Source organism: Cryptomeria japonica, chromosome 4 (genome assembly GCF_030272615.1).
Source record: "Cryptomeria japonica chromosome 4, Sugi_1.0, whole genome shotgun sequence".
In the NCBI taxonomy this organism is placed as follows: Eukaryota; Viridiplantae; Streptophyta; class Pinopsida; order Cupressales; family Cupressaceae; genus Cryptomeria; species Cryptomeria japonica.
Window position 1 is genome coordinate 51,028,630 of NC_081408.1, and position 63,187 is coordinate 51,091,816.

General features: G+C 36.2%; 1 protein-coding gene across 1 annotated transcript; it reads left to right on the forward strand.

The window, feature by feature from the left end:
- Positions 1–22,165: 22,165 nt before the first annotated feature.
- On the forward strand, positions 22,166–58,294 carry LOC131056833 (putative expansin-A17). Its single transcript, XM_059218815.1, has 4 exons — positions 22,166–22,352; positions 57,319–57,381; positions 57,566–57,887; positions 57,985–58,294. Exons 1-4 carry the CDS (start codon positions 22,166–22,168, stop codon positions 58,292–58,294), a joined length of 882 nt encoding a protein of 293 aa, XP_059074798.1.
- The last annotated feature ends 4,893 nt before the right edge of the window (positions 58,295–63,187 follow it).

Sequence of the window (63,187 nt, forward strand, 5' to 3'; positions counted from 1 at the left end):
GCGTCTGTGTCGGAGAAACGCGTCTGTGAAGGGCAGAATAGCGTCTGTGTTTTTATCAGCGTCTGTGTCGAACAGAGACACGTCTGTGTCTGGGAATCGCGTCTGTGAAGTATACAGGCGCGTCTGTGTCCACAATTGCAAAAACTATTACAGTCCCAGCAAACATCAACAGGAAAATCTCAGAATCACGTCTGCGTCAAACAGAGTAGCGTCTGTGTCTTAAAACTGCGTCTGTGAAGTATACAGAGGCGTCTGTGTCAGGATTTGAAAATTTTAATAGTCAAGCAAACAAAGAAAATCAGTTTCGGCATACTTGAGCTTCCTAGGTTGTCTCTTCAGGTTTCATCTAGCATTCAGCCTGTTCTAGGGTCTTACACAGTCCATCATTGCTTCATACTTCATTTTACATTCATACTTGTCTAAACTTGAGTCAAAAGGTCACTTGCTTGTCCTCATCATACTTTGTCAACACACTACATACTACTACACTTTGCTAAGTGGTCCCTCATCAAGGTTTCTTACCTTTGGGTCTCATTTGGTCTTACTTAGAGTCAAGGTCAGCTTACCTCATCAAGAGAAACTATCCTCTCTTTGGAAGTCACACCTACTCTACTACATACATATTTGGTCTTACACTTTGGACATTGCAAGTACACCTCAAGATTCATTTACACTCCATACAACTCTTGGTCTTCCATACTCTTGTCATTTTCGTCTAGTTTCTCACATCTTGGTCTAGCACCTAGTTCATGGCTGAAACCCGTCTTCAAACATCTAGGAGAAAAGCTAAAGAAGCTCAAGGGTCCGCCAACATGAGTTCTTATGAGTATGACAATGATGTATTCTACAATCCTGAGCACACTACATTACCAGACATGAATGTTTATAGACACAATCCAAATGTGGAAAGCGCAAATACTATAAACAATGCTACACACAATGACACAGTTGACAATTCTTCAATACTATCAGCAAACATACAAGAATCCATAATGGATCCTCAATTCAATAGATTGGTTGAAGAGATAATGAGGAGAGATCGTCAATACTTTTTAAACATGATGGCACAAAGTGGAGCTAAAATACCACATGATTTTGACTTATCTCAACTTGTGGAAAGTTGACCCTCACAACAAACTCAATCCAACATGGATCAAAGGAGACCAAATAGTGGAGGAAATAGAGGACCGAATATGATGCCTGAGTCACCATCAGTTTTGCTTCAAAAACCAGCAATCCCACATACACAAGCTCAAACATATGATACTTACATTCAAAGACCATCATGGAGGCCTTATGCTCAAACACATGCTCAAGGTATGGATCAATCAAGACAAGTGGATACTCAAGGACATCCTTAAAATTTTGACACAAGGAGACCTCATGTCAAAATTGGGGGCAACACAATGGAAAATGAAAGGCCTATTGAATATGGTTTATATACACAAAACAGATATGGGGTCCCTCAACAAGAAGTTATGCCAAGTGCTCCATATATGCCACATCAATATAGACCTCCATATGGACATGTCTACGATCAGTATCATCCATACATGCAACAAGTTCCTCCTCAAATGGGTGTTACAAACATGGGGTATGCTACAAGAAATCAATCTCCTCCCAAAAATAATTTGGAGCAACAAATTAGAGATCTACAAAAGAAAGTGGAGGACATGAGTACATCCAAACCTACATACACTATAAGAGATATATGCCCTTATCCCTTCGATAAGAGCATTCCAATGCCTCCGTTTCCTCCGCACTTTGTAACACCAAAATTTGACAAATATAGAGGGAGAGGAGACCCCAAGGCACATATAAGACAATTCTTCACAGCTTGCATTGAAGTAGCGGCAGAAGAAACATACTTGATGAGGTTGTTCCCACAGAGCTTAGGTGACCAAGCTATGGAATGGTTTTCTCAATTACCTCCCAGTATTAAGTCATGGGGCGACTTAGCAGAGGCATTCATTCAGCATTTCTCTTACAACATTGAAACAGATGTCTCAGTTACTACCTTGTGCAATACGAAACAAAAGGAAGGAGAATCTTTCGCAACATTCTTACAAAGATGGAGAAACCTAGCTAGCAGATGCTCTTGTGAAATCCCGCAGAAACAAATGGTGGAAATGTTCACACAAAATGTTAACAAGGCTATTGGCTATGATCTCAGAAAAGCTTGTTTGTCTACATTCAAGGATGTCATTGAAAAGGGCCTAGCAACAGAAAAGGTCTTAATTGAACAAGGAGTTATCAAACTATTCAAAGAAAACAAATAGGACTTTAAGGGAAAGGACAAACCAAAATTTTGGAACAAGAACAAGAACACAGTTAATGACGGCATTGTTGATGCCAATACAGTGAGACCAAAGTTCGTCTTTTCTGGATCAAGTTCTACCAACAATCAGGTGAACACTCAAACAACTTCTAGACCACGAAGGAAGTACACTCCATTGGGAGAACCACTTGAATCAGTATTCAAAAAGCTTGTGGCAAACAAGGTAATCACAGTTCCAGATTTTCCTCCATATGAACCAAAGGTTAAGCCGAATTGGTGGAATGATGATGAATATTGTGAATTTCATAAGAGCAAGGGTCATAAGACAGGAAATTGTCATAGACTGAAGAACATCATACAGGATCTCATTGATAGAGGTGACATTGAGATTGAGGGACACTCATCCAATCAAGAACATGAGATGTTTAAGGAACCATTCCCAAAGCACGACAATGGAAAAGCTAAAGTCACAGATGATCAAGCCAACTATACTAGAGCACCTTACAACTATGATTCAACTATCAATCATATCTCGATGGACAATCATATCTCTACTATTACCATCAAGAACAAAAACCCTGAGAATCCTCCTCAGCGACCCAAGATTGTCCTAAGAGGTGTTGGATCTTCTTCCGAACCTACCTCTGAGTGTCATGTTACAACCCGCTGAGGTAAAATTACTTTGCAAGGTGCTCCAACTAAAAACACTGCTTCTTCATCAACCAAACCTGAGTATGACCTTGTAGAACAGTTAGGGAAGACACCCGTGCTCATTTCAATCCTTGAGCTATTACGCATATCTCCCGCACATAAAGCTATTCTGGACAAAATCTTGAGAGACACCGCCGTTCCTACTGATCTGAACGTGGACCAGTTTCAAGCCATGGTGGGATACCTTTCCATTCCACATTCCCTTACATTCACAGACACCGATGACGCCTCCGTAAGTCAGCCACATAATGCACCACTACACATCGAAGCCTTCATACACAAACATAGAATCAAACGAGTCCTGGTAGATGGAGGAGCAGGTCTAAACATTTGTACATTGAGCACTATTAAACAATTGGGATATTCTAACAAAGCTGTGAATTCTACAAACAAAATTACCATCAAGGCATATGATGATGAAGAGCGTTCATCCAAGGGCACAGTCACCTTACCTCTCAGAGTTGGGCCAGTTACAAAGGATGTGGTTTGTCAAGTCCTAGACATCGATCTCACATACAACATACTCTTGGGACGCCCATGGATTCATGAAATGAGCGCAGTCCCATCTACATATCATCGATGTATCAAGTTTCCACACAATGGAGTTGAAGTGACCGTCAAAGCGGATCCAAATCCATTCATATATTGCAACAATCTGCAACCTAGATCCGAAATAACAATCCCAATCAATTGCGAAGCTATTCCTTCATCGGCATATGTGGATCCTGAATCCTTAAAAGCTTCTACATCAAAACAGGCAGAGCTAAAAGAAGACAAGTTCAAGATTAAAGACATGGGATGTGGTGAGTATATCTTTCATGTTGATCAACTCCCACAATCTCCTAAGCCATTCAGTCAACAGGAGCAACCTACAAACAATTTGCAATGCCAAGGAATTGGGTGTGAACCACCTAGTGTTGTGTCTACTAAGTCTGAATGCAAATCTCCTCTAGTGGTGCAAGCATCTCTTGATATCAATAGTCCTAAGAGTGGTTCCAACAAAGAATCTATTGAGCGTATTGCCAGCCCACTTGAGAACTCACATAGCTTTACCATATCATCCACTCATTCCATTTCCACTCCACTTCCAGACTTGGATCAACAAGAATTACAAAAGCCCTTACTCATTGGGGATAAAAAATCAAGCTTCGAAAAGAAAAAACTAAAAGTCAAAACTAAAGATAAGTCCTTTAGTACAAATCAAAATCAAAAGCTATTGGACTCTGCAAAAATCAAAGTCAAGGATAAAAATCCTATGAAGCAAAAAGAGAAAGAGTTGATCTCCCCTAATATCAAAATAACTGGGGGCAAAAGTTTTAAAATTTCAAGTCAAAAAGCATACTTGTTGATCCTAAGTCTCCATCATGCTATCCTACTTTCACTTCTTTTCACAATCATAAGCCTTCATAACTCATCCACTTGTTCCACACATCCTTTTCCTTCTGGTGATACATCATGGACCTTTAATGGAGCTTCCTCAAAGGACTTTACTATCAGTGATGCCCAAACTTCTTTAGGTGACACGCATATGGGCCTGTGTAGTCCACACACTAGTAATTCTATCTCAGTTCCTTTATCAAGGAAGACAGTCACTCGAGATACACATCATTCAGTTAAGGAACAATGCAGTTACAATCACAAGGTCAAGCCTCGCACATTTGAGGTAGGTGACTTAGTCCTCAGAGAGAACCCCAAAAATCAGCAAGATAGAGAGAAGAAGGGCAAGTTTGAACCAAATTGGCTTGGTCCTTACATCATCACAGCAGCATATGGATCTGGGGCATATCAGCTCTCAACTGCAGAAGGTGAACCCTTGGAGGATCCTATCAACAGCATGCACCTTCGTAGGTTCTACACATAAGCTCTTTTGGAATATCCTAATTCAAAAATACAAAAAAAATCAAAAAATTTCAAAAATACAAAAAAAATTATAAAACAAAAAAATCGTTACTTGGTGAAAACCTGGCAAACAGGTGCCTTGTGACAACAAAAAAATTGAAAAATCCAAAAAAAAAAAAAAAAGGTAAAGAGAAATAATTTCGTCCAACGGTGAAAACCACTTCGGTGGCGCCCTGGGCAAGTACAATGGTGAAAACTGGGTCACCAGCGCCATGCGTAGGGACTTTGCTCCTCCCTCCTTCAGGATTCACTTTCATCCTGTCACTTTGCACACACTCACAACCTATTCATCCACAATAAACTTACCCATTCCCATCATGGCTTGTTATTGATCTACCTAAGATTGGTTAGCCATCCATAACCCTCCCTTTTCACTCCCTTTCCATCCATAATAAATCAGATCCTATCTGTGACTACGGCCAATTCCTACGTCTAGTGATGGGTGTGGAACTGAGAACATCACATGTTTCGAGGAGTACAGTTTCTTCCAGCTTCCTTCAGTCTATTCGTGCACAATCCGCAATAAAGCAACATTTGCATCACAGATCCGCAATAAAGTTCCATCTTCTCCGCAATAAAGTATCAGTTTCATGGATTCAGTCAGTTTCAGATGAGACACAGCAGCAACAATGGGCTTCAACAAATCAAATCTTTCAACAGACTCAGACAACATATGGTTCAGTGCTATCTATCCTTTTTGTGAAAGTAAACATTGTGACCACAATCGAATAAGACTTAAACAAGTGACAAGAGACACTAAACTTGAGGACTACAGTGGATGTTGGTGTCGAGTCTTGGTTTTCTTTTGATTTTATCATTTTGGTGACATGTCTTTTAGCTTTTCCAGGATGTCTTTGACTAGAGATTCTATCTCCAGGATGTCTTTGACTAGAAAGGCGAGGATGGGGTATCGTCACCTATTTGCATTTGCTGTCTGTGGATTGTCTCTTAGTAATGCTATGACTTGTCCAAGGATATGAGGACACTGTGAGTCTAGTGTGAACTAGGGCATTCCTTGTTTGTGACTGTCTTATCTCCATGCAAACGGGTACAATGACTTTCTGGGTCGAACATATGCCTCGATTGTCATAACCTATTTTGCCATAATAAAGCTCAATGATGATAACGCACAAGAAGTTCTTTCACGTTCATATCTTCTGTCTTCCATCCCCCTTTCTTGATTGACTTCCATTGTCCTTCTCGAGTCCGCGTAGCCTGCTATCACATGACTGAGTATAATGACACACCAAAAACATTTGCATTTCATATAGTTACACCTGCATCACCACATATAAGCATTCCATACATACATATAGAGATCACAATTACATCACATCCTGCATATAACACATGTTAGCACATTTCACATTTTCATTATGTAAATAATCATTTGCATTATCATATTCATTTGCATTACATACATTCACATTTGCATCATGCATCTCATATAAAACATAAAAGAACAAAGATATATTGCATTGCATCATATAAGCATCCATATCATAAAACATGCATCACATAAGAAGCATTTCATCACATAAGGTACACATGCATATAGCTGCCGCAAAAATGGTGACTCATCTCATATATAATCAAAAGTGTCATGATACAATGATGTCAAAAGAATCATATGGCTACAAAAGAATCACCCGCAGGTGTCTACAATACAACAATGGTACATATACTGATACAATGGGAGCCCACTATAGCTATGAGGAACTCCCTCCCTCGGAGCCACCTCGCCTCGACGGAGTCTGAGCTATAGATGGCCCCGCTCCAGGATCCCCCTGTCGCTCTGGTGGTGGTGGAGGCCCCATGACCCCACCGCTGGATGCCTGTCTCCTGCGACTCCCTCCCGTAGCCGTCGCTGTACGCGACGATCTATGGAAGCTCCTAGCCCACTGATCTGCTGGCACGGCTGCATAGTATAGATCCCTCCAGTAGGCGATCTCCTCTCTGGCTCACAAGACATATGCGTAGCCTACCCCTGCATCCTCTGCTGCTCGCCTCCCTGCCCTCAGATCTGTCTCGGCCTCTGTGTATCTCTGGATGGCCTGATCCCTCTCCCGCTCTGTGTCTCGGACCCTGATCCTGAGATGGTCTCTCTCCCGCACCAGATCCTCAATCTCATCTGCCTGGCCCTGGCAGATCTCCCGCAGCCTCAACACCTCATCCTCCTCAGAGTCTCCGCTCTCAACCTCTGCCTGTGGCTCCTCCCCTACAGGTGCCTATCCCTCAACCTCTGCCTGCACCTGTCCCTGTGCCTGTATAGGTACCTGTGGCTGTACCTGTCTCTGTCCCTCTGCCTGTACCTGTCTCGGTCCCTGTCTAGGACCCTGTGCTACTGGCACCTGTAGGGGCTGTCCACCCCGTCCTCTCACCACTGGAGCTGCTCTCTCCTGTCCTCCCTCCCTCCGAGGTGCTACCCACCTCTCTCCCACCACTCCCCTCCGCCTCCGCTGGCCCCTACCTCCATCCCCTCCTCCATCATCATCATCTCCTCCACCCTCTCCATCCAGTGGCTCTGTCAGATCTGTCAATCTGGGAAATGGATGCTCTGCCCAATACGCAGAGTACTCTGTGTCCATCCCTGCATCGTCTACCTCTGGCCACATGTCCCATGGCATCGGCATCATCTCCGCTAGCTGCGTCACCGCCTGATCATATGATAGCAGTGGGCCAAACTGCACCTGATCTCTGACCGTACGGGCATACATGCCCGAGCCTCGTGGTATCCGCTGGATCCACCCAAACTGCCTGCACACCCTGTCAACAAGCTGCCTCTCCAGAATATAGGGCGTCCGCCCAATCAGATACCTACTCCTGAACACATAGGGTAGCTCCAGCGCGTCATCCTCCCACTCCTTGCACCCCAGGTACGGCCTCCAGATGACCATGTCTATGTCATCTATGACGCGCCTCCAATGCTCCAATCTCCCAATCCGAGGCTGGGATGTGATCATGTCATACAGGTGCACGAAACTCCGTCCCTGTCCTCTCCCTCTAAAATGAATGGGCCGTGTGATGGGAAGGTGCTCATAAGCCCACACCTGCAAGAGAGTCACGCCGCAGCCCAAACCCACTGACCCGTGGTACACAAACTGATGCAACTCATAATACAAATGTGCTAGGACACATGGCCCCCATGCATACCTAGTGTGCTCTGCCATCAGCGTCTCCAATGCCCCTCCCCAGCCCACTGCCAATCCTCGTGTGGCCCTATCTGGACACAAATACCCACTGATGACTCGCCCAACAACTGCCGGCAATGCTAAACCTGTGGCAGTCATGGTATCCCAGGCTACATGACCTGCTCGCATCTCCAAATCGGGATCCTGAAACACCCGTTTCAATGCCTCCCTGTCACTGTCACGGTCATAGGGAATCAACTCTCCATCAATAGGGACATGTAGTATCCTGTACACATCCTCCAATGTCACTGTCATCTCACCCATCACCAAGTGAAACGTGCACGTCTCCGAGTACCATCTCTCGGCCAACGCAGTCAGCAACCCCATGTTTGCCCGAAACTCAGGCACATAGAGCACATGTGTGAGACCCATCTCCTCAATCGAAATCATGTCCTGAATCGACAACTCTGGTCGCAATCTCTGAGTCGACGGGAATCTCTCCCGTGACTCTAACATCGGCAAATACTCCTGCAGTCATACAATCAATCTTGTCAGTTATCGTGGCATTCACTGTTTATCACAAAATGCTACTTGCTACTTGAATGCATCTGGTTATCTATCCTAGTGACACTCACTATTCATCACAAAGTGTTACTATCTACTCTAGTAGTGTTCCCTGTTCATCACAAAGTACTACGTGTGTGACATTCCCTGTTCATCACAAAGTGTCACTCACATTCGCACTCCCTGTTCATCACAAAGTGCTGCCTATCCTGGTGCTCCTTGTTCATCACAAAGTGCCTTGATCTATCCTAGTCTTCCTAGAGGACCTGCTTGAGTGTATCCTCTCGGCAGCTTATCCAATCGACAGCGTATGTTCATCACAGAACTGTCGATTTGACCTAAAAGACTAAAACCATGCATTTAAACACACAAACGCGCTTTTAACTCCTAAACGCGCTTATAGACTGCATAAACGCGCTTCTGAAACATAGACGCGTTTTCTGAACACAAACGTGCCTATGCCAGACACAAACGCGACCAGGGAACACAGACGTCCCTACATTACATAAACGCTTTTATAAAGCACAGACGCTGCTACATTTCACAAACGCGTCCGCATTCAGCACAAACGCGGTTCCAGGCACAGACGCGCCTGAACCCGACATAGACGCGCCTGTTGGACACAGACGCGCCTGGCGCTGACACAGACGCGGTTGTGCGTTTTTGCATATTTAAACAATCCTATTCTTAGCGCATTTATTGCTCCTAAACATGCATTTATGACAAAACTTGAAATGCGTGAAAGTATGAGGAGGTTTTCGGGTACTTACCGGCTCTCCTGCATCGGCTGGTTGCTGGAATCGGCGGACATGGTCGAATCTATGAATGAATGCCATCGCTGCTGACTGCTGCTGCTCTTTTCTCGCTCTGCACTGTGATCTTCTAAGGGTGTGGATGACAATGAGGATGTCTTTTGCCCGTGGCCTATCTTATAGCCTACCCTAGCCCTGGCCTTCATTTCCCGAGTCAGTCTTTCTCATCCCGTGACTTTGTCACTTTATCCTGCCATTCCAATCTAGCCTTTCTTTCTTATCAAGAGATTGTCTGCACTCTTTCCAGACTTTTCCATCCAATCTCTTGAGGGGGCATATAATTCCCATCTTGGGGCAACTCTGTATCGGTTCATCTTATCTTCTTTGAAACAATGCGACAAGCCGCATTGTCTCAAAGAGGGGCAAAATGTAGACACCTAAAATTGTCATGTCTAATTAAATAAATATTTTATTTATTTAATTATCTAAGCCTAATTCTTCTATTAATTAAATAAATCTTTATTTATTTAATTAATTCATTTATCCTCTTCTAGCCTTATTTCACATTTAAATAAATACATTTATTTATTTAAATTATCCCTTTCCTAAATTAAATAAATATTTTATTTATTTAATTGTCCTACTTCTTCTATTAATTAAATAAATCTTTATTTATTTAATTAATTCATTATCTTTTTCTACACATGACACATGTCATTCATCTCTTATTTCCTACACTACCTACCCCTTTCATTATTTTGGTATTTCTTATACCTACCCTCTAATCCTAGCCAACCTCTCTTTTTACACCTCTCAATCTTAACCCTCCATTTCATATTGTGTCTTCTATTTAAGGAGATGCTTCCTTCATTGTCAAACCCTAATGACAGATCCTAATCACTCATGCTAATGATCTTTCATGCAACTTGCTACACTTGCAACCACATTCCGTTCTTTATTGAGCTCTTGTGCATACAAAAATCTGAGAGCAAGCATATTAAACAAGATCAATGGAGATAGGAAGAATGGAGATCAAAAACCCTATTGGACATGTGATGGTATAATCTTTGTGATTTTGAGTTATTTTGCATTGTCTTAGGTTATCTTCATATGTTATGGTGGATCTTTGTTCATTGTTAGGCTAAGGTTTGGTGGTTGAATTCATTTAGCCTTTCAATATTGTTATTATTGTTATCCATTTTCACCATATACATAATTTATTAACATTAATTTATCAAATCTATTAATTTTGATTTATGAGAATGTATCTATTACATTTTCATAGATATATATTAGCTCATAAATAAATTAGAGCTTCTCCTCTATCATATTCTTTGCATGTAGAAAACCACTCCTTGTGAGGAGTAATATGGTAGGAGGCACCTAAATTAATAGGATAATCATCATTACTAATAGAATTAGCCAAAATAATCAAAGCATCAAAATTATCATCATCAAAGGAATTATCCATGGAAGATTTTTATTATCCTTACACTCCTTCACATGTCTTCCTTTACCATAGTTTGAACAATTCACTCTGCTCTTTTTGAGGGTCTTAGAACATCGTTTACACTTATCCTTATTTTAATCCCTCTTAGGTCCTTTCTCCTTGGACCTTCCTCATACATGCAAGGTGTCCTGGGAGATAGCATTCATGGTCTTTCTTCTCATCTCTTCTAAAAGAAATATAGGAACAATATTGTCCATCTTTAGCTCTGTACCACCACTACTTATGAAAATGATTAGATTATTCCCAAGAATTAGGGAAAGAGAAAAGTAGAAAAGCATTGGAATGTTCAATAATGGAATCACCATACCTCATTTTCAAAGAATACAAACATGTTTTGAGATATAACTTGATAGACAAACTCATAGTTTGATATGCTTCACCCATTTTCCTCCATAGCTCTTATGGAGTGTCTTCTATAGAGACATTCAAGAGGACATAGTCTATGAGACACAACCAAATGGTTCCCCATGCCTTCTTGTCTAGCTCCTAGAAATCCTCCATTTGGCAAGGTAGAGCCCTCTGGTTTCTCTTCTTCTGCAACAAGTAACCATAGATCTCTCTTCAAGGAGATCTTCCACTTTAAAATTCCACATCTTGTAACCAGTGCCATTAAGCTTATCAATATCTCAATGAGATGTAGAGGCCATGGTGTACAATCTCTTAAAAATCTAAAAAAACCTCACAAAGAAAAAACACCTACTACAACAAAAATCGTTCAATACTTAAGAGAAAGGTGTCCCTCCCTCAATAGAAATTTTAGCTATGATACCAAATATTGTAAAACAAGGTGAAGAAATCTTACTATCTGAACCTAAACTGAATTAATTTTAAATCTGAATCTAAATATTAAACCTTATTAAATGTAATTACAAAATCAAGGAAATAAAAAGAAAACCATAACATGTATAACACTAGATATATGTGGAGATATAATTTTGGAAAAACTATTCACCACAAAAAGAGAGGCAAAAATATTACTCATCCAATGAGATATTACAATAACAATACACTTCTTTGAATAAATCTATAGAATTTGGTAGCACCCTTGTACCTACATAGCTAATAAAACTTGGTAGAAAACAAAAGCCTAAGGTCCCAATTTATAGAAACTTTTGGGAATGAATACCATTGTAGTATAACAAAAAAAAAGAAACAAACCACCTATAACATGTTAAATATTTGGACAACTAAGAGGGAGGGGAGGGGGGGTGAATTAGTTGACAATAACCTTTTTCTTCAATAATTCAACATATATAGAATAACCAATGTAGAATTAATTAAAATAGATATAACCTAAAATCACATACAAAAAATAGATCACACAATGAACACTACATATGACATGGAAACCCCAAGAAGGGAAAAACCATGGAGAATGTTAGTTCTCAATATATAACATCAGTTAAGGTAATTTTTACAAAAGGTGGCTCATTTCCAAAATGCTCACTGTAGGAGGGATAACTACCTAGATAAAGGAAGACTACCAAAGGAATAAGAAAATAAAAAGAGAATCATCTCTGAACCTAATAGAGCCTCCATCATACTTTTCAAGTTTTACAAACTTTATTTTATCACCAATCATGATTTGAGCATCCACTATCAATTAGCCATTCATTTTATCTCTACTAGCATGTAAGGTAGTAGCAACAATCTTAGGAACATCAATCATAGGTACATCCTTCTCTACCAAAAACAAACAACCACCATCGTCATAGTTTGGTTCATCATCTGAAATACTAGCATCATCTTTAACATAGTATGCTCTTTTATTAAACTTCCCTTTACCTTCTCTACAATTTTGTCTTGATCCTTTTTTTAGACATCTAGTGGTTATAAGACTAATCTTTTTGTATCTAAAGCATTTAAGAGGTAACATACCTTTGTATTTGTTAGTGTCTTTCTTCAAATTCCTTACAAATTTTGATTGCATCTCATTCGATCTTTCATCTTCTGGATCTTCCTCAGAGACTTTAAAGGCAGGCTTAGATTTATCTTTGTCTTTTCCAAACTTCCTTATCTCAAATGCAGACAAAGTACCATTAATTTTTTCCGTAGTTAACTTTTTCAGATCTTATGTTTCTTCAATAACAAAGATCTTGTCACCATAGCTTTCCGATAGAGATATCAAAATCTTCTCAATTATGTCTTCATTTGTCAAGGTGTCATCAAGTTCTCTGATTTCATTTACTGCACTGTCAACCTTCTACAAATAGCTTGTTATATCTTCTCCTACTTCCATTTTCAAGTTCCCATATTGACGCTTAGTTGTTAGCTTCTTTGATAATTTAACTCTGTCATTTCCTTTATAGATATCCCTCAAATTTTTCCAAACTTGATAAGTAGTATTCAATGAAATAACCTTTGTTAATTTAGTCTTTGATAAAGCACTAAAGATAGCATACCTTGCCTTTTCATTTTCTTCATAGGCTTGAATCTCATCCGCAGTGGTAAGACCATTTGTTGATTGTACATAGTTGGTTTCTACTGCTTTCCTAGTGTTGTAGCCCAAGGAGATCAAGTAACCTCTCATCTTCACTTTTGATAAGTTATATTTAGATCCTTCAAAGATAGTGTGAGAATTTGCCAAGATCTAGAGGCAATGGAAAGCACAAATAAGAGAGAAGAAAATGTGACAAGAATAAACTGTATTTCTATCAATGATGCAAAATGTGATCAACTGGATCATCAAGATTGTTGTTGTTGTTTACAATCTAGGATAAGCTTGCTTATAAAGATAAGGATAAGAGAAAAGAGAGCACACAATTATGACATGTGGCTCAATGAGATGGTAGGGGTAGGTAGGAGAAATAGTAAAATATTCTACATGAGGTGGATCACCCACCAAAGGTGGAATTATCACTCCACAATAAGTGGATATGATAAAGTAATAACAAGATCACACCATAAATGGTGGAAATTCTCCTACATACATACTCTCAATGTAGCACACCTCACTAGGTGTCTCATATCAAAACTACAATGTGGTGCATGTACCTAAGTTAACTTAAGTAAAGTGTAATTATATCCGACATAAATAATTAATTACACCAACACCCCCCTTAAGTGCAACTTAGGGGAATGCACTTAAGTATACAATGCAACTAAGCAATGTGAGATGGGTCCCAAGTACAAGGCCATGTTAGGTATCCATGTAGAAATGCAAATGCACTCAAACCAATGCAATGAAATCTCTCATAAATGAAGAAAGAGAGAAAAACCACATGGGAAAAAATTTCACCCCAAAAGAGAGATGATGAAAGCACACAATGCTCTCAATGAAGTATGAGAAGAACAAAACTTGTGCCCCCATAAGAGAGAAGAGGAGAGCATGAAGGCCCCCCTCAATGTAAAATCTCATGCAAAGATGATCCAATGATGTTGACCAAAATACCTCCCCATTAGGAAGAAAGAGAGTCAATGTTACACCAATAATGTCAAAGTATGACAAAACCAAGTACCAATGTCGATGACGATGAATCACTCACTACAACAAAATGAAGATCAGGCATGAGAAACAACCTGCTTTGAGCATCAATTAGATACTCGTAAATAACAGAAATAGTGGTACAATCAAAGTCTCACAAGAGCCATGCACAAATGTGTACAATCTAAGTCTCAATTGGAGCCATGTACCAAGTCTCACATGATATTCCTAATATATGTGTACAAGAGGATTACATCAAACATGTCATAAAAAACAAGATACAAAGAGGTGTGGCACTTTATTTTAGTGTGTGTACAACATAGCTCATGCAAGAGCATGCAAATATGAAAACATGAAGATGTTGCCACCAAAGAAGCCCTGTAGAATATTGCAGATGAAGATGCCTCTGACTGGGATGTCTCCAAGAAAAGAATAGGAGCAATAGGGACCCCCTTGACTGTCAGTTGGAAGCGCTGCATATAGGTATGAAGTGACAAGAAAACATTTGTTCCCATTTTTGCTTATTTATGATATTTTTGTTTATAAAAACTTAATTAAAAGTTTAATAAAAATAATTTATTAAAATATCCCGAAAAAAGCATAAAAAAACTTTATTAAAAAAGACAATAAAGAAAACATTTTGAATTTTTTTTTTCTTTTAATGTTGAAAATTTGAAAAAAACTTAATTAACAAGCAAAGTTAAAATATATATATATATATATTTTTTTGAATTTTTCAAATTAAAAAACTTCTTTAAAATTTTTTATGAAAAAATGTTTAAAAAACATTAAAACATTTAAGAAACTTTATTCAAAGTAATAATAAAAATTTTTATTAAAAGAAAACTTTTAATAAAAATACATAACTTTAAAATTAAAACTTAAAAGCAGATGCGAGGAATAATTGCGAACAGAAAAATTTAATGTTAGTCTTGAGACTTTAAAAATATTTGTGACGAGTGGACGCTGAAATCATAGGGCAAAAATTGGACTGCAAAAATATGAAGCGAACGGTTTGGAATTTGAAATGCTCTCAGTTCTAGGATGCCACCCTCTCAGCCTTTTGCAGATATGAGAAATTTTAATTATTAGGATAAAAATTGCCAAAATTGGACTGCAAAAAAAAAATGAAGTGAATGGTTCAGAATCTGACTGTGTGCAAATATAATCCAAGATAAGAAAACGATTTGAATTTTGATTGTGAATATAAGCGAACGGTTTGGGATTTGACTGCATGCAAATTGGACTGCAAGACTACAAACACAGATGTGCAGGATTAAACCCTAAGCGAAAGACAGTCAAAAATAAGAAACCGAACCCCAACATTTCAGTGCACAAAAGCGGAATGAAGGGAATTTCAGACTGCGAATTCTAGAGTGAATTTTGGAGCGATTTTTTTTTGGAGCATTTGTTGTGGACTACGTGCTCTCCAACATCACCGACGTTGTTTGACATGGCCAACTCTGCAAGAATGTGGAGGAGTTAATCTCCTCCACGTGGTTTGCATCTTCTCTCTGTGCCCTTATTACTATTTTGCATTTACTTTCTACTCGACGCTTAGTGTATTTTTTTTCTGCATGTTAACCTAACCATTAATCACACCTCTGGTCGCTCATATGACTCCTCCGTAGCTCCCAATGGAGCCTGAGTCTGATGGGGCTACCATTAATTCTCCTCAACCCACTGAGCAGGCTCATTCAAGCCAAACAAAAACTTTTGTCGAGACTGCTAAACCTTCTGAGAAGGCTCACTCAAACCGAAAGAAAACCTTTGCCAAGACCGTTGCTCTGTCTACCCATGGAGTCCACCCTAGTGCAAGATTTTTTAAGACTCCTGGAGGCGAATGACCCGATGAGGAAGGTAAGAGCCCTACCATGCCCTCGAATTCTTTCTACATTTCACCAAATGATGAAATGTTGAAAGAAATTGTTTCCAAAAAAATTAGGTTAAGCGATACTGCAATTTTTTTTGGCTTGTGTTAATATTGAGAAATGCCCACCTAGGAAATTCCTAGATGATTGGTTTCATAATCTTTGGAGTTTGAAGTTAGGGATTAAGATTTCATTCTATAGGAAAGTCCAGAAAGGTCTGTATATTATCTTTTTTAATAATCATGAATCCCAGGTTGAAATTCTTAAAAGACAATACTAGACTATTGGGAACACCTCCTTTCGTGCCCTAGCTTGGTCTTTAGAGGCCATCAATGAGGAAGTTCTTGTGCTCTCAAGCCCTAGATGGGTCATCCTTAAGGATGTCCCTCCCTTCCTATGGCATTTTCTTCCCCAGGTATTGGAAACATTTGGGAGAATAATTCGGGTTGATGAAACAACACGTTTAGTCCCTAACCTTGATGCAAGAATACTTATATCCATTAAACTTGGGGTCGACATCCCTCCTCTACTAAACCTTAACATTGATGATGAAACATTTGTTTTCCCTATTGAAATACTTGGAGGACTGAACGCCTATTTTTTGTGCAAAAAAGAAGGGCATCTTCAGAAGAACTGCCCAATCATCAACCGCAAGAAACAAAAAAATAACACTAACCTATCAGGAACATCTAAAAACCCTAGCTCCGATAAGGAGCCAATCCCTAACCCAAGCAACCTTCATTCTATTGGAAACAATACCAACCCTAAAGATGATCCCTGCATAAGCTCGGCTCCTAGCCTCATCCTTATTGAATTAAATCCAATGATTGTTGACACCACTACCGAACCCCTCAAACTTGCTTCAGTTCCCTCAAAAATTTCTGAGGATTCACCTTCTGATTGTTTTCAAACAGTCACATCAAGAAAGCAGAGATGAAAGAATGCCCAATAACTTGCCTTAAATCAAACCAAGCTGGTGATCAAACTACTAATCAATTGACTACCAGTAGCAAATACCCAATCACTATGAATGATGACATACTAAAAGCTTCACAAACTCCAACCACCTCCCTGGTTAAAAATATGGTTAAAAATTTAGAGAAGCCTGATCGCGGTGCTGGTGATGCTAGAATGAGTGATAACCTTGCAAAAATGGTTCTCAGGTCTGGGACCCCCAAACGATCTGAATCCATATTATTTGCAGAGGCTACCCCTGATATTAACACCTCCAACCCCGTGACTGCATCTCTGCTAAATGAAATAGAGGACAACCATATTATTGAAGTCATTTATGCTAATAAGGGACTAGAGGACATTAAGTTTAGCTTAATGCTCCTTGGCTTTCCAGGCTCCCAAGTACCTGGGTTGAACATTGTAGAAACTACAGATGGTAAAATTGAGCTGACTGAGCTTAGTGAGGAAGAGGATGACCTCATGAAAAGTTCCTCCATGGCTAAAAAGAAAGGCAAGCCTTTCGGCTCCAAAAAAAAGAAAAAGTCTGGAGATCAAAATGGTCTCCCAAACAGTCCCTCTTAATCCCCTTTTCTCATGAAATACATCTCATGGAATATTAGAGGCTTGGAGTTGCCTGATAGAAAGTTTGTTATTAAGAGGTTTTTGAATTGTCATAAACATCTAGATTTCTTGATACTTCAAGAGCTTAAATCTGTTGAGTTCTCCCTTGACACTGCACTTTATTTTATTTGGAGAGATGCAATCAAAATATGCACCAACCATCCTAAGGGAAAGGGTGGAGTTGGTCTCCTCATTAACCCTAAGTGGGCAAATCACATTAGGGATAGGGGCATCTCCCCTTGTAACAGAGTGGCTTGGGCCTCCTTGGATATCAGAGGCTCTTGTTTTGGGGTATGTTTTATATATGCACCTAATGATCATAGGGAAAGAGTGTCCCTCTGGAATTGGCTGGCAGCCCTTCCAAGTATCCCTTGGGTCATGGCTAGAGACTTTAACATGATTGAAAACCAATATGATAAGGCTGGGGGTATCCCTTTCGAATGGAAGTGCCAAGAGAAACCTCACTGCCCCAGCCGAATTTACTCCAGATTAGACAGGTTCTATGTTAATAAAAATTTCTTCTCCTTCTCCCCTAACCACTTGGGGAACTCAGCGGCTATTCTGCCAATAACCTTATTTGACCATTTCCCTATCATTTCTGTCATCAATACTAGGAACTCCATCCCTAACAACAATCCTCTCAATAAGAAGTTTATCCTTAATACCTCCTTGCTAAATGACAAGGATGCCCTAACTGCCATTAAAATGGTTAGACTCTTTAACATGCACTCTCAACATCCCCAATCCCACACCCTCAGATGGAACAGAAATGTCTCCTCTTGGCAAAAAATATTCCAAACTATAGGCCAGAAGAATGCCAAGGATCTCAAGCTTTTGGAAAAAACTCTCACTAATCGGCTCCACTCCTTGGAGCATGTAATTTACATCCTTCCTCCTTTGTCCTGGCGGAATAGGTAGCTTAGGCTAGAGACATTCTTAGGAAACATCAACAGGTCAAAATCAAGGGTGTCCTCATCAGAGCACATAATCATTGGCTCAAATTTGGAGATAAAGGTTCTAAAGTCTTCTTCAATCTCCTTAAACAAAAACAAAATAGAGAAAAAATTGACAGAATCATAGTTGAGGATAAGGAACTCCTAAACATCAATGAGATCAAAGATGCTTTTGAAATGTTTTATAAAACCCTCTTTACCTCGAAAGATAGTGAAGCCTCAAAAGAGGCTAGAAATAGGTGCAGTAACATTATCCCAAAAAGAATCTTCAAGGCTGAAGCTCTTCCTCTCAAGACCAAAATCTCTATGACAGAAATTGTTGATGCCATTAAAGCTCTCAGGGATGATAAGGCCCCAGGCCCCGATGGACTTCCTGTTGAGTTTTATAAAACCAATATTGAGTGGGTCACCAGAGACCTTTATGACATATACACTGAAGCATTTGATAGTGGCACCCTTGGGGAGTCCATCAATAGGGGCATTGTTAAACTTATCCCAAAAGATGGGGACAAAGCCCTCATAAAAAACTGGAGGCCAATTACTCTCCTCAACGTTTCTTATAAAATCCTAGCCAAAGCCCTAGCCTCTTGCCTTGAGAAGATTCTTCCCAAGTTCATCTGCTCTACCCAAACAAGATTCATTAAAGGAAGGTATATCTTGGAGAACCTTATCACTAGCTAGGAATCTATGGAATGGGCCAAAACTTCAAATCAAGATACTGCCATGTTCCTTGTAGACTTTGAGAAGGCCTATGATAGGGTGGAATGGGACTTCATCCTCAAGATGCTCAAAGCCTTTGGTTTCCCTAGCAAGTTCTATAAATATATCCAAATTCTCCTTAAAGATGCCTCCACCCTAGTTGAAGTTAATGGATCACTTTCCCAGTCTATTCCTCTTTCTAGATCCATTAGACAGGGCTGCCCCCTCGCCCCTGCTCTGTTTGTCATTGCCTCAGACGCCCTCTTTTACCTCCTAAGAGATGATACCCTATCCCCTAAATTTCATGGCATTAAGATGCCAGATGACTATGAATTGCTCAACATACAATGTGCTGATGACACTGCGCTCTTCCTGGAGCTCTCTAGCCATAACATTGACTCCCTCAATCAAAAACTTGCAACCTTTGGCAAAGCCTCTAGTACTCGTATCTCCAATTCCAAGTCTATCCTGCTTGGGTGGAACGAGGAACCCTCGGAATGGCTTTAGCAGGTTGGATATTCATGGGGAGGACACAATAAAATAGTCAGCTATGTCGGTACCCCCTTTTTCTGTCTCTCCCTCTCTCAAGGATATGTGGATTTGGGTCAAAGAAAAGATTGACAAAAACCTTAATAAATGGGACAATAGGATTCTATCCTTGGCTGGTAGGATCCAAGTCTGCCAAAAAATCCTTTCCTCCTATAGTTTGTATTACTCCTCTATCTAGATGTTCAATAACTACCAAGTTTATGAGATCCAAAAATCTATCAGGCGCTTCCTTTGGTTTGATGGTAAGGGTAAAAGAAAGGCCCATGAGGTCAAATGGCTCTGGTACCACATAGATAAGAAACTTGGTGGGCTAGGAATTAAGGATCCCAGAACGCAAGGAGATTCCCTGGCTGCTAAGTGGATATTTCATGCCCTGGAAGGACAAGAACCCTGGAAGATCCTTGTCAGAAATAACATACAAAATGGCATCCCCAAGTTTGCCAAATCTTGGAAAGCCCTCCCCTTTAGTGATCTGATAGCAGGCAGATTCTCTGTGTCTGTTCAAGGCACTTGGGTGTTTAAATCCATATGGAAAGCTTGGGAGCATGTGCATAAACTTATTACCAACTCTAATATTGACTGCAATAATACTCTGCATGGGGAAAGGTCAATATGGTGGAATCTCTACCATAACTCGAAACCCCTCACTTTAACTCAAGGTTGTTCTGCTAAGAATTGGTATAATAAAGGCATTAAATACCTCATGGACATCTTGGAACATGATAATCTCATCAGCTGGGAGGACCTTAGCAATAAGTTTGGCCTCCCTGCCTTGCAGAAGAGAACCTACAATATGATTACAAATGCTTGTTCTTGTCTAGATCTTCTTAGGAACACTGATGTAGACGCTCATGGATACCTCTCGTTCTGATGGAAGGATGGCTCCCTCCTCTCCAAGGTCAAAGCCAAGTCTATCTACAAACTGCTCACTCATGATACCACGATGATCGATCATATTAACTCCCTCTGGTATGTTGACCTTAATACATCTGCTTGGCAGAAAATATTTGAGAAACTATGGAAGTCCCCCATCCCCCCTAAAATTAAATGCTTCAGGTGGCAACTAATGTTGGATAGACTGCCTATTAGGAATAACATTGGTGCCTTTGACCTATGCTCTGTATGTAGGAAGCCTGAGACTATGTGACAAATCTTTTTTTATTGCATTTTTGCCAGAGAGGTCTGGCTGATGTTTGGAATTTCCATTACTGAACATGTTTGTACTCTTGATATTATTGCTAGATTCAATCATGGCCTCAAGAAGGATGCTAACCCGTTTTGGCAAATTCTCTCTTCTTTCATAATTTGGTTTATTTGGAAGCTTAGAAATGAGGAAAAATTCCAAGGTACTGATAGGACTCTTACTAGGTTTTTTAAGAAACTCACACGTTATAAAATTGCTATGCAGGTATGTTTTTTGATGAATGTTGAGAGGGAGAAGCTATTGCATTTCCTCAGGGATGGTCGGGCAACCATGTTCATATATGAGATGAGGGATGGCTTTGAATGGTCTAGAATTGCGGAGAACCAGACTACATTCGATGAGGCTCTAAAGAAACTGATCAAGGAACTCAAGGACAACAGAGGTCCCTACTTTGATAAGCTCAAAATATTTACCCAGGTCCTACAGCGGAAGAAGGTGGTGTGGATGGAAGGGCCACAAGGATGGACAACATGGATGGAAAACTAGGATGAGATTCTGCAATAGGTGTCCAGTAACCTCTAGTTGATGTATATGGTTCACTGTATATACTCTCTCTCATAACTCTTTTTTTTTTGTAGGAGGTTGTCTTTGTTTAGTCGGATAATCCCACTGGTTAATGGCTGAGGCTTTGCCTCCCATCCTCATTTTTGTATAAGCTCTCCTTATTTTGGTCTCTCGATATTTAATATAAAAAAAAAACTTAAAAAAATAAAAGTTTTTTTAAAAAAGGTAAGTGGTGTGGGGAAGGCCCTGCCATGGCCATAACCATGACAGGTGGGGTCTGTCAGCCCACCACTCTCAACCACCCTAAGTACCTTGCAGTACCGACACAAGAATTATTTTTTCATTTTTTATTTAACCAAAAACAACCAAATAAAATCTGCAACCCCCTCCACATATAAAAATAAAACTCAATTTTTAATTTATTTTCAATTTTAATGAAAAACAAAATTATATTTTTTTTGTTAAAAAGAAAAAAATTGTACTTGCTCAATGCATCCATACCAATGATCAAGGGAGGGGGGTTTTTTCTCAACTCAGAGTGATGGAGGCTGATTTGGATGAATGGATAGGCGGTCTTAGGGTTCATGGGCCTTCTGAGTGCAATGGCGATGACGAATTTGGCCAAAAATGCTTCAAAATTGCAGATCGCTTTTGGGACAAGACACCACCCTCCACCTTCAAAGGACTCTATATTTGGCCTCAGATGTCAGATCTGGATGAAACAAAAGGCGATTCTGACTTTCTCGAACCTCCTCAATCCAACAGTGACCTCATATTTGACCCAACAAGCTCCAATAATAACCTACATTAGAAAGCTCCAAAATACAAAACCCCAAATACCATCAAATTTCTCTCAATTGACAAACTAATGGCACTCCAATGGCTCTGATACCATGTGATAATTTTCCAAGATCTAGAGGCAAGGGAAAGCAAAAATAAGAGAAAACAAAATGTGACAAGAATAAACTGTATTCCTATCAATGATGCAAAATGTGATCAACTGGATCATCAAGATTGTTGTTGTTGTTTACAATGTAGGATAAGCTTGCTTATAAAGACAAGGGTAAGAGACCAGAGAGCACACAATGATGACATGTGGCTCAATGAGATGGTAGAGGTTGGTAGGAGAAATGGTAAAATATTCCATATGAGGTGGATCACCCATCGAAGGTGGAATTATCACTCCACAATAAGTGGATATGATAGAGTAATAACAAGATCACACCATAAAAGGTGGAAATTCTCCTACATACATACTCCCAATGTAGCGCATCTCACTAGGTGTCTCAAATGCAAACTACAATGTGGTGCATGTACCTAAGTAAACTTAATTAAAGTGTAATTATATCCAACATGAATAATTAATTACACTAACAGATAGGAATAGTTAGTTTATATGCCATCGGATCAGGATCTACCTAAGAGGTTAAGCACTTTTCCAAGGAGCCAAAGTTTTGATACCAATTTTTAAATATATGGGAAACTAAGAGGGAAGTTGAATCAGTTGACAATAACCTTTTTCTTCAATACTTTCACAGATCTAGAATAACCAATAAAATTAATTGAAATTGATATAACATGAAAGCACATACACAAAATAGATCACACAATGACCACCAAATATGACATAGAAAACCCAAGAAGGGAAAAACCATAAAGAATGTTATTTCTCAATACATAACACTAGTTAAGGTGATTTTTATAAAATGTGGCTCCCTCCCAAAATGCTCACTGCAGGAGGGCTCACTACCTAGAACAAGGCTCACTACCAAAGGAAGAAGAAAAGAAAACTTGAGAATCCACAACTGTGATGCAATATGGAATACCAAAACTTCTTCTAGTGCCTCTCAACAACAACAAATTTTACATATCAAAATCAATTGGATTTTTCTTTTTCAATCTTGCACATCTTCCATATGTCATACATTCAAATCATCTGAGCTTATTTATACTATCTTTGGGAAACATAATCTTCTAGGTCGACCAAGACATAGATTTGAAATAGGCCAGCACTAAACATTCTGGTGGTGGAAGGTAACGGGAAGTAGACCAAACCACAACACACTTCATTGGACAAATGAACACATTAAATCCATCACAAATACTGCACCCAAATCATGACTCGTACACTATACAAATGTTGTTACATATTCTCCAATTCTAGATTGAACTGGACCCAAAATAACACTACCCAACTTAGAAAAAATAAGAATAGAACCAAGATATTCATGAATATGATCGATCAATACATATCCATTAAATAGAGAAATCTGGATCACCATCAACATGAACAAACAAAATATTAACTGTAACACATCTTCTGGAGCACAAATCATTTTGGGAACACATCTTTCGGATCACCAACTTAAGAACCAATCCCAAAACAATATGTTGACATCGATGAAAACCATTAATGATAGCCATCAACATCATGCCTGCAACATAACAATCCCATGTCAAACTCCTAAAATAGCCATTTACAAATTCTTCTTACACTTGTCATATGTCATCTATCTATTTGGGTACCTACAGACTAAGAGAGTGGCCTTCTATCATAAATGCTATCATAGAGATTTGTGATGAATATTATAACCTTCATACATGCACTTACAAGTCCTTGCAAGTGTCCAAGTACCTCAAAATAGGATATTCCAAAGGGGACACCTAGCTATTTTATCATTTTCCTAAAAGACAAATGGTAATACTATCTTTGCCTTTATATGAAATATTTCACCATTGTTCGCTAAACAGTTTCACATCTTATGAGTAAATTACAAATAAAATTAGGGAAATAAATAACTAAAGGATTTACAAGCATGATGGCACCTAAATATTAACACTAATGAGAAAGTGGGAATAGGATTTGATGTATCCCATACTACATTGAGTGTTTTCTCTTTTCCCAACAATGTCAAGTATACCATTGCCTAATCAAGATATGTCAAAAATTATATTTTGCAGTTGGTCCAATTATTACCTACGTATTCTTCATTAGAAACTCTTTTCCTTGTAATTTGTCAAACACCTAATAAAATAAGATGGTCCATTCCTGCATGTTGTTGGCCTCAAGGCTTGCATTCTATTGACAAAAAATCATCTAATTCTTTAGAGTAAACTAGATGTCCATTATTAGCATACCATTGGCCCTGTGATCCACATGCTTGTGGTAGAATCTATCCAAGTCTATAGATTAAAATGGGATATACATCATAAACAAGTAGTTGGGCCCAATACCCACATTCTCCTAATGAAATAAATCTTGCTATATGTATTGTATGACTAATGATCCTTTGGCATAATATTCTCCTTGAATACTATCAATCTCAAGAATGGACAAGCTTATCTCAGAATGGATCATTGGATTTAACCATCAATGATTAACTCAAATGGAGAATGGTAGAATATGTATTAGAGGTATACAAACTCTACCTATGCCCTTGTAGGTCCCTTACTTTATCCTTTACTATAATATTTTGTGCCTATACCTAGCTTAACACTATAATTAGAAGAGAGGGTTCTAATTTAAAATATCTAGTTCACAATTGACTAATTTAGGAACCTATAAATATTTCTATAGATTTGGGGAATAAATTTCACAATACACGAGTTAAATTTGAACCAACACAAGATGATCTCTATTCATCTTTTAAATATAAATGAATATCGATCATAAGGTAGTCAACCCATTCAATTCATTCAACTTAATATTCTAAAGCACAATATGTATTTAATATAAACTATAACTTGTATTATCTCTTTCATAACTATCTAATACCCATTTCAATCACACCTGAAGCCTACTAAAGCGATAAGGTTAAATCAATAAGGAACAAACCCTAACTTGACACCCATCCCCCTACACCTTCCACCTATGGACTTGAGGTCACAGTGGCATCCTTTTCCCAAGGATTGCCTACATTGATGCAGCCATAACCTGTGAAAACCCTCAAAAGAGTCAACCAACTTATGCAGCTGGAGAGATACAAAAAAAGAAGCAAGAAAAAATAACAAATTAACATAAACAAATCATATTAAAGCCTTAGAAATTTTGACAACCATCCAACAATAATCATATTATCATCAAAGAACATCCAGTAATTAACTGGTTACATGTAGGCGTCAAGCCAGATACAATCCAATCAGGACTCTAAGAATCAACCAGATCACAATATGTGAATCTCTATCTTTATTCTAAGTTCTACTTCTTCCCCTACAAATGATTATATATTATCAGATTTATACCCATCAAAACATATCTGGGTTAGCCTCATAAGATTACATTCGCCAATGCAAGAAAATGAAACGTTTAATTAGGTTGGCCCTAAGAATTAGATTTTTTTTTTGAAAAATAAAAACCAAGTGATGTGGTTTAGCAGGAAGGTTGGACAAACACCAAAGAACATCAAACAAGATCCAAGATGGTTCCACATGCCAAGAATCATGTTAGTAATGAAGGAGAACCAACCGGTAAGCTCAAGAACTATCCCAGAACCTAGAAACAGTCAACTGGAAGCGATAATTAACCAGGAAAGAACCCAAATGAACTGAAAAATATGGAATGAAGAACATGAAACCATCTGGAAACCAAAAAAAAGATCTTCCATGAAGAACAAGAAACTACCGATACCAACCGGTAAGGACACAAAAAACTGCACAAAGAACTAAACAAGAACAAAACTGAAAGGAAATATTTTTGGTTGATGCAAGAGTGCACATCGACTGGGGATGCTCCTACATCAAATAAACTAGGTAGAAAAATATGTTCCATTAGAGGCAACTCAGGAACATCTAAAAGGATTAGGAATGAAGATCCGATGCTCACTTTTTATCCAAACATCATTTTTATTTGCTAATCTCCACTTTAGCTCCTTTGATGCCTCAATCCACTTCTCTAACCTTTGACTCCCTTTTTTTCTCTTGCTTTGTTTTAGGTCTGCATATTGCCCCTATTTTTGCAAGTCTGATTTGGTTCTACCACAAGACTTCATCTGGTTTGTCACCATCATCTCTCTATCATTCGGTTGCAGCTATCCATCAGGCTTATTTATGAGATCTTTCTGCAAACTCATGTCACCTTCTGGTATCACCTCTACAACTAGTTCTATCAAATCTTTCTTCAAAGCCTCTGGTATGACCTTTGTAACTGGTTCCTTCAAATCTTCCAGTATAACCTCTACCACCAGTTTCTCAGTACTGCAACCTTTCTCAAGACTCAGGTTCTTCACCTCCTTCACTTTCTCCTACAATGAAGTCAATGTGAACTTCTTCCCATCCTTTTCAATAGTAACTAGGTTTCTTCTATAGTCATAAATAACTCTTGTATCATACTACCTAGGTTTTCCCAACCAAACATGACAAACACTCATAGACATAATATCACATAAAACTTCATCTCTGAAAGGCCTAATATTGAAACTCACCAAACACTGCTCCTTTAGCTCTATATTATGATCATCTTGTAACCAACTTACTTCATAAGGACAAGGATGCTTAAGTTTCTTCAACCCAAGCTTCACAACCATTTTCTCATATACCAAATTATCAATATTTTCACTATCTACAATGACCTTGCAGTACTTGCCACCTAATTTGCATACAGTCCGAAAAAAGACTCTTCCTCTAAGTAGATCTGGTATCCTCCCTTCTAAAAATAAGGGATTCTCCTTTCTCTGGTGCACAATCAAATTTGGTACCATTTGGTTCTTCACTTACCACACAAATTATTGTCATCCCTTTCTTACACTCATAATATCTATGTCCAGTTTCTCCACACTTCAAACATTTGCCAGGAAATTGTCTAACGGTACTATTGCTACCTTTCCTCGGTGTCTTTTGTTTCGGTTATTTACTCCACTTAAGTTTTGAATCATCTTCCTCAACTGATTTCTTCATACTGTCACTCATCTTGAATTTCTCATTTCCCTTATTCAGTTGTCTTCTTCTCAACTTCTCCTCAGCCTTCAAAGCATAATGGTAAACTTCTTCAATTGTAGAAACCTTCAACATACTTATCTCATCCTGAATGTTAAAAGCAAGTCCATTGATGTACCTCACCACCTTTTCTCTATCCATCTCTCTATGTCCAGATCAGATCATCACCTTGTAGAATTCCTCAGTATATTCCTTCACAGTCATGTTTCTCTGTTTCAGGTTTTGCAATTTCTTGAATAGTTCCAATTCATAGTTTCCCAGTATGAACTTGGCCTTCAATCTTGCAACAGTCTATCTCTACTAGGTGATCTTCAATTCACCATTCTCCACTCCATCTTTCTGCAATTCTTTCCACCACAAGACAAGATTCCCTTTCAACTTGGTCTTTTCCAACCAAACTCTTTGCCCATCCTTGACATCCTCAAACTCAAAGTAGTCCTCCAACTCTCTGATCCAATCTATCAAATCCTCTGAGTTCAACATTCTGAAAAATTTGGAAACCTCAACTTTATGAACTTTACTTATTTGCGCCACTTCTCTCAGGAATCTTTCCTCTTTTTCATCTTCCAGTTCTTTAGCTTCCTCAAGCTCTTCAGCGGCTTCATCATATTCATCCTTAGAATAATGGTTTCTCTACAAACCATTCAAGGCATTTTGGATTTCATTCCTTACTTTATTATTAAATTCTTCCTTCATCTTCTCTATGCTCCGAGGGTTTTTCGTCCTCAATGACATCTCTTCTTCTACTCCGGTGAATGGCTTGAACTCGACGGTCTGACTACCGCTTTGAATTGCCTCCCCTCAGTGATCTATTGAACACACTCACAACCTGGCTCCAATCGAAGATCTATCCACCTCAAGGAATGCCTCAATGTTCGCAAATGATTCTTCTACCAACCAAATAATAACCATCTCTGATACCACTTGACATAGTCATAACTGATGAAAACCCTAAAAAGAGGCAACCGACTTATGCAACCAAATAAATACAATGAAAGAAACAAGAAAACATAAAGAATTCACATAAACAGATTATATTAAATCCTTATAACTTCTAGCAATCATCATATTATCAACAAATAACATCTTGTAATTAATTAGTTACATGTAGGTTTCAAGCCAAATACAATCCAACCAAGACTCTAAGAATCAACCGGATCACAATATGTGAATCTCTATCCTTATTCTATGTTTTACTTCTTCTACCCCTACAAATGATTACATATTATCATATTTATACCCACAAAAACATATCTGGGTTGGCCTCATAAGATTACATTCACCAATGCAAGAAAATGAAATGTGTAATTAGGTCGGCCCTAAGAATTAGATAATTTTTTCCAAAAAATAACAACCAAGTTATGTGGTTTAGAAAGTTGGTTGGCCATATTCCAAAGAACATCGGAGAATACCCAAGATGGATCCACATGCCAATAATCATGTCGGTAATGAAGGAGAACCAACTGGTAAGCTCAAGAACTGTCCCGAAACCCAAAAACAGTCAACTAGAAGTGATAACTCATTGAGAAAGAACCCAAATGAATTGAAAATATAGAATCAAGCACATGAAACTATCTAGAAACCAAAAATAAGGTCTGCCATGAAGAACAAGCAACTATCGGTACCAATCGGTAAGGACACAAAAAACTGCATAAAGAACTAAACAAAAACAAAACTGAAAGGAAATATTTTTGGTTGATGCAAGATTTCTCATCGACTGAGAATGCGCCTACATCATACCTACATGCTTCTAAATGGATTAAAGTTACACGTAGTTCTCATTATAAGGTTTTCGTTAAAGGACACCTATGCACAAGTTCCCCATTATTAAAGTTTCATCAATATTTCACTTCGATTAATAACACCAAATAATAGTTACAAAATCATTATTAAGTTTTTAATCTAGCAATGGTACTATAAAAATTACCCTTTTAAGATATCAAGGTTTTGACTCAAAGTACTCCCATTATTATTCATAAAGCAACTCAAACATCCCAAGCTTTATTTTATCAAGCTAGGACCTAACCTTATTACTCAACTTGAAATTACCCTAGTTCACACAAACCCACAAGAAAATACTACCATTCAAACTTCTCACAATATATTTAATATGGAGGTTCTTCTCAAGGTACATATATATTTTATAATCTTATAACATTCTTTACCCCATTATGAAAAATACCATTGGGTGAACTCACAATATTGGTTCCCACTTTTTGGTACATCCTTATTTTTGTTGATATGATACATTTTTTAGAAAATATAATGATTTAAGCTTTAAGAGGTCCCATTTGAAGTAATTAATTGAAGAGAGTTAGATCAAAGTCTCTTAGATAAAAATTTCTTGCATACAACCTCTCTACTTCTAAATCATACTTGCATTGGAGTCTCCTTTGCATCTATCAAATGATGATAAAAAACCAATTTTACATTAACTTTTGGGGGGTCAAATGAATTCATTTAGAAGTTTTGTTTTTTTAAGTATTTAGTCCTTATTACAAGCTTTCCAAATAGTATAATTTTTAATATATTTAATTTTATTAATATTATTTTGTTTTATTTCTTATGAATGTAGGTTTTTCACTGAATATGAACTTCTTTGTTCAAAACAAAATAAAATGAAAAATATCTAAATTATAATTAGTCGGACTTCAAAACAAAATAAAATGAAAAATATTCAACATATCACTATCAAACCAACTGCATGCCCTGGATATTGATGTTACAAACCAAAATTCAACATAATTAAGTTTTTATCATTTATAGAAAAAAATGTATGCATTTCAGGATGCACATCACTCTTAAAAAATATTGTTTGCTGTAAAAAACTATTTTTCGAGGGAGATGGAAAAATAAATAAAAATTTATTCAAAAAATTTTAAAAAATAATATTCAAAATCTACAAACAAGATGTTACAAATCACTAGTTTACATCATCTTCAAATTCCTAAATCTTATAACATTCTTTACCCCATTATGAAAACTACCACTCTAAAGTTATATAATATATATTATTATTGCACTAAATAAGGATGATAAAATGACATTAAAGAACTTAATTCACCTATTGCCACTATAATATATTTTTCTAATTAGTTGATCGAGTAAAAGAAGAAAAAGCACCAATAGATCACTCGCCTTACACCCTCGGTGGAGGATGGAGATCTGGGGAGGCCCTTTAGTGCATGTGTGAGTGACCAATTAAAGAGTGGTGGGATAAGATTCAACAGTAATCACCATCTCGCTTGTACCGTTGCTCACCAGCCAGCCCCCCTAGACATTTATGTGAACGTCTTCAAATGCATTTATTCTTCAATATAATGTTATTCACTTGGTGACCTTAGATGATTAATCTATCATTGGGTCCTAATGCCATGCCATAGAATGAAGTTTTGTGTAACAAGTTGGAGTGGTATCTAAGTCCTTTCAATCAGAACCATAATATCCTAACCTTTCATAATTATAGGCATCTTGATATCTTATCGATATATCACTACCTCTAACATTGATAAGTAGGAGATATTTTTTATAGCAAGTCAAAATGTGATATTTATATCAAGATTAAATTGTGTGGTTTTCGAGCCAAAATCATTGATCTATGTTTCATGAGTAGTGATTCACAAGAACCCATCTCTCATGAGAATGAATTGGTCCACTTAGCACTCACTGCATCTAGGTTATGCTCATAGATGTGAAGCATTGGGTCTTCCCAAGAGGTCACCCATCCTAGTACTACTCCAACTCAAGTGCACTTAACCACAAAGTTTCTTTCAAAGTTAAACCCACTTAAGTTGAAACCTCATAAGAAAAACCTTCAACAAGTGTTGTGCCCCATGAATCTCTAATATTTCCAATATCACGTGATCAAAATTTCATAGGTCATAAAACATAGGTTTATCATTTCCTTCACCAATATTCCTACACAAACATGTACCATTATCTAACACAAATAATTCTCTTTCTTAGTTCCCATGGTAGTTCATTTATCAAGGTTGTGGTACTTAAGAGGTCAATAAACTTGATGTAATATGCTCCTAATTTGGTTGAACTTCAGTATTGTTTAGTAATATCACTCATCATTATAATATATGATATCAGCCATATAAAATAACACAAGTCCTTTTGAACCTTGAAAGACATCTATCAATGTTTACAAACTCGCATTAAGCATGATCAATATTCGAGTCCCATAGTCTCAATATAATTGACAAAATTAGGCTCCTCATATATTCATATAGAGATATCCATTTCATAATATTCAAGGAGTTATGATACTCCTATGTCCTAGTTTCAATTTTCTTATTATGTAACCTATCATTCTTATAATAGCCTAATTCTCAAACTAGATAATTTTTGCACTTGACAAATAACTATAGGATTCTTGTAATTAAAAACACCAACATGGTAGGATATCCATTATCTCCTAATATTCTCTTTGATATAATTACCAAATAGGGAGAACTAATGTCTAAAACTCAAACACTAATCCTATACTTGGATGTATAAATAAAACTTCATATTATACAACATTTTCATAATCTTTAAAAATGTTGTCTTTTTTGGGATTGAGGTGTCTCAACCTTTGCAACTCCTAACATTTATTTTATTATATTTATTTTTTATTTTTATTTCTTAATTTCCTACAAATGTCTAGTCATCTAGTGGATTAGACGCTAGGTGGCATCCTACTTGGTGGTGACTGTATGGCACATATGTTGGACATGTGGATGTAGGCATCCCACTTTGATGATCTTGACAAGTATCATTGTATGACAAATTATATGACAAAATGGACGAGTGGAAAGATGTACCTTATGCATGGAGAAGGTTTGTTATCAAGTTGGGTCATGGCAAGTTGTAAGAGAATAAGATAGTTGATGTAGGAGCATCCCCGGTTCTTGGAAATCTTGCATCAACCAAAAATATTTCCTTTCTGTTTTGCTTTCTGTTTTGCAATTTCAGCATTTCATTCTACATTTTTTGGCATTGGCTCACTGGATCTCAAGGAGTTTTATTTTTTTCTTGAGGACTTGATCATCTACCTTATTCCCTAACTACAGAGCATTTGGATCATTTTCAGGCAAGTTATCACTATTGGTTTCAGAAACAGTTTTCTGGTACCAGTTTCTTGGACCTATTTGCATTTTTAATTTACCGAAATCCACTGGATCCCTTCTGTAGCTTGCGAGGCCTTGAGCATTGATTTTGATGTTCCTTGGCATGTGGTAGTCCTTCCCTTTCATTTACACTTCATCCTTTGGATTTTTTGGAGGTATTTCTTTGGCGGAGGCCGACCTTGTTGTTTTTACATCTTAGGTCTTATTCTTCGGCTTTTGATCCTTTTTTGGGCTGACCGGATCCCCTTGGATCATATAAATCATTTTAATTGAGCATTAGTTATTAGAATGTAGATTAGTTAAGATATAGAACATAGAAGATAAATCTTAAGATTTGAGGTCTTAGTTGTGACCTGTTCTATAATTAAGAAAGTTTTAGTAGGCGAGTGAGCTAGTTTCTATAACCCGGTTATTAGCACTTGATTGTAAACAGTTTTCATGATATAATTATTTTTAGTTCTGCATTACCTCCATTATATCCTTGTGTTTCTGTTGTGTTTACTCTTGCTAATCGGTCTAGATTGATCTCTTGGAGGTCCATCCTAACTAGTGACTACACTAAGTGGTATCAAAGTGAGCTTTTGTTCTGAAGATTATGTTTTCCTAAGAATCTTGTTGTAGGGTGGCAGACTATGGATCTGACCTGCAGTTGCAAAGGATTAGCATGAAGATGGTGCGAAGAGGAAATAGGAATGGTTGAGTGCATGGGAATGCAGACCTTGCTGTGATAGAAATGTTGCGAGGAATTGTAGTTTGGTTGGAAGCCATTGACACATCCCAAAGAAGAGGCTGACATATTGAAGATGTGAGTGAAGATGAAGGAGAAGAAGCCCTAACAGAAAAAGTAAACCTACTAGGGATTGATCTTGATGAAGAAAAGTTTTTGAGGGTTTTGAGTAGGGTTAATACTAAACTTCATTACACCCCACCATAATATGATGGAAAGTTCGATTCAGATGAATTGATGGATTGAATCTCAGAGATGGTGAAATGTTTTGATTTTTAGAACAACGTAGAAGAAAGAAAGGTGAGATATGCATATACCCGGTTGAAAGGTCATGCATCTCTTTGGTGGGAGAATTTGCAAGTTGATAGACATAGAATAGGTAAAGAGAAGATCAACACATCGGATCTAATGGTCACTAAGTAGAAGTCAAAATTTATGCCAGCTGACTACCAAGTGAATCTATTCTAGAAGGTGCAGAATTTGAGGCAGAAGGAATCTAGTGTGAAGGAGTACATCGAAGCATTTTACAAGTTTAATATAAGATCTAGACATGTTCATGATGAAGTTGAACAAGTTGCAATATATTTGAATGGATTGCGGATTTCTATACAAGATGAACTCAGTTTGATCAAATTATAGAGTGTTGAAGAAGCTTACTAGTGTGCCCTGAAAGTAGAAGAGAAGTTGAAAAAATGACATGAGTAGAGGCAGAGAGGAAAGATGATAGAAATCTCTACCTGATAGCTACCAAAATGATAATTTTGGAAAATATGATAGAAGACAAGACAAGAGAATGTTTTAGAGGAACTTTCTATAAGTGTGGAGGAGAAGGACATCATTGTTTCGAATGTAAGAACACATACAATACCAGAAGAAAAAAAAATGGTGGAAGAAAGCCCTAATGGATCAGCTAATAAACCAAAGGATGGAGAACTATTGATGATGAGGAGAGATTTGTGTCATACCAGAGGAGATGAAGAGCCCTTGTAGAGGAAGAATTTTTTCAAGACTAGATGTAAGGTATTCAGTAAGTGTTGTAAAATTGTTATTCATAATGGTAGTTCTGATAATCTTGTTTTAGAAGAGATGGTGAATAATTTGAATTTGGAAAGATTGAAACACCTTAAGCCTTATCAGATAGCATGGATTCAGGATGATCATAAGTTATTAGTAAGTGAGCAATGCTTGGTATAATTGAAAAAATTGGGAATTATCATGATAATGTCTTGTGTGATATTATGCCTATGAATATTTATCACCTTTTATTGGGTAGAGCTTAGTAGTTTGATAGATAGACAATAAATGATGGGAGGAAGAATACATATATTATTGTGGCCAATGGGATGAAGAAAATGTTGTACCCTTGGAGGAAACTTTGAAGAGTGAAGTCTATACGAATACTAGAATCTGTTTGGTAGATGGAAGGAAATTTGTTGATGGAATGAGACATGATAATATGTGTTTTTCCTTAGCTCCTAATAAGAATGAGAACTTAGAGAATGAAGAAGAACAACCAGAAGAGATAAAAGAGATGTTGACAGAGTATGAAGACATCATTTCAGATAATGTTCCTAATGGATTGCCACCTATGAAAAGTATCAGTCATTGCATGAACCTGATTCTCAGAGCTAGTTTGCCTAACAAAGCTACACACATGATGACACCAACAAAGAAATGAAGAGTTGAATAGACATGTCTAAGATTTTTTGAAGAAAGGTTTGATTAGAGAAATTCTAAGTCCTTATGTAGTACCAGTTATATTAGCACCTAAGAATATTGGAGAATGGAGGATGTGTACCATTTCTAGAGAAATAAAGAAGATCATAGTGAAATACTAGTTTCCATTTCCTAGGATGGATGACATAATGGGATATTTGAGTGGAGCCAAATACTTTACAATGATAGAATTGAAGAGTGGATATCATCAGATCAAGATTAGAGAAGGAAATGAGTGGAAGATAGTATTTAAGAAAAATGAAGGACTGTATGAGTGCTTGGTGATGCCTTTTGGATTGACTAATGCACCAAGTACTTTCATGAGGCTAATGAATGAGGTATTGAAGAAATTATTGGGTAAGTTTGTTATTGTATATTTGGATGATATTCTGATTTTTAGTAAGACAAAAGATAAACATTTGTTGCATTTAAGACAAGTTTGCAGAGGTTGCGAGAAGAAAAGTTGCTGATAAATATTCTGAAGTGTACTTTCATGAAGGAAGAGTTAGTCTATTTGGGATTTGTAATATTTGAGGATGGTTTGAAGATGGATCCTAAGAAAGTAAAAGCAATTGTTGAATGGCCTACACCGAAAAGCATTGGAGAGGTAAGATCATTTCATGGATTGGCTAGTTTCTACTGGAAGTTCATCAGAAATTTCGGTTCAGTTTGTAACCCTATGATTGAGACAATGAGGGGAGAAGGAAGGAATTCAAGTGGACCACTAGAGAAAACAAAAGTTTTGAATTAGTGAAGCAGAAAGTGACTGAGAAGCTTGTGTTAGCTTTACCAAATTTCAACAAAGTATTTCAAGTGGATTGTGATGCAAGTGTAATAGCAATAGGAGTAGTCTTGAGTCAGGAAGGGAGAGAAATAGCTTATTTCAGTGAGAAATTTATAGATACCCAGAGGAGATATTTAGTGTATGATCAAGAATTTTATGCCATAGTTCAACCCTTGAAGAAGTGGAGACATTACCTGTTGCCTAAGGAGTTTGTGTTGTATATGGCTCATCAAGATTTGCAATATTTGAACAGTCAAAGTAAGTTGAAACATAGACATATGAGATGGGTAGATTTTTTGCAAAGTTACACCTTTATGTTGAAACATAGAAGTGGGAAATCTAACAAAGTTATTGATGCCTTGAATAGAAGGGGGAATTTGCTGAGAGAGATGAGAGTGATAGTATTAGGATTTGAGGAGTTGAAGACCTTGTATGATGATGACCCAGATTTTGTAGAACCTTGGAGAGCATGTAGAGAACCGGTTACAATAGATACAAGTAAGTGGTTGGATTACTTGATTCAGGATGGGATGTTATTCAAAGGAGTTCAATTGGGCATACCTAAGAGTTCTATGGGGGACAATCTGATAAAGGAGAAACATAGTGGAGGATTAACCAGACACTTTGGTGTTGATAAAATAGTAGTAGTGGTAACTGAGCATTACTTTTGGCCCTAGATTCATAAGGATGTTAGAAAATATGTGCAAAGTTGTAGAGTTTTTCAAATAGCAAAGGGTAGTACTCAGAATGTGAGATTATATAAACCTTTGACAGTAGCAGAGAGACCTTGGGAAGATATAAGCATGGATTTCATACTTGGTTTGCCTAAAACATAGACATGGAACAATTATATATTTGTAGTAGTGGATATATTTTCGAAGAGGGATCATTCCATACCTTGTAAGAAGTCATCAGATACAGTGCATATAGCTCACCTATTTTTCAAGGAAGTGTTGAGATTGCATGGCTTACCTAAGAGCATAATTTCAGACAGAGTTACTAAGTTTGTTGGTTATGTTTGGAGAGCGCTTTGGAAGAAGATGGAGACAGATTTGAAGTCCAGTTCTACTTTTCACCCATAGATTGATGGACAAAAAAAAGTAGTTAACTAGAGCTTGGGAAATTTGTTAAGATGCTTAATTGGAGACAAAACCGGAAGTTGGGATTTGATGCTTGCACAGGCAGAGTTTTCCTACAATAATTTAGTAAACAGGTGTACCAGAAGGAAACCTTTTGAGATTGTTATCAAAGTATACCCTAGAGGTATATCAAAATTAAGATATATTAGTAGTGATGATTAGAGAAGTGCAAAAGCAAAAGAATTGATAGATCACATAAAGGAATTACATATTCAAGTTAAGAAGTATTTAGAGGACATGAACAACAAGTATAAGGAGAAAGAAGACGAGAAGAGGAAACATAAGAAATTTGAAGTTGGTAATGAATTGATAGTGTATCTGAGAAAACAAAGATTCACGGTTGGAACTTATAACAAGTTAGAGATGAGGAAGTTTGGACCTTGCAAGATTTTGGGAAAGTTCAGTTCCAAAAATGCATATAGAATGGAGTTACCAGATAGTTTGAGTATTTCACCCATATTTAACATTGCAGATCTACATTAGTATCATGAACCAGAATTCAGTGAGGATAGCATTGTAATCTTGGAGAAATAGTTGTCCCGAAAGGATCCAAATTAGATTGAAGAAATTTTGGACAGTAGGATTGGGCGTAGTACCCGGAGCAGTCACTACAAGGAGTATCTAGTAAAGTGGAAAGGAAGACCAGTTGAATATTCATGTTGGGTTTCCCAGGCAGAGGTAGACCACCTTGTTTTTCCTCTAACCCTAGCAAAGTGAGAGACACTTTTTTTCAACAACCCCAGATGTTTGATGCAGGAGCATCCCCAGTTCTTGGCAATCTTGCATCAACCAAAAATATTTCCTTTCTATTTTGTAGTTTCAACATTTCATTCTACATTTTCTGGTATTGGCTCACCGAATCTCGAGGAGTTGGATTTTTGTGTGAGGACTTGATCATCTACCTTATTCCAAAACCGCGAAACATTTGGATCATTTTTGGGCATGTTATCGCCACCAGTTTCTGAAACAGTTTTTTGGTACTAATTGCTTAGACCTATTTGCATTTGTAATCTATCGGATCCCTTCTGTAGCTTGTGGATCCCTGAGTGTTGATTCTGATTTTTCTTGGCATATGGACAACCTTCCCTTTGATCTAAACTTCATCCTTTTGATTTTCCAAAGGAATTTCTTTGGCAGAGACCGACCTTATTGTTTTTACATGTTGGGTCTTGTTCTTCAGCTTTTGATCCTTTTCTGGGCCATCCGGATCCCCTTGGATCATATAAATCATTGTAATTAAGCATTATAATATAGATAAGTTAAGTTATAAAACTTAGAAGATAGATATTAAGATTTGAGGTCCCGGTAGTGAGTCGGTTTCTATATCTCCATTGTTATTGATTGGTTGTAAACAATTTTCAAGATATAATTGATTTGGTTCTTCATTTCCTCCATCATATCCTTGTGTTCCCATTGTGTTTACTCTTGTTTACCTATCCTGACTATTCTCTTTGAGGTCCCTCCTAATAGGTGACTGCACCACTAATTATATTCATTTGTGATAGATTCTCTTACAATCGTATGTGTTTTAAGTTATGACAATAGTAAGATGTGTAAGAGCATTTGTCATACCTCCAAGTAGTAAATTTTGGGTGCCCCATGTAGGAGTTTGAATAGGGAGTCATTTTGAGGTGCACATGTGTGTCATTTGCATACTTTTTGGAGGCCAAAAAAATAGGCCAAACGTTTTGTATGACCCCATCTTCTTGCTTCATCTACAAGATTCCTTTGTTGTTATATTTTTTATATAAAAAGGTATCCTTGGAGAGTCATGTTGTGTATTGCAAGTGAAGTGTTATGCTACTGAAATTAATCGAGATTGTCAGTTGTTAATTGTAGAATTTTGTTGAAGAAGCTAAGTGTTGATATTATATTTTAAGAATTTTTAAACTGGAATACAAAGTACTATTATTTTGGAGTGTGGGGATTTACACCTAGAAGGGTTTTCCCTATGATATATCTTGTTTTCATTGTGTTTATCTTTATGCATATTTATTATCTAGTAGAAGGTTTATAAAGAAAATTTACACTATATCCCCCACTAGATTAGTGTTAGGAAGCATTTTCTGCACCTTAGCTTCCTTTCAATTGGTATCAGAGCCTAGCCAATTTTGGCCTTGTTAATGGGTACCAGTTTATTTTATATTGATCTCAGTTTGAGTGGGAGCTTTTGCAAAGTATTTTCAAAATCTTGTTGCTAGAATAAGATGGCAAGAACATCTGCAAAAGTTGTTATGGAGAAGTTTAATGGCCCAATAACTTCAAACTTTGAAAGTTGAGAATGAAGGGTATTCTTGTGGATTGAGATCTATGAGTTGCAATATCTAGAAAAAAGACTTAGACCACAATACAAGAAATTCAGGATACATTGGATTGAAAAGATAAGGGCCTGATAAAGATTTATTTAGCATAATCTTTTATGTTGAATGTCCATGAAGAGATTACTACAAAAGATCTTTAAAAGAGTCTTGGAGATGTTTATCAGGATATCTCCTTGGTAAACAAGTTTTTTCTGAGAAAAATGTATTCTATGAAGATGGAAGATGATGAATCGATTATTGATCATCCCAATACATTCAATATGATTGTTGCTTAGTTGGCTTCTATTGGTGACAAGATTGAGGAGGAGGATTGTTGCGTGCTTTTGTTGTATTTTTTTCCTGACTCATGGGACCACCTTGTTATGGATATTCATAGTACAACCACCAAGTTTAAGATGGATGAGGTGGTAGCATCGTTACTTTCTAAAGCGATGTAGAGGTAGACATCTAAGATAGCTAAGGGGGATCTTCTAGTTTATGGCATATCAAAAGAGAAAGGCAAGAAAAATGAGAAGAAAGACAAAAGAGGCATATCTAAATCCTATAGGAGATCTAAGTCTCTTGGAAAGTCTCAGGAAAAGTGTTGTAACTATAGAAAAAAATGTCATTTTTCTAAATATTGTAAGGAGGAGATAAAGAAGAAGAAGAGACCCTTTGATTTATCTTCAGACAAATCCTCTCAAGAGGTTGGTGAAGCATTTTTCAATGCCTTGGAAATGCATGTATTAGAAGATGTATGGTTTATAGATTCATGTGCATCTTTTCAGATAACCTCACATCAGGGTTGGGTTTCAAAGTGTGAAGAATATAATCGTGGGAAGGTGTATCTTAGTGATTACTCACATTTAAAGGTTGTTGATTGTGGAAGAGTCAACATTAGATTCCATAATGGTAGAGTGAAAGGGATCAACGGTGTAATGCACATCCAAGGTTTGGTACAAAATCTACTCACTGTAAGTAATTTGAGTGATGTGGGTGTGCAAGTTGTTTTCTCACAATGTGGATGTTGTTGGCATTACACACTCAAATGACAATAGTTGATGTTGTCATTGATGGAAACCAACTGGTAACATGGTTCACAAGTTACACCGGCAACATACATCATCTATCAGCACCGACAAACACTACAAGTTTCTTCACATCGACATCCAGTCTACATCAACAACAGATTATACTGGCACTCTAAGACGACTTGAAATAGTATTATTTTATATTATAATTATATTTGTATAGCTGACATGATGTATTGTAAAGACTCATATATGTATGAGATCTTATAGGTCATTTTGAAATGTAATTAGGTAATGTAAGGAAGCGATATATGAGATGTGATAGGTTATGATTGCGAATGAATTGTATATGCATTTTGATGTAATTATCCTATGAGAGAATAAGAGTAGAGCAGAGAGAAGAAAGGTTTATGGCAGAGGTATGTGATAGAGCTTAAATCGATACTAAATCCAGCATTGTAGATGCTATTTTGAGATATACATTGTTATTGGATTTAATCATCCAATTGTAGTCATTGTGACTCCATTTTGTGTTGAGCAGTGAGCTCTAGGTTGTTAGCCTTCCTGCATTTGTAGGCCCCTATTGTACAAGTAATATTTATTCATATTGGCCAATGAGTAAATATTGTGGGTCACAAATCCCACCGAGGTTTTTCCCCTACCAGGTTTCCTCGCCAAAAATATCTATGTTATGGTCAGCATTGATGCTTATACTTTTGTTTCTCTTTATTGCATTATTATTTGTTTATCGGTATATTAATTTGGGTTATAAATTTGCAAACAAGTTAAAATATTTCATCTACTGGTTAGACACCGATTCACCCCCCCCCCCCCCCCTCTCAGTGTCTTTGCGACTGATCAAGTATCTAAAAATTGGTATCAAAGCCTAGTCCTCTATTTACAAAAGCCTAATAGCTTGAGGAATTTTCTAAAATCGGTATCAATGGAAAGTTTGGGACAATAGTTGGAAGGATCTCTTGAAAATTTTGATGCAGAAAAATTGAAGAATATCAAACTAGAAGATGAACTCCAAACTATTTAGGAATTCATCAAAGCACTTCAAGGTAACCTGGTTATAGCAAGTAATAAGAGAAAAGAATTACATGTGCAATTGCAAAATAAAGATGATGTAGAGAAATTGAGGCAAGAGAACAGTAACATGAAGAATGAGATGTAAGATTTAACCATGAGATTATGCAAGGATATTGAAGATAGAAAGAGGAATGAAGAATATTTGGCCAAAATACTCAATGAAAGATCAGATTAATATCTAAGGCTTAGTTATGAAAATGATATGCTTAAAACATATTTGATTCATATGCAACATGACAAAGAGGAACTTATGAGACAAGTTAGCACTTTGGAAAGTGAGTTGGTCACTACAAATGAATACAAAGACAAATTCAGGAATAGTTTAGAGAAGCTTGATGATATGTTGAAAAGTTAGAAACCTGATGGAGAAACAATTGGACTTAGATTTGAACATGGAGAAAGTTCTGGGACTGCAAACAGTCATGATCACAACAAACTCATAAGGTAACCTAATGCTTATAAATTCAATGGGAAATGTTTTAATTGCAATAAATTTGGTCATAGAGAAAATCAGTGCAGATTTAGGAATAATCAAAATACAAACTCATCCACCAGTCAATGTTCCAAATGCAATAAAAATGGTCATAACTCAGACAATTGTAGAATGAATGTGAAATGCTATATTTGTGGTAGATTTGGACATTTATCTAATCAATGCGGAACTCAAATCGGTCAACATTATGGAAAAGCTATTTAGAGAAACAATGTAACTTGTTAGGCATGTAACAAGATTGGGCATATTACAAAATTTTGTACAAGCATGAGTGTACTGGAAAACAACAAAGGATCTAATGACAAAAGCAAAGAAAAGATAAATGAAATTAAGCAAGAATTCACTAAACAATAGATCAGGAAGATAGATCAAAGGAATGATGAATCTATCTCTGCACCGGCAGGAGATTCTTCATCTAACTAAGGAATGATCCTTAGGGGAAAGGGAACTAATTGAAAATTATGCATTTACCCTTGGTTGGCAGTAAGAAGTTATAATTCTTGTTTATCGATAGACATGTTGAATTACAATGGAAATTCAATTCACCGATGAAGCTTTTATTGTGGTTGTAAATTAACTTTTTGGTTATAAAATACCGTAATTTCTCATTTAAACTCACCAAAGAAATCAAGCATTCGAAGAAGAGATAAATTGAGCAAAGACATCCTAAAGGAAAAGCAACAAAAAGTTTTGCAGAGCATTCAAGAATTTCTCAGCTAAAAGGTATTAATCTTATGCAATGGCCTCTTCATCCTCTGTTCTTGGATTCGTTGCAAACCCTACCATTGTGGAGAACATAAAATGACCTAGACTCATTTTCAAGATAATCCCTAAGATAGAAAAACTGGATGAATCGATTGGTGCATTTTCTAGAATCCCGAAGCGAGTCACGTTTGCTGAAGACCCTCGGGCATACATACATTTCTACATTGAAAGTTTAGGGTTCAAAGATTTAAAGAATATTTTCATAAATATTATTGTTGACAACCAAGGTATAGTCAAACTGGAACACAATATTGTTGAGGATTTAGGGTTCATTAACATCCTCCATATGCCATAATTTTCAGATGAAACCGTACGCTATATTCTTACCAGTGTTCATGGTGAATTTATGTGGTTAGATTCATTTTTTAAGATCACTAAAGAAGCTATAAGGGTTGTTACTAGTTTACCCTCCACCGGCACTAGGCCCTGACAAGGAAAAGAAAATTCCAAACAAGGAAGTTATGAGCTTAACCGGAGCTACATTTGACAATAGTTCACTTAGGGTTAATGATATAAAAGATAACAATGTTAAATTTGTATGTATGGTCATTGGTTATAAAGTTGCTCATACTAACAAACTGAATTCTGTATCTAGTTTATGCATTCATAGTGCTCATGAGATTATCTTGAATAATGCTAAAATTGACATCTATGAATGGATAAAGGATGAATTGCTAGAGAATTTGAGCAAGATAAAAGGAGATAGGAAGGGAACCTTTAAATTTGGAAATCTGATTGTGAGTTTAATGCTTTACTTCTCAAAGGAGTTCTCGGTATTGAACATAAGGATTTTTCCTATGATATTTCTATTGGAAAACAGATAAAGGAAGCAATTACCAACATTGGATTTGATAGTGACAAACTGGTAAAAGAGTATTTCAATAATTTTCAAGAAATAATGAGACACAGGGAAAGGATTCCCCAAAGCATTGTTGATAAGTATGACAAACAAATATGCTTTGTGATCAAAAGAGATGAAGTATGGATGGAGGTAGTTAGACCTACAAATGTCTGGATTATAGAGATGGGCTATGAGGTGGATTCACACATCTTGGATTCATATGCTAAAATACTCCTAGATACTCCACCGGAACCAACAGAGGAGATATTTGGAAATGATGAAACAATTGAGATAGGTGTTGAAGTTAAGAAGTAGAAGAGGATAAGAGACAAGGTAATGAAAGATGCTTCAAAATTTGTTGAAATTGTTAAGAATGGCTTATTGAAACTAGATCCAATGAAAGGTGTTGTTGAACAAGAAAGAAGAACAAAATAATAACCGATAACACATATCTCTCCTGTGCCTACCTCATTTGATTCTGACAATGATAGGGTAGCTGAATTCAAAAGAGTGGAAAGAAAGAAAAGAAAACCCTCGACGGCACCTGCTCCATCTCCTAAGAAATCAAGGACACTCAAAAAGAAGCAACAGGTTGTAAGGGAGCCTATTGGTCCTAAGAAGAAAGTTACTCCAAAGAAGAAATTTGAACCAAAGGAACCGGATACTCTTTCATTGGAAGAGTTAGTCAATGAAATCATTCAAGATGGTAATATTAGTAATGTAAATAAATTTTATCATTCTTTTAAGGATTCAGATAAGGATGCTATAGAGGAAAGCATTATTTTGTATCTAGACATATACAAGAAGGTTCTTATTGAAGTTGTAGATGTTCTACCTAATGATTTGTACTTAAGATTAGAAGCAAAGAGAATGTCCGTTATGGAACTTGATAAGAAATTGAAGGTATAAGCTCTATTAGCTATGCATCCTATTAATTCCAAGTACAAAATTGATGACCTTATAGCTGAAGCCAATAGAACTATTTTTGTGAGTGGTCACCAACAAGTTAGTCTTATGGCCGACAGAGTGAAAGAAAATGCAGATGAAACGACTGATAAATGGGACATATTTTTTGTTGAGAGAGAGAAGAAAGAAGAGAAAGATAGACAAAAGATGGATAAGTCATTTACTAAGGTATATCAGAAGACAGATAAGGGTAAGAGTAAGATTGGCAATATACTAGATATTATAGTTAAGGATAATCTACCTCCACCGACATAGGACACCCCACCAATAATCTAAGAGACGTTGACACAAAAGGATAGTCAGCTTGAGGAAGAGAAGTTAGAGGAAGTAACAAAAGATGACATTAATCCGGAGTCAGACATTCTTTTTACCATGAATGTGGACACTCAGGATATCAATATTGTATTGGATAAGGAAACTATAGAGGTAAAGAAAGTTGAAGCTACAAATGATGTGATCTCTGAGTCATCGGTGAACACTATTGGCTCTCAACTTAACACTGAAATATTGACAGAAGAAGAAGGAGAAGCAAAAAAGGGACATGAATAGAATATATCTGAACCAATAGATAGTAAGGCAAATAGTAAGACAAAAAAGTAAGGTTGAAAATAAGAATGAGGATAAGAATGAAGATAAGAAGGAAGAAAAAGTGGATAAAGAAGAGGTTAAGGATGGAAGAAAGGAAGCATAAGTGGTAAAGATAATTGTGTAGAAATCCGGAGAACAAAAGAAACCAATTGTAGAACCAAGCACTCCGCCTAGCACCTCTATTATGGATTATAGACTAGCGAATGTTACAGATGTACTTTTAGATTCAATAAAGAGGATTACATAATGCAATGCCTTAGCATTTAAGGCCATTGATGATACTTTACCAATTTTGGAAATGATTGCACCGACATGTAAAGTTCATCATGTTGATGGATCTATAGGTAAATTAGACACATTGTCCAGATTCATTGCTTCTAACATTCAAACTGTGGATAAAATAAATGAAGATACCATTAAGGAAAGAGTGAATAAGGAGAAAGATGAATTCTTTGAAAGGACAATTAAAGATTGTACAAGAAAGATTGATTCTTTGTTACCGGCACTAAATTCCACCATTCTTGAATATAATGAGTTGTGTAGGGAAGCATGCAAGCCTCACCATTTAATAGAGGATATTGATAAGGAAATAAGGAAAACACAAAAGGAAATTGATGATAGTTGATAATATGATTGGTTCTTCAGAACTTACTTTAGTTTTGGATCAGGAAATGGCAAACTATGAAGAGAAGATTGAGAAATTAGAAAGAGAGAAGGAAAGGTTGAGAATGAAAACCCAGGAGTTGAAGAACAAGATTGGTCCTAGATTGGACAACTTATTAACATATTAGAATGAGCTGTCTAAAGCATCTATTCAAGGCAATAAATCACCAGAGAAATAGATGCATTATCTCACCGGTATGATCCGATAGACTGAGACCATAATTTCTGATAGTACTAAGTTTTTCCAAGGTCTTAACTTAGTTTTGGTAGACATTTTCCATATTGTACATAACCGGTTACAAGTTTCTAGGTAAATTTTGAATTATTTAATTCTTTTGACATCCTTTGTCATTGATGTCAAAGGGGGAGTAGTGGCATATGAGAAAAATGTATAGAAGGAGATCATTTTCTTAGGGGGAGAACACTTAGTTTTTGGACTTCAAAATTTGTATTTTAGTTTTTAGATTTTTCTCATGAGTGTTGCCATCAATGCCAAAGGGGGATATTGTTGGCATTATACAGTCAGATAAGAATAGTTTATTTTGTCATTGATGGCAACCAACTGGTAACATGGTTCACAGGTTACACCGGCAACAGACATCATCTACCGGCATCGGCAGACACTACAAGTTTATTCACACTGGCATTCAATCTACACTGACAACAGATTATACCAGCACTCTAAGCTAACTTAAAATAATAATGTTTTATATTGTAATTATATTTGTATAGCCAACATGATGTATTGTAAAGACTCATATATGTATGAGATCTTGTAGGTCATTTTGAAATGTAATAAGCTAATGTAAGGAAGCGATATATGAGATAGGTTATGATTGCAAATGAACTGTATATGCATTTTGATGTAATTATCCTATGAGCAAATAAGAATAGAGCAGAGTGAAGCAAGGTTTATGGCAGAGGTATGTGACAAAGATTAAACCGATATCGAATCCAGCATTGCATATGTTATTTTGAGCAATACATTATTATTAGATTTCATCATCCAATTGTAGTCAGTGTGACTCAATTTTGTGTTGAGCAGTGAGCTCTAGGTTGTTGGCCTTCCTGCATGTGTAGACCCCTATTGTACAAGTAACATTTATTCATATTGGATAGTGAGTAAATATTGTGGGTCACAAATCCCACCGAGGTTTTTCCCCTACCGGGTTTCCTCACCAAAAAAATCTGTGTTATGTTGTGCATTGATGCTTATACTTTTGTTTCTCTTTACTGCATTATTATTTGTTTACCGGTATATTAATTTGGGTTATAAATTTGTAATCAAGTTGAAATATTTTATCTACCAGTTAGACACTGATTCACCCCTCCTCTCAGTGTCTTTGGGAATGATCAAGTATCTAACAGATGCGAGATGAATAGAGGTTCTTTGGTGCTTGCTAAGGGTGCACAAATAGGCACCTTATATAAGTTGGATGCATGCACTATATATTGCAATAGTGCTTACATGGAGTCCAAGAAGAGGGCTCTAAATTTTTCATCCTCACCATTAGATCATTTTTTGAAGAGGACTATTGCTTCTACATCCGATGGTCATTCCTTCTAGGTACCTAAATGTGCCAGCGTTTTGGAGATGAAACTCTCAGCAAAGAAGACAATGTTATGGCACCAAAGACTTGGACACATTGGTAAAAATGGTCTCAAAATTATAAATAATAAATGCCTTGTAGAGGGGCTTTATTGTAATATTGAGTTTAATTTATGTGAACACTATAGTTATGGAAAATAAAATTGTGTTTATTTTTACTCTAGTTCTCACAAATGTCCTTCTACTATAGTAGATTTTGACAAGTTCTATAATGACCATGGGATTGAGCGGCATAAGAGAATTCCATAGAACCCTCAACAGAATGGAGTTCCAGAGAGGATGAACGTGACATTGATGGAGAGGGATAGGAGTATGCTTAGTGGTGTTGGCCTTGAACAAGAGTTTTGGCATAAAGCTGTGGCCACTTCCTACTATATGGAAAGTAGATCTCCTACATTAGCATTTATTGATAAGACACCTATGGAGGTGTGTTCATGAAAGAATCTCTTGATGAAACATCTCAGAGTGTTTGGTTGTGAAGCTTATGCTCATGTTCCAAGTGAAAATAGTTCTAAGTTGGAGAATAAGGTAGTGAAGTGTATCTTTATTGGCTATAATGTCAGTGTAAAAGGGTACAAGATTTGGGATCCAGTGATAGAGAAGGTTATCTATAGAAGAACTTCTATTTTTAGAGAGATGAAACCTTACACTATTTAGCTATAGCTAGAGAAAGAGGAGAATCAAAATATGGAGTCACTTTAGATTCCTTCTACCCCTAAGAAAGAAAAACTATGAGCTCTTGGAAGACCTAATGATGAGGAGATCTCTACTAGCTATGAAAGTTCAGAAGAAGATGAAGAATCTTAACCTCAACCTTTGAGTATGTCCATTAGCGATAGTTGAAAAATTTATAGATATGGATATTCACGAGGAAGGTTTGTTTATTCATTGTTAGATTCTAGTTGTATTTTTGCTTTGATTGCTAACACTGATGAGCCTAGGATTATTAGAGAGGCTATGTGTATGGGTGATGTATATTCTTAGATGGAAGCCATGAATGATGAGATGTAATCTTTGATGAAGAACAATACTTAGGATCTGTTACCTTTGCTTGAAGGATGCAAACCTGTGCAAAGCAAATGAGTGTTGACAAAAAAGTTAGGTCCTAATGCTATTTTTGAGAAGCATAAAGAATGGTTGGTCATGAAGGGTTATTTGCAAGTTAAGGGAATAAATTATGGTGATATTTTATCTCTTGTTACAAATATGACATCCATTTAGTTCTTATTATCACTTGCTACAATTCATGATTGGGAAATAGAGAACTATATGTGAAGATAGAATTCCTTCATGGAGATTTAGAGGAAGAGATTTATATGTCAGAACTAGAGAATTTCATAATGAAAGGTAAAAAGAAATAGTTTGTGAATTGAAAAAGTGTTTGTATGGTTTGAAATAATCTCTTTGGATGTGGTATAAAATGTTTGATAACTATGTATTGAGTTTGTAATTAAAGAGGTCTAAATTTGATTATTTTGTTTACTTTAAAATTGATAATGATTACATTCTCATTATTGATTCATATATGGATGATATGTTACCATTTGGAATTGATATTTGATTTTTGTCTTGAAGTCTCGGTTTGTTTGCATAGTTTGAAATAAAAGATTTAGGTGCAACTAGGTACATTCTAGGAATAAAGATCAAAATAGACAAACCTAACAAAAAAAAATTGGTTAGAGAGAGTAAGTATGTGAATTTTTTGTTGGAGAGATTCAACATGATAGCTTGAAAATACATGATAGTTCTAGTTGTATTGGGAACAAAGTTACCTATGGAGGACATGGCGAGTGTACCATATGCAAGTGTAGTTAGCAATTTCATGTATGCTATGGTATATACTAGACCAAACATTTCCCAAGCAGTGGGACTCCTGACTCGATACATGGCTAATCTTGGTTGGGTGCATTGGCATGTAGTTTAGAGAGTGTTCAGATATTTGAGGGGTACTTTTGAGTATTCCTTGTGCTATCATGGTTATCCTACTATACCTCACCATTTTGTAAGTATTTGTGGATATCTGGATTCAAATTGGGTAGGTCATATTGATAGTAGAAGAAAAACTAGTAGTTATGTCATTACTATGAACAATGGTTCTATGAGTTGGATGAGCAAGTGAGAAGCTATAGTCGTTTTGTCCATGACAAAAGTAGAGTATATGGGATCTACTGATGCTTGTCAGAAACCCATTTGTCTTAGATGGTTGTGTTCATATATTGGGTTTGATGCAAGATTGATTACTATTTTTTGTGACACTCAAAGTAATATTTTATTAACAAAGAATCCGACTTTCCATGCCAGAACAAAGGACAATGATGTTTAGTTTCATTTTGTTTGAGATATGCTAGAGGTTGAGAAGGTAAAATTGGGGAAAGTTGACACTTTGAGGAACGTTGTGGATGCATTAACAAAACTAGTGAGCACAAATAAGTTAAGATGGTGTTCCAGTCCTATGGGTCTCTTCAAACCTTGCAGTTGATCTATGTACTATTTGAAAGGTCTTCAACAAGTGTGAAAATTTTGGGATTAAGGTTTTTGAACATTTTTAAATCCTAACATTTATTTTTCTGTATTTATTTATTATTATTTTTCCTTAATTATCTACAAATGACTAGTCACCTAGTGTGACCTAGAGGTTGGGTGGCATCCTACTTAGTGATGATTGTATGACATATATGCTACACATATGTTATACATATAGATGTAGGCATCCCACTTTGAGGATATTGGCAAGTGTTGTGCTATGATAGATTCTATGAAACAATGGACAACTATTAGGAGATAGGTTTTGTATGGAGAAGGTAGTTGCTGAAGTTGGGTTATGACAAGTTGTAAGAAAATAAGCTAATAATGGTTATTTATAACATATTCTCTTATAACTGTAAGTGTTCTATGTTAGGATTCCCAAAGATACTAAGAGGGGGGGGTGAATCAATATCTTGTCAGTTAATGGATTTTCTTAACTTATTAAATGAATTGCATGTCAAGACAGTGTACCGGTAAACCAAAATTAATGCAGTAAATAAGAACAACAACCACAACATAGAAAGCACACCATAACACAATATTTTAAGGAGGAAACCCAGTGTGGAAAAAACCTCGGTGGGATTTGTGACCCACAATATTCGCTTACTCGCCAATAAGAGAATATTACTATTACAATAGGGGTCTGCACATGCCGGAAGGCCAATTGCCTAAAGCTCATTGCTTAATTACAAAAGAGAAGTCTCATTGACTTACAAAAGTGGATTATGAAAATCCAATGTCATGTACTGCTTTGAATTAGCATCTGCTATGCCAGGTTCAGTACCAGTTTAAGCTTTGCAACTTCCAAAACCTTATTTTCCAAACTCTACCTCAATATTCACATCAATAATCTAACCATATCCACATCTATAAAATGATTTACATGAACTCATACTTATATGAGTCATATTACATCCCACTTTGTCGGCTTACAAAAAGATATTATAATTAATTATAAAATACGATAAATAACATCTTGTCGGCTAGGGTGCCAGTGTCTATCTTTGCCACTGCTAGTGCTTGGTTTGTCCCTATGCTGGTGTCTTCTAGTGTCGATGCCTTAGGATTGTAAGGTTGCCATCAATGACAATACCTTCAATTACGTATAATTTCTCATTGGAGTGTGCATTTGCCAACAATCTCCCCCTTTGGCATTGATGACAACACCACAATTCTATGGCACTGACACTAGTAGACATTGACATAGGCACAAACACCGGCATTGGCAGTGGCAAAGATAGACACCGACACCCTGGTCGACAGGATGTTATTTATTATATTTTGTAATTAATTGTAATATATTTTTGTAAGACGATAAGGCGATATGTAATATGACTAATTTAAGTATGAGTTCATGTAAATCATTTTATAGATGTGGATATGGTTAGATTATTGATGCGAATATTAAGGCAGAGTTTAGAACAAGGTTTTAGAAGTTGCAGAGCTTAAACCAGTACTGAACATGGCATAGCAAATGTTGATTGAAAGCAAAACATGACATTGGATTTTCATAATCCACTTTTGTAAGTCAATGAGACTTCTCTTTTGTATTTAAGTAGTGAACTTTAGGAAGTTTGCCTTCCTATATGTGCAGGTCCCTATTGTAACAGTAATATTCTCTTATTGGCTAGTAAGCGAATATTGTAGGTCACAAATCCCACCGAGGTTTTTTTCACACCGGGTTTCCTCGTGAAAATATTGTGTTATTGTGTGCTTTCTATGTTGTGGTTGTTGTTCTTATTTATTGCATTAATTTTGGTTTACTAGTACATTGTCTTGACATGCAATTCATTTAATAAGTTAAGAAAATCCATTAACTAGCAAGATACTAATTCACCCCCCCTCTCAGTATCTTTAGGAATACTAACAATTGGTATGAGAGCTTGGTCCTCTATTTTCAAAATCCTAACATCTTGAGGAAGATTCTGACACCGGTACAGATGGATAATCTAAGGAAGCAACTAGAAACATCTCTTGCAGACTATAATGCAGAAAAGTTGAAAATATGAAACTTGAAGATGATATGAAGGCTAGAGAGGAAATCATTCAAGGACTTCACAAAAATCTCACTATTGTTTGGATTCCCAAAGATATTAAGAGGGGGGGGCTGAATCAATATCTTGCTGGGTAATGAATTTTCTTAACTTATTAAATGAATTGCATGTCAAGACAGTGTACCGGTAACCCAAAATTAATGCAGTAAATAAGAACAACAACCACAACATAGAAAGCACACCATAACACAATATTTTAATGAGGAAACCGGGTGTGGGAAAAAACTCAGTGGGATTTCTGACCCACAATATTTGCTTACTGGCCAATAACAAAATATTAATATTACAATAGGGGCCTGCACATGCAAGAAGTTCAACTGCCTAAAGCTCACTGCTTAAATACAAAAGAGAAGCCTCACTGACTTACAAAAGTGGATTATGAAAATCCAATTTCATGTACTACTTCGAATCAGCATCTGCTATGCAAGGTTTAGTACCGGTTTAAGCTCTACAACTTCCAAATCCTTATTCCAAACTCTACCTTAATATTCACATCAATAATCTAACCATATCCGCATCTATAAAATGGTTTACATGAACTCATACTTATATGAGTCATATTACATCTCTCCTTGTCGGCTTACAAAAAGATATTACAATTAATTACAAAATACAATAAATAACATCCTGTTGGCCAGGGTGTCGGTGTCCATCTTTGCTGCTACCAGTGCCGGTGTATGTGCCTGTGCTGGTGTATGTTCTTGTGCTGGTGTCTGCCGGTGCCAGTGCCATAGGATTGTAAGGTTGCCATCAATGACAATACCTTCAATCACCTACAATTTTTCATCGGAGTGTGCATTTTCCAACATTGTAAGTTATGATAGTTGTAAGATGTGTAAGTGCATTTGTCATACCTCCAAATAGTAAATTTTGGGTGCCCAACTTAGCAAGTTTGAATGGGGAGTCATTTGGAGATATACATATGTCATTTGCATTCTTTTTGGTGGTCAAAAAATAGTGTCAAATATTTTGATTGACCCCATCTTCTTGCTTCATCTAGAAGCTTCCTTAGTTGTTTTATTTCTTTGTAAAAGGGTAGCCTTGGACAATTAACCATGTCATGTATTGCAAGTGAAGTGTTATGCTACAAAAATTAATCTAGATTGTAGGTTGTTAGTTGTAGACTCCTATTAAAGAAGATAAGTGTTGATATTGTATTGTAACAATTTGTTTACTAGAATGCAAAATATTGTGCTTTTGGAGTGTGGGGTTTTTCACCCGAAAGGGTTTTCCCTTTGATATATCTTGTGTTAATTTTGTTTATCTTTATGCATCCTTATTATCTACTTGTGAATGTGTTTGTGATTCTATAATAGAAGATTTGTAAAGAGAATTTGCACTATCTCCCCCACTTGATTAGTGTTAGGAAGCAGTTTTCGTACCTTATCTTCCTTTATTATCAAACATGGAGATCTAATGTGTAAAAATCAACCACTAATCCTATGCTTGGATGTATTAAATAAAATTTCATATTAGACAACATTGTCAAAATCTTTTAAAATGTTGTCTTTAAGATAACTATGTCATGTGTACTTATATTGAATTATCTAACTATATGGAGGAATTCATCAGTAATGATAAACTTTCTTTAAGTTTGATTATTACCAACACCTTGCTCCATATAGGTAAAAGCCCTATATTCATCAAGTCTTCATATATCATACATGATAAGGTTTATTGAATGAGGTCTATTATATCGTACATGATAAGGTTTATTGAATAATAGTTATAGAGTTGATAAAAATCCACCATGTTTAATTTTTTATGAATCATAATTTTTATGTTAGGTACATGAATTTATAGCTAATCATGCATGGTTGAAATAAGTATAATGCCAATGCTTATCCTAAAGGAGGTTGCAATTAAATTTATTAATGCCAACATATATGATAATCTATGCATCATCCTATGTTTAGTCTAATACCCTAGGGGATTGTATATACTTATATTTAACTCAAGTTACTTGATGCAATCTTATTTATTAGAATTCAAGTTTCATTTCTATTCGGTTACATACAATTAGTTAATAGTAACGATAGAATAAAATCTTCCAAGTTGGACCTTATGGTTTTGTAATTTATCATAATACCACCACGATACTACTTTTATTGGGAGTATCTACCTAATTTTTCAGTTTGGCTTTCCAAGTGTGTCATCTTAACTATCATTTCTAGTATTCTGAGAATTCATTTTTATTTTATATTTTCAAATTTGTAGTAGCATTGGTCATTCATCTGGTTTTGTTGAAATGGGAATAGTTGTTTCATTCCATTTGAAGGAAACCCCAAGTCTGAGAAATCCTTATTACTCAATTGCAATTATAAATGCTTAGAAACCACGACCATTAGGGAGCCAACTCACTTGAACTTTTAATTTCAAAAGCCTCAGGGCTAGTCCCCTCTAATTGGTTTATCACTAGGTCTACTATATTAAGAATATTTTTAAGGATTGGATGGGATACAAAATTTCATATCTACTTAATTGCTAAAGTGTAAAAAGGTTGAACACTAAATCTTCTAACAAGTGGATATTTTTAATTGAAATGCCTCTTATGGATATTTTTTTATAATAATTTTTTACGATTAAACTTCACAATCTTTTGAGAAGGAAATTTGAATTCATGAAGAGAAAATGTACAAGATAGCCATTTTCCAAGTACACACAAACAACAACTTTATTTTACCTTAAGTTTTGAGTCTTTTTTTGGCTAAAATAAACCTGGTCTACTACTCCGTTTTTTACTCTCTAAGGTTGCTCTCACGCCATATCATTGCAAGGAATGGATCCAAAAGAACAATCCATTTTTTAACTCCTCCATCTTTCTTAACCCAAATTTATTTCAGTTTCATTTTTTTTCCATATTTATCTTTTTATTCTTTAATACATGTCAAGAATCTATTCCAAGGTTCAAATTTGAATATACAAGGAGGATGGGGGAAAAGGTTGTGCAATTTGGCTTTACACCTACCAGATGCATTCATCTTCAAATATTTTAAAGCTTTTTCAACAACCCTTATTTGAGAATATCCTACAATGATGGCATCCCTTGTGAACACATTTATATTCATGGTATATTTTTCTCCTTCACATCCTCTTCTAAGTCCCTCTCTTCTTCATATATATATGTGGTGAAATTCATCCTTCATCCAACTAATATACCAAACTGCTAATGACACATACAAAACCCTTTCTACAACTCTTTTCAACCTGTACTTTTCCTTCCATCTACACTTTTTTCTACCTCTACTTTTCCTTCCATCTACACTTTTTTCTTCTATAAACCTTTCTTCCCACATTGTTTTGGCATTCTCTTTCTCCCTTCACATTTTATTTTCTCTCACTCAAATTTTACTACCTTCTCCCTCCCCTTTTTCACATACAAATTTGTTCAGTCTACTCATGAAAATAATCTATCCTTTCTTCTTGATGGAAATGCTTAGCTTATTCTTAAGCTCTTCCTTGATACAAGAAAAGAGAATGTTGGAAAATCTTGTATAATGTGGCTTTTCCCTTTACTGATTCCATTTGATTGAATTATTCTTAAATCTTTCCACAAATCCATTTCTTTCCTTTCTTGTTTCTATGTGCACTCCATGAGACTACATTTTGTTATTTTTCCTCTACTCATAGGTTGAAATTGATGTCCATACTTTTTTTAGGATTCCAATATTGGAACCTTCTCAAATGGACTCAAGAAAGTGAAAGTTGCAAAGGGATACCACATTGCACACCCAAGAACTCATGTGCAAACCATACCTCATTAATTTGACCACTTTCACTATTTTATTTTATAAATGTATAATTTTGCATTCTCCAATTGTGTTGGATGTGACATGTTATCTTTTGTAATTAAGAGTGTATTGGATGTCGTTCAACAGAATGAGATAGCAACATGTTACACAAAACATGTGTCATGTTCATTCATAATGGTTAGTGAAAATATACTAGAAAAGTTGAAATTTAAATTTGAACATTCAAAGTTTTGGTTCATTTCTACACACCTTGAGATTGAACTATGTGAATGTTTAACCACTCAAAAGTAAATCTTAGAAATTAAATGATATTTTAGTGGAGAAAATTAAGATATAAATTAAGTATGAATGAAGATACAATAAAAGAATGAACAAATGAAAATTAATCTAAACATTTAGATTATCAATCAAACTTACAACAAAAATATACTACTTATTTATATATATTATAACATTAAATCATTTCCTCGAGATCCCTTCAAAACCTGCTTTTACCGTAATAAAAAAAAACATTAAATCATTTCCATCAAAATAAATAAGAAAATAACATACGAATTTAACCATTACAATAATAAAATTATATTAATGTAAAATACTTCCCATATGAACAAAACCATTTAAATTGACCTAATGCTTACCTCCTCCATCATTCATCTGCATGACTGAAAACAAAGCACACCTTGAGGAGGCGCCGTCGAGTGCACGGAATAAAAGATTTCTTCTCATTCACGATGAGTATTTAATGAGCCCAACTGTTGAGAACTCAGATACTTGATAAATCGAATAAAATAAAATGTTGATAATATGAACATTTGATAAATCAGATAAATCAAGAGGTAAAATAAAATAAAAAGTAATTGTTTTTTGAGTGGAGGATTTGATATTGTTTACTAGTAATCTGAGAGTGTGAATCTACGTTGATATTTTTTGCGCTCAAATTTAAAATCAGAGGCTGCGGGATATTCATTATAGTCAAGTTGCATAGAGTACAATCTTTGACTTCATCCCCAATATTATAATTCTTTAATTAATTGTTAATTGTTTAACTGTCAAAATAAGTATTGCTTGGCTGAAAACAGGGCACCATCAGAGGAGCCGCCAAAAATGCATAGAATGTAATATCAGAATAGCTATACCCTACGCTTCACTTCACTTCAATTTATGAAAAAATTTGCTTGTCAACTTTTAATGTTAAAAAAATAGATAGATCAATACAAAATCATTACAGTTGATGACTTGTCCATGAAGGTATTGATTGCTCAGCTCCAATAGCTACTTATCAATGGTGTAAAACATGACACGATGAAAAATTGCATTGAGTTGCTTCCAAATACAGTGAATTTTGTAACTTTAGAAATTATGCATTGAATTTTGTGCCTCAAAGTACTCCTCGTGCTTTTATCTTGATGCTTGTCTTAAGATTATAGGCTGCATCCTCCAGATTTGTTTTGTGTATACATAGGAAGGGCAGGATTAGAAGAGAAACCATACCAGCCTTTTCAGTTTGTTGGGTAATAGAAGACTGTAAAAGAAATGGCAGTGATGAAGATGATGATGATGGTGTGAGCATTACCGTTTTTCATTCTAAAACCAATTCTAGTTCAAGGCTGGATTGCAGGGCATGCTACATTTTATGGGGGGAGTGATGCCACTGGAACCATGGGTAAGTTTCAGTTAGCTACTCTTCTATAATTCAATAAAATCAATGGCAAAAGTTTTAATTATCATTCTTATTGTCTTGTTTGGAGATTATGTATATCCTAACTACTATTTGATCTTCTGTGGACATTAATATAGTATCTTGCTTCTAAGATTATATTAAGTAGGTTGTGCTGTTTTTGTTGCAGGTGGTGCTTGTGGGTATGGTAATATGTATAGTGCTGGATATGACACTAATACTGCAGCTCTAAGCAGTGCGCTGTTCAATAATGGGGCTGTATGTGGAGCTTGCTATCAAATTAGATGTGATGATAAAAAAGTTCCTCAATGGTGTTTGCCTGGCAAGTCCATTATAATCACTGCCACTAACTTCTGCCCACCTAATAATGCCCTCCCAAATGATAATGGAGGATGGTGTAATTTGCCACTCCAGCATTTTGACATGGCACAACCTGCCTTTCTGCAGATTGCCAAATACAAAGCTGGAATTGTACCAGTTGTTTATAGGAGGTAAGTCGTTTTTGTTTTTTTGTTCATTGCACAAAACTTTACTGTCTAATCGATGTAAGCGATAGATAGTTTTTGAGCATGTTGGGTTTAATTTCAGGGTTCCATGCAAGAAGACTGGGGGAATCCGTTTTACCATAAATGGAAGAGATTACTTTGAGTTAGTGTTGATAAGTAATGTTGGAGGAAGAGGAGATATTACAGCAACATGGATAAAAGGGTCAAACACTGAATGGCAACAAATGAAGAGAAATTGGGGAGCGAATTGGCAAAGCGATTCTTATCTTAATGGACAGAGTTTGTCATTTAGAGTGATGAGCAGCAATGGAAGAAATCTGACTATGTTAAATGTTGTGCCTTCCAATTGGCAATTTGGCCAGACATTTGCTTCTTCTCTAAATTTCAGATAAATATTAAGCATTGCTATGACTGTAGCCAATGTAATAGTCCCTAAAACAATAAGAAGTTTCTTCAATACAAAGTGGCGCATCCCATCAGTTGAGGATTTCATTCCACTATATTATTTTAGTATCTAACCCATCAAGGGAGTTAATTCTGCTAAAATTCAGAGAGTGATCGCAATACTTCTGTTTGTAAATTTAATATGTAGTAGATGTTCACTTTACCAAATCACAAATATTATTGCAGGTTCTGTTCAAGGACCATGTTCTCTTGTAAGGATCCGTATTGCAATTTTTTTCTATTTTTAGATAATTCTAGTGCTTGTAAAGATTGTTGACATTGAATTGACAATTGATCAAGATTTTAGATTTTGAATTTGCATTTGAAAATATTTCAAATTAAGATATATTTATTTATTTATAATATTTTAATTGATATTAAAAAATTTAGAGGAAGAGGCTTTGTTATAAGTTAAGAGAATAAAATTATTTAATAAATCATTTCATAACCAGTTGTAGGGTGAAGGGCATCATGACCAAACAAATATATAAGCATAAAGTAAATCAAGAGATAGGTAGGCAAATACACCAACAGCAAATTAGGTCTTGAATCAAGTGTAATTATCTACTAAAATCCACTTATTGCTTAATCTCATCTTCAAGGAAACTTTTCTCTTTCTAAAATCTGTTGCCAAAGGTCTAGATGACCAAGTAGTCAACAGATTTGTTGGTCTAACTGTTAACATGGTATACGATGACCAACATAATTCTACGAAGAACCTTGAATGCATCCTAAATGATTATGGCCAACACCTAATACTTGGTATTTAAAAAAAAATTATTAATAATAAAATCTTAATCACCTTCCACACAAACTATATGGGGAAACAAACAAAAGGAACCTAATATAACACACAAAAATAACCTTTTTGACACTACCAACAAATAACTTGTGTTAATTTATTCATAAGTGAAATCAAAGTACATTGATTTAATAGTGTATTCCCTAGAAGAATATAGATGTCATCTTACTTGTGTTTTTCTATGGAAGCCAATAATTTAAACTTGAGTAGGAGAGAATTGAGAATGACCCATGCTCGAAAAAGCTTAGGTGGGTCAATAGAAAGACTTTTCTACCTTTTAATTTCTTTACAATTTTTTCCCTCCCAATTTCAATAGTTTTGTATAGAATGTCACTAGGTCCTACAAAGAAAGTCTCGAAGTGGGTCAATAGAAAGATTTTTCTACCTTTTAATTTCTTTAACATTTTTTCCCTCCCAATTTCAATAGTTTTGTATAGATTGTAACTAGGTCCTACAAAGAAAGCGTCAAAGATTTTTCAAGTACTCATTGAAATTAGAGGGTTATTCTTCAAGCTAGACACCTCCCCAACAATTTACCTTTGAATCTCTTCAAACATCTCATGAAAAGCATTCTAATAATGATGAAAGGGTAAATGATAAGATTTGAAATAAAAACTATATATATATTCTTTCACTCTGATTCTAATTTTTTTTATGTTTATGAAATTGGTAATATCTTGAGGTAAAAGAAGGATGGATGTCTTGATAAGATAAATATCATTATTTATAACTCCTCATTATATGCATTTAGATAGAAATAATATCCAAATGGAGAATCATAAATAACATGTTGTTTTCCTTAATGGAGCTATGGAAGTTTAGTGCTTAGAGTTCATGGGATTACTTGGAATTTAATTACACACTTGAATATACAATTATGAAGCTCAATTTTGATCTAGGTTTTGATTTCAACCAAAAACTATCGTAAGAAGTGAGATACCAATGTAGTAAAATTCTTGATGTTGGAAGGTTATAAGCAAGGTAGATGTTATTTTGATATATGAGATTTTTGGACTAAGTATAGTATGTTGATTAGATTTTTCCCAAGATCATAACTACATAAAAGAAATTGACATATTATAAATTTGGAATCAAGGTCCAAACATGTTTTCCACTCCTAGGTGTACAAAGAAGATTTCATAGAGTATTATGTACCACATGATGACAATGATTGGGTGATATTGTTGTTTATGTAAAAAACACCCCTTGACTATTATTTCTTTTTACAACTACCAACTTAATTTACTTAAGATTTTTCATATAGCTTATAAGTGTTGACTTCATAACTTATCCAATCAACGTGATGGTGACAAATCTATGCTACCACTTATGCTTACACTCTAAGGTGGTAATCTACCAATATTAGGTCATCCCTAGACCTAGACCTAAACCTCAAAGGTTCATTCATAATGACCTTGCCTATTATCCCCTTCTAAGAATTATAGGATTCATAGTTCATACACCAATGATAGAAAGAGTCCATCTAATTCTCTTGTTTGATATTTCTAATATCATTTAAATCATAATAAATAATTAATCCTATGTCTTTAAACTAGTTCAACTATTCTATAATGATAATAACTCATTCCAATCAAGTGTTGGTTCCATTTAAATTGTTAGTGTAAAAATTCACACCCAAATACACATAAGAGTCACATTATTTCATAATCTTGAGATCACACAATGATTGGATCAAACATATATTATAAGTGAAATAGTATATAACTTGTACAAAGATCACAAGAGCAATAATTAATAGCTCATATGTACATAATATGCATAATGGTGACTATCTTAACACACTTCATACGCACTATTTATGGTGAAAATGGATAACAACAATATTGAAAGACTAAATGAATTCAATCACAAAACCCTAGCCTAACAACAACAAAGATCCACCATAACATATGAAGATTACCTAAGACAATGCAAATCAAATGAAATCATAAAGATTATACCATCACATGTCCAATAGGGTTTGAATCTCCATTCTTCCTATCTCCATTGATCTTGCTTGATATATTTGCTCTCAGATTTTATGTGCACAAGAGCTCAACAAAGAACAGAAATGTGGTTGCAAGTAGGATCGCAAATGAAAATTTGAATGATAGGATGCTTGATTAGAATGTATATGTCCAAGGGTTGAATGCATAGTTGAGGGGTTGATAATGAAGAAAGCATCTCCTTATATAGAAGACACTATAAGAAATGGAGGGATAAGATTGAGAGGTGTAAAAGATAAATGGTCGGCTATGATTAAAGGGTAGGTAGAGAAAATAAGAAAATAATGATACAGTAGGTAGTGTATGAATTAAGAGATGAATGACATGTGTCATAGGTAGAAAAGGATAATGAATTTATTAAATAAATAAAGATTTATTTAATTAATAGAGGAAGTGGGATCAATTAAATAAATAAGATATCTATTTAATTTAGGAAATGGGTAATTTAAATAAATAAATGTATTTATTTAATGAGAAATAAGGCGAGAAGAGGATAAATAAAGATATTTATTTAATTAGACATGAAAATTTTAGGTGTCTACATTTTGCCCCTCTTTGAGACAATGCAGCTTGTCGCATTGTTTCAAAGAAGATAATATGAACTGATACGAAGTTGCCCCAAGATGGGAATGATATGCCCCCTCGAGAGATTGGATGAATATGTCTGAAAAGATCATAGACAATCTCTCGATAAGAAAGAAAGGCTAGAATGGACTGACCAGATAGGATAGAGTGATAGAGTCACAGGATAAAGAAGACTGACTCGGGAAACGAGGGCTAGGGCTAGGGTAGTCTATAAGATAGACCATGAGGGGAAAAAATCCTCATTGTAATCCACACATCCAAGAGATCAGAGTGTAGAGAGAGAATAGAGCAGCAATAGTCAGCAGCAATGGCATTGGTGCATAGATTCAATCGTGTTCGCCGATTTTAGAGGCTAACAGATGCAGGAGAGCCCGTAAGTACCACAAAACCTCCTTGTACTTTGTTCCAATAAATTTTGTCATTAATACATGCTAGGTAGGGTAATAAATGCATTTTAGTTATGTCAAACAAGGTCAAAAAATATCAGGGCGCATCTGTGCTGGTTCCAGGCGCATCTGGGTTAGCTAGGTGCATTTGTGTTTGTGCCAGGCGCATCTATGTTATGCAAACGTGTTTATATCTTCTAGGTCGAATCGACAGTTTTGTGATGAACATACACTGTCGATTGGATAAGCTGCTGAGAGGATACACTCAAGCAAGTCCTCTAAGGAAGACTAGGATAGCAAATAGGGCTAGGATTGACAATTCTGTGATAGAACATACGTTGCCAATTCAGAAACTACTCAAGAGGATACACTCAAGTAGAGGCCCTAGGATAATATAGATCGAGACACTTTGTGATGAATAGGGAATACCGAAACATAGTACTTTGTGATGAAAATGGAGTACTAAAAAGAGCAGCACTTTGTGATGAACAGGGAGTGCAAAAGTGAGCAGCACTTTGTGATGAATAGGGAGTGAAAAAACACATAGTACTTTGTGATGAACAGGGAGCACCACTAGGATAAATAGAAACAGTTTGTGATGAACAATGAGTGTCACTAAGATAGAGTATCATAAGAACTTAGATAAAAAGCATCATTTTGTGATGAATAGGGAATACCACTTTAACTAACACAGTTGATTTGCTTGGCTGCAGGAGTACCTACCTATGCTGGAGTCATGGGAGAGATTCCCATCGACTCAGAGGTTACGACCAGGGCTGATATTTGAGGATAGAGTTGCGATTGAGTTATGGGTTTGCGATTTATTCTGTATGTGCCTGAGTTTTAGGCGAACATGGGGTTGCTGACTACTTTAGCTAAGAGATGGCACTTAGAGACATGCACTTTTCATTTGTCGATGGTTGAGATGACAGTCACCTTAGAGGATGCATATAGGATTCTAAGGATACCGATTGATGGGGTGTTGATTCCCTATGATCGAGATGGAGACAGGGATGCACTAAGATGGGTGTTTTAGGATCCAGGACTAGAGATGAGGGCTGG

What these genes read in the sequence shown, in the direction of transcription:
- LOC131056833 (XM_059218815.1), top strand. Translation starts at nt 22,166, where the DNA reads ATGGAGGCTGATTTGGATGAATGGATAGGCGGTCTTAGGGTTCATGGG. An exon ending in AGATCTGGATGAAACAAAAG is followed by an intron (nt 22,353 to 57,318) that starts GCGATTCTGACT and finishes AACCAATTCTAG; the next exon opens with TTCAAGGCTGGATTGCAGGG. An exon ending in GTACCAGTTGTTTATAGGAG is followed by an intron (nt 57,888 to 57,984) that starts GTAAGTCGTTTT and finishes GTTTAATTTCAG; the next exon opens with GGTTCCATGCAAGAAGACTG.